Source organism: Zingiber officinale, chromosome 8B (genome assembly GCF_018446385.1).
Source record: "Zingiber officinale cultivar Zhangliang chromosome 8B, Zo_v1.1, whole genome shotgun sequence".
Lineage (NCBI taxonomy): Eukaryota > Viridiplantae > Streptophyta > Magnoliopsida > Zingiberales > Zingiberaceae > Zingiber > Zingiber officinale.
The window spans coordinates 33,923,995-33,996,083 of record NC_056001.1 but is presented as its reverse complement, the minus strand read 5'-3'; the positions used below and the strand labels follow the sequence as shown (position 1 = coordinate 33,996,083).

The window sequence follows — 72,089 nt, the reverse complement described above, 5'->3', positions numbered from 1 at the left end:
TATCTTCTAATACTTGTACTATATGTGCATGTATGCTTTTTTAAGTTTTTTATTTCTTTTTATAAATTGTCATTTTCTAGCTTTAATTTATCAAAATCTTCTAATGGACAATATTTTGCTAGAATTACTTTTAATTCTTTAATTTCTTTTTCTAATTTGCAACAATCTTTAGATAATAATTTAACGAATTTAAATATTTTATCGAGAGTAAGAGATCGTACCTGACTTACCTTTTTGATCTCGTTGTCTGTGGCTCCCCCTGAACTGCTGCTTTCTTCTGATGTCGCTCCCCCTTCATTAATGCTCTCAATTCTCATTTCGGAAGAGCTTTCTTCGTGTTCATCTTGATGACTTGCTATCAACGCAAGCCCGGAGAAAGCCTTAAGTTCTGATTCGAACGACGTTTCATCACACATCGGCTTTAAAATTTTGTACTTGTTTGTTTGGACATGCTTCTTTCCTTTGTCCCTATCCTTGTTCCTTAACTTATGACAGTTGTCCTTAATGTGCCCTTCTTTGTTATAGTGGTAGCATCTGATTGCCCTTTTATTTCTACCTTGCGGATGGTTAGTTTTTCTTGATTTAAATAACTTCTTAAAACACCTTACCATCATTATCATTTCTTCATTGCCGAGAGAGGATTCTGACTCATGTTTGTCTCACGTTGCCTTGAAGGCAATGTTGTGCTTCGGCTCCTTCGTGCCTGCACATTTTTATTCATGCACTTTAAAAGTTGAAAATAACTCTTCTAAGGTAATAGATTCTATGTCCTTAGAGATATAGAAGTCATCTACTAGTGATGCCCATTTTGTATTTCTAGGGAATGCATTAAGAGCATACCTTAGTGAATCTCGGTTGCTTACCTTTTTTCCGAAATTCAAAAGTTCGGAGATGAGTTCCTTAATCTTCAAGTGAAGGTGCGCAATCATTTCATCTTCTTCAAATCGTAGGTTGGTGAGCTGGTTGCGAAGTAAGTCCCGTATCGTAAGCTTGGCTTCGAACATCCCTTCGTGTAGCTCAAGGAACTTCTCCCAAAGCTCCTTTGTTGAGTTGTAGGTGTCGATCCAGTTGACTTCTTATGGCGGAAGGACATTCAGCAGATGGAACTCTACTTTATCGTTTGTCACATTGTCGGTCTGCTCCTTCTTCATCCACTGGTATTCTTCCTTACCCTCGGGTGCTACAAAACCAAACTTCATTATTAAAAGTAATTCAAAGTCAGTTTTAAAGAATAGCTGCATTCGCTTTTTCCAGCTAGCGAACTCTCCCTCGAAGTTCGGTGTGTATATGGTCTGTCCGACCATTAATTCAGTGCTTCAATCAACGGCTAGTCCTCCTAAAGTGTCCTAGCTCTGATATCACTTGTTAGGACCGTTGGCCGGCTAGAAGGGGGGTTGAATATCCCCTGCACAAAAAATAAAACAAACGAACCTTTCTCGAACAACTAACTTAAATAACGAACACTTGCATTAAATAAAGAAATCAAACAGACAAAGGCTTAGAGAGTTTTTACTTGGTTACAACCGGGGAGGTTGTTAATCCAAGGAAATGAAGTGCACTATTTTCTCCTTCAGGCAGAGAATCCTCTTTACAGCAATAAAATCTCAAAAAAAAAATAAGCTAAATGAAAACTGGAATGTGTACAAGTGTTGTTGCAAGAATGCTTGTTGTTTTTAGCTTCTGGACCAAGATTGTATTTATAGCCTTAGTCAGGGCGCCTGGAAGGGTTTCAGGTGCCTGGAGTGGGATAGAATTCTATCCTCGATGCGTCGGTCAAAGTCCACGTTGAATATGATAATATTTGAGTTTCAGGCTCCCGGAAGGGGTCCGAGCGCCCGGACCCACAAAGTCAACTTGGTTGACTTTTTCGGTTTGGGCCCTCTGCTCCAGTTCTGCTAGCCTCAGTCGGGGTCTTTCGCTCCAGCTCCGCTCGCTTGGGTGATTTCAGCCATCCAGACTAGGGCTCACCCGAACCCAACTTCCAAACTTCCACCTTCTCGAACAACATTCCGCTCCGGCTTCTCATCCCTCGGAAATGTTGCGCGCCTCCTTCTCGTCCGCCCGCGTACTCTTCGATAGTACCTCATCCCTCAGATGCACAGAGCCCGTCGGCTCTCTCCCGTGTCGTCCTTCTCACTAGCTACATCTTTTGCTCAACTTCCTGTGCTCCTAAGCTCCTGCACACTTAGACATAGGGTTAAACATAACAAGACCTAACTTAATTTGTTTGATCATATCAAAACAGCCTTGGGGTACCAACATAAGGTAGTAGTAGTAATTAGATTCTTTTTTCTCGATATCAGGATTAAGTCAAGGTCTCAACTTATGTTTCCCAAATGGACCTAAGCTGGATAGACGACTACTGTTTCCTCAACCGGGAATGCATTCTCACTAGATCTCGTTACTTATCAACTACAATCGCTTGACTTATCTTTGACCCACCAGGTCTTCCCACTAGTTGTCAAGTGCATAGGACTTCGGTCGATTGTCAGGTCCCACAGACTCAACCAAACTTTCCACCAGATATCGGGTCACTCTTTGACCTATCTAAACTTCATACCAGCTATCGGGTCCCACAAACCTAGTTAGATTTCAGCCTGGTGCCAGGTCTTCCAAACCCATCAACTCTTGTACACTTGGTAAAGCAATTAGACCATAAACACTCTAACTTTAATCCACTTGTCATTCATCAAAACCTGAGTTAGATCATTAGTACAACTTTCACCAACAATCTCTCCTTTTTTGATGCAATGACAATCTAGGTTAAAGTTAGAAAAAAATAATATTGAAAGATGATATGTCAAATGCAAAAAAAATGATCTAAGCTAGTTTTGAATTTAATTTATTTGATTAAGTTTGTTTGCTCTTTTTCTACATTAACCCTTACTCTCTCCCTTTGGCATTCATAAAAAAAACTAAGGTAAAAGACAGACATATAACTGAAAGTATACACTTTATATGTATCAGACTTAGGGAGAGGTTTGAACAAAAGTTCAGTTTAGCAAAAAACAATTTGCAAATATTTTTTAAGAGCATTTTCTAGGTAAAACTTTTGCAAAATTATGTTCTAAGTAAGGCTTTGTCAAAGAGTTTTCCAACTAGACTTTTTTAAAATTTTCCGAGTAATCTTTTTCAAAAATTTCTAAGTAGACATTTTAAAAAATAATTGTAAAAAAAATTCTAAGTAAATATTTACAAAGGAACGATATTCTTATTAAATATTTTCCAACAATTTTCTAAGTAAAGATTTTCATAATAAGTTAAAAAAAATGTAAGCAATATTTTCAAAGTAATTTTAAAGAAAAATTTTTTAAGAAAGATTTTTAAAGTAATTTTAAAGAAAAATTTACTAATAAAAGCGCTTTCAAAAATTTTTAGGTAAATGTTTCCAAAAAATTTAGTAAATGTTTTCTAAAATTTTCAGATAAAAAATATTTTCAAAATAATTTTAATAGTATGGATTAAAATAATTTTTCAAGTTTTAAAAATAATTTGATTTTTCAAAACTTTAAGATTATATATTTTTTAAAGCAAATAATTTTTCAAGATGTTTTCTAGGTAGCTTTTTAAAAAAAAAAAACAATTCTTAAGTAAACATTTTCGAATTTTTGACAAATGATTTGAAATTAGGTCCTCCCACTAAATCTGATATCTTTATTTAAAAATAATCATTCAACTACCAATATCCTTAGTACCTATATAACCGTTAGTTACTAACTATCTACTGTTAAACGTTGCGTCAGTTGCAATGTCGGGAAGATGAAGGGGTGCCCATTGACCTTCATCTTCCTCCATTGAAAGCAGCCATCAAGGCATCGGTTGGTAACCGATGTCTTGCTTGCTATATATGATGGCGTCCAAGGCAATCTTATAAGAGGAGCGCAGTGGAGGTGATCAGAGAGCTTTGCAAGGTGATCAGCGAGCAGAGGAGAACACCCAGTGGTTGGGATTTGGCTCGTGAACTTTGGAGCACTTTCCGATTTCCCCGTGATTGTGCTTCCGACAGCGGCTGCCCACTTCGACCGCCAGCATCTTCAGTTGCGACTTCGGAAGATCACTGTGAGTGATTATAATTACCGCATTGTTTTATTTTTGTTTAGTTTTGATTTTCATGCTGTAAAAAATCACCAACATTGGTATCAGAGCCAGGTTCTGAAAGCATGAAATTCGATGTGGAAAAGCTCTCGTATTTTTTCTTCTTCTGTTGCGAAGAAGACGATACTGTTCATCAATTAAATCGATTAACCAATCGATTCAATTGGATTGAATCGATTGAAATTGCATTCCAATCGATTCAAAGTCGCGAGATGAACAGTGCTTTTGACGAAGCACAGTGAGAAAAGAAACTGCTTCAATCGATTCTTCAATCGATTGAAGAGAAGAAAAAAAGTGGAATGAACAGTGTTTTTGACGAAGCACTGTAAAAAAAAATGCATACATGTTGTTTTTTTATTTTTTTTCTTCTTCACATACATGAACAGTGAAGGTTAACTAAATATATTTATTAATTAATTAAATACATATAGAAATATATTATTAATTAATAAATAAATATTTAATTAATTTATGGTTCAATTTACTGAAAATTGAACCAGACAAACTTGTCCAATCAAACCCAGGTCTGGTTTAAATTATTAGTTGATTTAAGCAGACCAATTTGATTCAATGATACCTTAAGCTGGTTCAAATTATTTGTTGGTTTAACCAGTTCAGTTTATTGTTGAATTAATTAGAGTGATCTTGATTACAGTAGTTGGGTTGATCAAATATAACCGGATTAGTTCTGTTGTGTCAGATTTGATCATAAAAATTAGATTTGTTCTAATGGATCAGACTTAATCCAATGAGCATTGGATGAATCAAACGGACCTGAGTTTGATCAATAAGTCTAAGATTGACTCAAATGAGCTTAAACAATAATAGAACATAGGTCAGAAATCTCTGCCCAATTAGATTAGTTCTAATGAGGACAATAAACTAAGTTTAAGATCTAGACTCCTGATTAACCGGTCCAATGGGTCAGTCGACTTAAACTCCTGAAAATCAAGAAGATTTATTTTTCTTGATTTATAATGATGGTATTATGCCTGTATGAATTGAATTAAACTAGTTTTGTACTGGTTAGTCAGTTTTGTACTGACTTATTTAAATTCAATTTTTCTGATGGCACGGACTATTACCACATTGACTCGTCACGAAGTGCAGCGAAACCAGCTCCGAGAGGAGATTCAGGAGATAGAGTATAAGTCTGCTTATGGAGTCGACGGACATGTAAGAAGGCTTGATAGACTGTTATGGAAACTTGAGCAAGAAGAGTTTCCAGTCCTGGACAGTTATAAGATCTGGGCATTGATGCAATCATTGCCAGAGTATCCTAGGATAATAGCGGACTATGTATAGGCACATCATGAAGGGCGCGTCACATATTCAGAACTGTGTGATGAGCTGCTTCACTATATGGGTGAAGAAGAGCCTGAAGAGTCTGAAGAGGACCAGGAAATGTTCGAGGAAGATCCAGAAATGGATCTGATGGAGAATCCTGAAGCTGCCCCATATGAGATTATCCCAAATGAGTCAAGGTTAATAGGGATAATATTGGTTGTTGCACTAGTGTTTGTCCTAGTGGGAGCAGTGTTGGCCTATCAGTTTATTAGTGTTCTATTTACTGTCGTTATGTATGAACAGTGTTAGCTCATCCAGTTTTTGAGTCATGTAATAATTTCTGTCATTATGTACGAATAGAGTTATGATAAATGAAAAGTTATGTTATATGTTAACAAACTTGGAAATGATTAGTTCATTTCATGACATGATTAGTTCATGTGAATATGATTTGTTCATATATCCATATGATTAGTGATCCGCCGGTAAGAATGGGGGGCCCACCTTCTGAAGGGTCCCAACCTAAGGACGGATGGAGGGCTGGCCAAGCGGGTAATGGTCCGAACGGAGCTAGAGATAACCCATCCATGGGCTTGGGTTTCCGACGCCAAGGCAGGAAGATCGAAGGGCCGAGCGGAAGTCCGCTCGGCTGGGACCGAAGGGCCGATCGGGTGGTCCGTTCGCCCAGGATAGGGGCGAGGGTACAAAGGTGGCCGAGCGGCCTATGCGCTCGGCTCGGGTTATGGGATATCAGCAGAAGCATGTCTGATGATTAGGCCGTACACAAGATCGCACGATGGAGGATCTTGCCGTCACATCATGGAAAGGTTGATACAGTAGCAGTATGGCCTCATGGACGTCTTTCTGACAGACCCATATCTGAGCATGGTCCTTCTGACAGACCCATACCTGGGCATGGTCAAAAGCAGGTGGTTGCTTTGATTGGCGCGCCCAGGCTTCTTCGAGAGGTCTATATAAGGTCTCCATTTCTTCACCGGAGGTATGAAAAAAAGTCTTCATCTTGAGGCCACCTATTCGTGATTCCTCGCCTGACTTGAGCGTCGGAGGGCCGTCGCCGGGACACCCCTCCCGGCTCGGTTTTGCTGCAGGTTCGCCGGAGCGCTCGAGGATTCAGCAGGGAGCGCCACGTGCCCAGTGTCCGTTGACTCCTGGTTCGGACAGGATCAAATTGGCGCCGTCTGTGGGAACGCTCCTGCATCCGACTGGAAACAATGGATGAGGCTGGACGACAACACACGGTGGCGCTTTCGACAGAAGAACTCGAAGCTCTGGTCGAGATAAGGGCCGCCAAACTTGTAGAACAAAAACAGAAAGCAGCGGCCGAACGGCCGGAGCAACAAGCAACATCTGCGTCGGGTGGCCGAGCGGAAGCACCTCCAGCCACCGTCGCATTCCATCGAGCCTTGTTTCGCACTCCTGAAGCCGCACCAGCTCGAAGAGGTAGAAGCTCTTCTTCAGACGAAATGCCCAGGCGGGATGACAGAAAAGGGAAAGCTCCCCGGACGGACTCATCTCCCGAGCGGATCAATCGCCAATTCTCGGAGGCTATTCTGCGAGACCCTCTACCCAAGCACTACGTGCCTCCGACGATCGGCGAGTACAATGGAACAACGGACTCGGATGATCATCTGGGTAAGTTTGATAACACAGCTACACTCCATCAATATACAGATGGAGTAAAGTGCCGCGTCTTCCTTACAACTCTCTTGGGATCGGCTCAACGGTGGTTTCGGAGGTTGCCGGACGGATCCATCACTAGCTTCAAGGACTTCCGAACGGCCTTCCTCCACCATTTCGCTAGCAGTCGGCGTTATCAGAAGACAAGTGTCAGCTTGTTTGCCATCAAGCAAGAGTCGAGAGCATCGCTTCGAGCCTACGATTCAACCAAGTGGCGATGGATATCCCAACGGCCACATCGGAGACGATGATGAATGCCTTCACGCAGGCCTTGTGGATGGGGACTTCTTCCGGTCGCTCATCCGAAAGCCGCCCAGATTATGATCATATGCTACATCGGCCAACGAATACATAAACGTGGAAGAAGCACAAGCGCGAAAAGAAAACTCCTATCGGCGGGCACCTATTCATGCGGAAAAGACGCTCGTGAGCCCACCTAGAGGATCGAGGGCGAAGCAATCCGATCCCCCACGCCATGGTCGCCGCTCGGCCCAAGCCAAAAAGAGGTGGACCCCTATGTTCTGCTCCTTCCACCAGACGGATACGCACAACACGAAGGATTGTCGAAGTCTTCCTTTCATGGCCAATCCCATTCCCAGGAATGCCGAACGACGGTCTCCTCCCATCGACAGAAGACAAAGGACCCGTGAAGCCGACTGGACCCGCATCGAAAGGCGACATCAACAGACACCCGATCGGCACCGATCTCCGAGACAGGAGAATCGCCGGGCGTCCAGAGAGCGGTCACGACCATCCACTCGGGAAGAGGAAAACAGGAGCAATACTTCCCGGGGCGAGATCAACGTTATTGCTGGCGGGCCGACCGGAGGAGACTCAACCGAGCGTAAAGGCGGGCGTCCGTGCATGCAGATCCACGCGATCAGTAGCCAAGCGGGCAAGTGGACGGAAATCACTTCGGGCCGGAGACTTAGAAGGAGTAGAAGTGCCTCTCTGCTCATTAAAGCGGTAATAGCAAATTATACTATTCACCATATTTGTTGACACAGGGAGCTCGATCAACATCATATTCAAGAAGGCGTTCGATCGGTGCAAATTGATCAAGCCGACCTGTTGCCCATGACGACTCCGCTTACAGCCGGTCGGACAGATCCGGCTGGCTACCTCGCTGGGAGAGGAGCCGCTCAGGAGGACCAGGACAATAAATTTCGTGGTGGTTGACTCTCCCTCGTCCTACAACGTCATTTTGGGACGACCGGCGCTCGGCGAATTCCGAGCGGTCGTCTCAACCTTCCACCAGAAGATGAAGTTCCCCGTCGAAGACAAAGTGGGAGAAGTACGGGGAGATCAGTTAGCAGCTCGGCGGTGCTATATCGAGATGGTCCGAGCAGAATCCAACTCTGCTCGGAAGGCACCTCGAATCGAGGTAAATGCCATCACTGAAAAGCCGTCCTCTTTAATTTATGAAGAAAAAGAGGAAGTACAAATTCACCCGACCCGATCGGAGGCTACAACTTTTATCGCCTCTGATCTGGAGGAGGAGCAGAAGGAGGAACTGATCCAATGCCTCCAACGAAATCATGATGTCTTCGTCTGGTCGACACATGAGTTACCCGGAATTTCGCCGAGCCTAGCGCAGCATGAATTGCATGTCCGACCGGACGCTCGGCCAGTGAAGCAGAGAAAAAGGGATTTCAGTGCCGAGCAGAATGCCATCATCCGGGCGGAAGTAGAAAAACTTCTGGAGGCCGGCCACATACGCGAAGTGCAGTTCCCTAGCTGGCTGGCCAATGTAGTATTGGTCTCCAAGCCGGACTTCTATCCTCTGCCCCGGATAGATCAGCTGGTGGACTCTACGGCCGGCTGCGAATTAATTTGCATGCTTGACGCCTATCAAGGATATCATCAAGTGCCGCTCGCCCGGGAAGATCAAGAAAAAGTAAGCTTCGTAACGGCCGACGGCACATATTGCTATAATGTGATGCCGTTCGGATTGAAGAATGTCGGGGCCACCTATCAACGCTTGATGAACAAAGTGTTCAAAGAGCAGATCGGGCGTAATCTGGAAGTCTATGTGGACGACATTCTTATCAAATCCGTCCGAGCGGCCGATCTTTTCAAGGACATGGAAGAAACCTTCCGAACGCTGCGCAAACATGGAGTCAAGCTAAATCCCCAGAAGTGCCTGTTCGGAGCGAAAGGAGGGCGTTTCTTGGGGTACATAGTGACCGAGCGGGGAATCGAAGCAAATCCCAGCAAAGTGAAAGCTCTGCAAGACATGCCGCCCTCAAGAAATACAAGAGAAGTGCAGAGGTTGACCGGTCGGATAACTGCTTTGTCCAGATTCATCTCCAAAACCGCCGACCGGAGCCTTCCATTCTTCAAGATCCTGTGCAAGGCTACTAAGTTCCAGTGGGATGAAGAATGTGACCGAGCGTTCGAAGAATTGAAGACATATCTTAATTCTCTGCCAGTGTTAGCCAAGTCGATCGGGGGTGAGTCACTTTATATTTATTTGTCATCGACTGAGCATGCTGTAGGCTCAGCACTTGTGAGGGCAAGCGGTGAAGAGCAGCCGGTGTATTTTCTAAGCCACATTTTAAAAGATGCTGAATCTCGTTACATCGGGCTCGAGAAGTTGGCCTTTGCTTTGGTTCTAGCCGCTCGGCGCCTTCGACCGTATTTCTTGGCGCACACCATCATTGTCCGGACAAACAGTCCACTCGGAAGAGTACTGTTGAATCCAGAAGCGTCCGGACGGCTCATCAAGTGGACGACAGAATTAAGTGAATTTGACATCCAATACCATCCCCGCTCGGCGATCAAAGCCCAATCCTTGGCTGATTTTGTGACCGAAGTGCAAAGGCCAGAGCCGGAAGCTATGTGGAGAATATATGTGGATGAGTCCTCCACTCGGCTCGGAAGTGGGATTGGAATATTGCTGCTCTCACCTCAAGAAGAGAAGATGCACCTATCCGTCCGGCTGGATTACAAAGCTACCAACAACGAAGCAGAATATGAGGCCCTCATAGCCGGATTGCAGGCAGCCCGGCATGTGGGTGCCGGTCGGGTGACTCTCTTTTCGGATTCACAGTTGGCCGCTCAACAACTTTCTGGCACCTTTGAAATCAATAGTGTTCGGCTTAAACTCTACGTTGAGGCCTTCGAAAAACTCAAAGCTACTTTCCGAGAGGTTCTTATACAGAAGATCCCCCGAACGGAGAACCAGGCAGCAGACGAGTTAGCCAAACTCGCGAGTTCAATAACACCAGCTGCCATTCAGCAACCAATTGAAAAAGTACTGCTGGTGGCGCATGTTGATCGGATGCAAGGCCTCACGTTTCCAAGCGACTGGAGGACACCTATTATAGAATTTCTCCGTTCGGGCACCACACCCTCCGATGAATATGCAGCTCGGCTCCTCAGAAGAAGAGCCGGTCGGTTTACGCTCATCGGAGATCAGCTTTACAAGAAAGCTTTCTCGCGCCCGTTACTGAAATTGTAAGATTGGAGGACTCAGCTTACATCCTCCAGGAAATACATCAAGGATCATGCGGGGGTCATCCGGGCGGGCGCTCATTGGCCAAAAAGATCCTCTTGGTCGGATACTTTTGGCCAACTTTACAAACAGATGCCGCTCGGACACTATCTACCTGCCTTTCATGCCATAAGTATCACAACTTCTCCCACCGACCGGCCGAAGAAATGAAGGCGTCAAGCGTTTCATGCCCGTTCGACCAATGGGGAATGGATATTGTCGGTCCATTTCCGATGGCGGCAGGGCAGAGGAAATTCTTACTAGTGGCGGTAGACTATTTCTCCAAGTGGGTGGAGGCCGAACCGCTAGCAAAGATCACTGAACAAATGGTTAAAAAATTCATTTGGCAACACATCATTTGTCGGTTCGGCATCCCTCGCCGACTAGTGTCCGACAATGGGCGGCAGTTCACAGGGAAGATGTTAGAGGATTGGTGCAAGAGCTATGGGATTGAGCAACACTTCACGTCCGTGGCTTATCCTCAGAGCAACGGTCAAGCCGAAGTGACCAATCGGGAAATCCTTCGCATTCTACGCACTCGGCTCGACCATCTCGGAGGAAGCTGGCCAGAAGAGGTACCAGGCGTCTTGTGGGCCATCCGAACGGCTCCAAAGGAAGGAACGGGCGTTACGCCTTTCCATTTGGTGTACGGCGGCGAGGCAGTCATTCCGGTAGAAGTCGGCGTGGAGTCTGCCCGGATCCAGAGCTACGATGAGGACAACGCCGAATGGAGAAACATGGAGCTGGATTTGGTAAAAGAGGAGAGGGCAAAGGCGTCCGTTCGGCTGATGGCGTACCGTCAACGAATGAAGCAAAACTATAACCGGCGCGTCATTCCCCGATCATTCCAGGTCGGCGACCTTGTCTGGAAGAAAGTCAAGCCGGTCGGCGACGTCGGCAAGCTTGAAGCTCCGTGGGCAGGTCCCTTCAAAATCATCGAGAAGCTCCGCTCGGGTGCGTATTATTTGGAAGATGAGGAAGGTCGGCAGCTAGATAGGCCGTGGAGCGCGAACCACCTCCAGCCTTACCGGGCAGGGTGAAAGGTGTGCCTATGTAAATCATCTTGTGTACTTTTTTCGACTGAATGAAACGAAAAATCAAAAGAACAAATAAGGCACCACCAACAAAATAACGAAGGCCCCGAGCCGCTCGGCCGGAGGTAAATGGGTCGAGCCAAGCGCTCGAAAATTGAAGGCCCCGTACCATTCGGACGGAGGTATATTATCCTAGCCAAAATGCTCGACGAAGCAGACCTTGAGTCGTTCGGCCAGGAGTACGTTCTCCAAGCTAGGGAGCAAAAAGATGAAAACACATGGAGCATTCTCCGCTGAACGGCGCATGCATTTAGATTCGTGAGCAAATGACCCGTGCCGGTCGGATGGGCATAAAATTTGTTCGAGCACGGGAAAAGTTATGAAGGCCAAGGTCGCTTGACCTGGTAAGGAGTTAGCCTTGAAGGCCGTCTAGCCCAGACGTTAAACCGTAGAGCCGCGCCGATCGGCTATAAACATCCGCGCCGACGAGCACCGTCGTTAAAAATCGAGAGCCGCGCCGATCGGCTATAAACATCCGCGCCGACGAGCACCGTCGTTAAAAATCGAGAGCCGCGCCGATCGGCTATAAACATCCGTGCCGACGAGCACCGTCGTTAAAAATCGAGAGTCGCGCCGATCGGCTATAAACATCCGCGCCGACGAGCACCGTCGTTAAAAATCGAGAGCCGCGCCGATCGGCTATAAACATCCGCGCCGACGAGCACCGTCGTTAAAAATCGAGAGCCGCGCCGATCGGCTATAAACATCCGCGCCGACGAGCACCGTCGTTAAAAATCGAGAGCCGCGCCGATCGGCTATAAACATCCGCGCCGACGAGCACCGTCGTTAAAAATCGAGAGCCGCGCCGATCGGCTATAAACATCCGCGCCGACGAGCACCGTCGTTAAAAATCGAGAGCCGCGCCGATCGGCTATAAACATCCGCGCCGACGAGCACCATCGTTAAAAATCAAGTCGGTCCGGCGACTATAAATACCCCGAGCGGACGAACGAATATCAGAGTAAGAAACCGCGGAAACTACAAATATTAAAACATTCAGGCCCGATTGGGGGTTGGTCCTTCGATACTCGGCGTTTGTTAACTTCACGCAGGCAAGATACGTGCAGAGCGAGTAGGCCTCCCCGCTCGGACTTTATGCAATGGGCCAAGCCGATCGGACGCGTGACGGAGAACGCTTAAGAGCATGACTGACTCTAAGCATACACGTTAAGCAAATAGAAGAATATTATGGATAATGAGTAAGAAGACAAAAGCAGATGGGCATCGTTTCATTAGAAGAAAAATTATGCCGAACGGCACGTACAAAAATTTTACATCCGCCGAGCGGATGAAATGCAGAAAATACTTGAAATAACTCGCATCACTCCGGATCCTCAAAATTAAAAAAGGTGTCCGGGATGTCGTCAATCATGGCTGCCAGTTCGGGAGGGGGAATGCTCAGGTCAGCAGGAAGGTGCCCCCCCTTCTTGAAGTACGCCGTGGTGACCTTGACCGCCTCGAGGAAGGTTGAGGAGACTTGGCCACCAAACTTTTCGCCAAAGCGCTCCGAGCGGAGGTATTCCTGGCGCGCGGCTGCTAGGCGACTCGGCTCTCCCTCTTTATATTTTCTGAGTGCCGCTCGGGAAGCGGTTAAGGTATCTTGAACAGCCTTCAAGTCCACCTCGGCCTTTGTGCGCTCTGCCGAACGGATCTCCCGCTCGGCGTTCAGCTGGGCGTTAAGATCCTTGGATTGCTGATCTAGGGCCCGGACTTCAACCTTCATCTTATCCAGATCCGCGATCGCCCGCTTCTTCCGACTGCTGGCGCGCTTCACGTCTGCGTCGCGTATCTTCACCAGGCCTTCAAGTCGAGCCACCTCTGTAGCTAGGTCGGCGACCTTCTTCTGTTCGGCCTCGAGGGCTTGTTTCTCCCGCTCGGCCGTGGGACCCCCCGACACTTGAAGTTTTTCCAGGAGCTCCTCCAACTCGGCTAGCCGATGGCTAGTGGCGATTTGCTCAGCCCAGCGCTGTAAAGGAAATAATGAAATCAGGAACCAAACAGTAGCATGACACAGGAAGAAAAATGAATTTACCTGAGTGGCCTGCTGCATGTTATTGTCGCCGAGTTGCTTGGGCGTCATGAGGGCCACTTGTATCTGCGCGTCCTCAAAAAGCTTGGCGAGCGGACCCGTCAAGGTTATTTCGTGAACGGGGCTCGAAGGCCGATCGGCGGACAGTAAATATTCCTCCGATGGGAATCGGAGGGTAGTCTTGATGGTTGGATGGCCGGACGGCGCTTCTTCAGTCGCGGCCGCCTGATGCGAGGACTCCCCTATAGTGGAAGTTTCGCCCAACCGACGTAAGCGGCGACGAGCCCGGGGAGGAGAGCCGGAGGGCTGTGCGGTGGGCGAAACCGCAGGGGTCCCGATCTGTGATGGCGTGCGATCCGGCGAAGTTACGTCGATTGGCGCTTGTGGTTCCGCCTCTTGGGTCGGCGGACGGCTGGAGTCTCTTCGACGTTTCCGCCGAACCTCCAATGGGGGATCCCCGACCTGGGGGACGCCCAGCTCGGCGGGGGCTGAGGAAACAGGATCCGCCTCAACCTCCGTTGAAGCGGATGGGGCAGCTTCTGTTTCAGGGGCGGACTGCGCCCCCCCCCTTCTCCTGCATCTGCCGGGCGGCTGGGGATGAGACCCCGCTCGGCGAGCTCTTTTTTGGTGGCCGATTCAATTTCCACGAACTTTAATTTCAAATTAGCGGTAGCCTTGGAGCGCCACATGACTTCAGCTGCAGTAAAAGAAATTAAAATCAATTAGACAAAAAAAGACTAAGAGAGTAAAGAATCCTTACTCATGCGGAAGGGGAGATTTGCCCGAACGGGAGACAATCCGAAAATATACAACACCCCCTTGAGCAGCAACTGGTCGATCTTGTATCGCTGACCGGACAACCAGTTCGCCGCATGAAGATAGGCTGGATTGCTTCTGAACTTGCCGAGCTCCGGCTGAGTCGGCACAGCGGTCTGCCATTTGGTTCGGAATGCGTGCCGCTCGGGAAGTCGGATATAGAAGAAAAACTCCTTCCAGTGTTTGTTGGAGGTCGGCATATTATCAAAAAATTTAAAGCCTATTCTACTTTGGAAAATAAAAGTGCCCGGCTCGGATTGTTTGGGGTAGAAGAAGAAGTGGAATATTTTGGGGTCAAGAGGGATACTGTGCAGCTTGAAGAGGACGACCACCCCGCTCAGCAGCCTAAAGGAATTCGGCACAAGTTGGCCGAGCGCGATGCGAAAATAGTTACAAACCTCTAAAATAAAGGGATGGGTAGGAAATCTAAGACCGCCCTGGAATTGATCTAAAAAGAAACAAATGGTGCCGATCGGCGGGTCATGTGGCCGGTCAGTCGGGTCGGCTATAACTATTTCATGGTTATCAGGAATCCCATACGTCCGAACAAGGCGCCGAGCACCCTCCTCATCAAATCGACTCTCCATGGTCAGGTACCAAGGGCCATGAACACCAACAATGGGTCCGGAGGAGCTTGCCATCTCGAAGAAGCGAAAAGATAGCAAGAAATCGACGGAATGCGAACAAAAGAGGCAAGACAAGTTGGGAAGACCTTGTAAACGAAGGGAGAAGACTCACTGAGAGGGAAGCGGACGAGAAGGATCACCGGTGAGATGGTAGCCGTCTAAAAACAGACACTGGATCGCCGGAGGCCGCAGCAACATAACGAAACAGAAAGACAAAGCGCGAGCAAGTGACCGGCCAAAAAAGGGGACGGAGGCTTTATACGGCCGAGGCCGGTCAGCCTCCGCCGTCCGATCTAGGTCACGAGAAACGAGGACGCCATCGGGCCGTCCATTTCAAACGGGGGCGTCCCATCGTAAGTGACGCCGCCGCCACACAATGGTCGACACGTGGCGCCCTGTCATCGAGCGTAATTAATGCGCCCATACCGCGCGCCGCCTTAATGAAAAGATTGCACGATTTCAGAAGATTTAGACAAGCAAACACCCATGTTGAGCGACAAGACAACCAAAACGAAGAGCCGAGCGGCTGAATTTGGTAGAAGGGCCGAACCGCCCCATGGATATTATAAGCTACGGAAAGGCGGCGACCGCCCGCTCGGACACATATGGTCCGGTCGATCGGACTCACTTCCTCCTTCGACTAGACTTGAAGGGAAGGCAAGTGATCCGGCGGTAAGAATACGGGGCCCACCTTCTGAAGGGTCCCAACCTAAGGACGGATGGAGGGCTGGCCAAGCGGGTAGTGGCCCGAGCGGAGCTAGAGATAACTCATCCATGGGCTTGGGTTTCCGACGCCAAGGCAGGAAGACCGAAGGGCCGAGGAGACCGAAGGGCCGATCGGGTGGTCCGTTCGGCTAGGATAGGGGCGAGGGTACAAAGGTGGCCGAGCGGCCTATGCGCTCGGCTCGGGTTATGGGATATCAGCAGAAGCATGTCTGATGATTAGGCCGTACACAAGACCGCACGATGGAGGATCTTGCCGTCACATCATGGAAAGGTTGATACAGTAGCAGTATGACCTCATGGACGTCTTTCTGACAGACCCATATCTGAGCATGGTCCTTCTGACAGACCCATACCTGGGCATGGTCAAAAGCAGGTGGTTGCTTTGATTGGCGCGCCCAGGCTTCTTTGAGAGGTCTATATAAGGTCTCCATTTCTTCACCGGAGGTATGAAAAAAAGTCTTCATCTTGAGGCCACCTATTCGTGATTCCTCGCCTGACTTGAGCGTCGGAGGGCCGTCGCCGGGACACCCCTCCCGGCTCGGTTTTGCTGCAGGTTCGCCGGAGCGCTCGAGGATTCAGCAGGGAGCGCCACGTGCCCAGTGTCCGTTGACTCCTGGTTCGGACAGGATCAATTAGTTCATATGAAAAATGATTAGTTCATTTTAATAATGATTCGCTCATTAGATGCATGGGATATGTGTAATATGATTGATTAGTGTTGATTAGATTAGAACATACAAATGATGAGTGGAAACAATGTTATCACCTGATTTTGTAAACTAACTCTAATCTACACCAAGTCAATAAATAATTGCACATATATGAATTACACTGAAATAATAAATAATATGTTTATTTATGTAGATCATGGCAACTAAAAACATCATAGCTGAACTCAATAAGGGTGAGAAATTATATGGGGATAACTACAAAATCTAGCACCGCAAGATACAATACGTTCTTGAGGAACAAGAAGTTCTAGAGGCTATAAATCAATTCTTGGAGGAACCGGTTGATGGTTCTATAGCACAGCACAGATGTGACCTTGATGCCTATAAGACATGGAAAAGGAAGGACTTCATTGCTAAGGGAATATTGATTAGTTCAATGGTGGATGACCTGGTATTTGAGTATGAGCCATTACCATCGGCTCATGCTGTCTGGGTAGCCCTTAGAGAGAAGTATAGTAGAGTCAGTCTGAGTAAGCTCCGTCAGCTAACTATCAAGTTTGATAGCTGTAAAAAGCGCTCGAATGTTGCCATGTCCCAACATCTCAGGGAGATGGGTAACATAATTCGAGAGCTTAAGACTGCTGGTTATGCATTGACCGATGAACAACAGGTTCGGGCAGTTATCCGTTCCCTTCATGATTCTTGGGAAACGATGAAACAGAACCTGACCCATAGTGAGAGTATCAAGACTTTCACTGATGTCTCACGCCATGTGGAACTTGAGGCGGAGAGGATTAAATCCGCAAGGATTTCGGGTCAAGCTTTTATAGCTGAAGGTTCTGGTTCCAAGAATAAGAACAAGTGGTTTAAGAAAGGAAAAGGAAAAGGAAAGGAGGCTAATGCTGTTGTTGCGAAAAACCAAATCAAGAAGAAAGGAAAGAAATATGGACAGAAACCTAGGAGCAAGTTGACTTGCTTCAACTGTGGCAAGAAGGGCCATTTTACTCGAGAGTGTGCTGAACCTAAAAAGGTAGATCCATTTTTGTCTTCTTTCCACAAGCAATATGTTGCAAGTACAGTGTTGTTAGCTGATTCATATCCTTTGTGGATTGTAGATTCAGGAGCAACGAACCACGTAGCTCGTGATCGAGCTACATATGTAGCTATTTGTATCCTTTGTGGAATAGCTACATATGTTTGAATTAGGTGATTGATTATGTAGATGTGTAATCATGTGTAAATGGAATTAAGTTTGGATTCTTGATCTAATGGTGGAGTGTGGATTAAGTTTATGTTATTGTGTTAATTAGGGTTTACCCTAATTTAGTGTAAGATATTTTTATTTAATTATTTATAGGAATTAGCTAAATAAAATGTATATGTATTGGTGACACAAGACTTTAACGCGAGACGAGTATCTCGATTACCGGATTGGACCATTTTATCAGAGGTGGGTACTTTGACTTTATGTCATTCGATATGCATAATAATGTTTTTAACATATAGTAATGATTATGTTTCTCATTTACTTCAGTTGATCACTACCCGATCTATTACATGCTTGTTTATTTATTTTTATGCACATCATGTTAGTATTTACCTGAGCATACATGCTTATAGAGGTAGTGACACAACCATGTTATATATTATGTTCAGGACTAAGGGTTTATTTGATACCCTCTCTGATCTGTGTACCTTTGATTTGATTCATTGTCCTGTGGTGCACATTTTATATTTATTCATGGATATTGCTATGCTGTTTGCCATGCTTAGTGTCATGCACCATTCGCATGATTGCATGCTGCACGATAGTCTGCTCCATTATTGTTGAGCACATCGTCGGTTTCATCTCTGTTGGTGCTCTGTTGGTCCGCTGATGGGTAGTGTGACGCAATATAGTAGCACGCCAGTTTGGCTCTGTCGGTGCTCCGTTGGTTTGCTCATGGGTAGTGTGACGCAGCGTGGTAGCATGTCAGGGATCCCTCCCCGTCATCGTGTACCGGGAGATGAGAGCATTGAGCTCCCCCATTTATGATTTGGGGTAGGAGGATAGGTGTACTCCGACAGCATCCCGTCCACTCGGTCACTCATCAGGAGCAGTGATGGCAGAGTGCACGGTTGTCACAGCCCTACCCACTCGGTCTCACCATTGTGTGTGAGATGGTTGACTGGCGTCAGGGATGACCATGACATTTGCATCATATGCATGATGCATTTATTGCTTGTGTTTGCTGCATTTACTTGCTGCATTTATATGGATGCATATGATTGACATGCATACAGGATTTATGACACTCTCGGTCTGACGACCCTATTGTGCTTATACACTGGTCCGTGTTAGTACAATTTTCTCCTGCTTATTTCAGTTACATTTACCCTTCTTGTATCAGGAGACTGTACGCATGATTAGTGTTGATTGTTATTTCCTTTATTATGCATATCAGTTGTTACCCGCTGAGTTGTTGAACTCACCCCCGTAGACACTATCTTTTCAGGTATCAGGTTGTTTACGGAGTCGCTTGGAGTATCCTACTTGCCGGTCCCCACGTCACATCAGAAGATCTATCTCCGTTTTTATTTATTTGCATTTTTGGTATATGAAATTTCTGCATTTCGTTTTGTGTTCCAGTTATGTTTCTAGAGTGTTATTTTGTTGTGTGGTGTAAGCCTAGCCGGCTAGCAGTCTTTGTTATAGTTGTATGTGTTGTCTATTGGATTTCCGCTGTGTTTGGTTTTGGTACAGCCGAGTGGGTTGTTAGATTTATATATAACTGCGTGGTTGTATTTTTGTGATATCAGCCGAGTTGGCTGCATATATAACTGCGTGGTTGTGTATATATTCTAGTCGTCTGTGGCTAATGTATATTGTGTCTGTAGAAATGTTTCAGATTGTCACTCGTACAGAGGAGGTGCTGTTGAAATTTCTTCAGACAGGGACTTCCCCGGGGCGTGACACCTCTTCCCCATCCACCCGAGCCTCCTCCATTCTTCTCCTCCTCCTCCTTCTTCTTCTCCTCCTTCTTCTCTTCGTCTTGGTCGTGCTCCCTTTCTTCTCTTTCCTTCTTCTCAGCACCTATTTCTCCTCCTCCTCCTTGCTCGATCATCCGAGCTACTGCCATCGAAGCTTCTTCTCCCCCTTCCTCCTCCTCCCTTTCTTCTCCCCCTTCCCCTTTTCTTCCTCCTCTCAATCGAAGTTGCTCCCAATCGAAGCTTCCTCCTCCCAACTAAAGTTTCTACCATTGAAGCTTTCTCCTTCCAACTAAAGCTATTGCCATCGAAGTTGCTTCTCCCCATTCCTCCTCCTCCTCCCTTTCTTCTCCCCCTTTCCCCTTCTCTTCCTCCTCCCTATCGAAGCTTCCTTCTCCCAACCGAAGTTGCTGCCATCGAAAAAAACTATAATATGTAAGTAAATCTTTTTATCCAAATAATTTTTTGGAATTATGATTTTTCCTAAGTGAACGACTTATGACTTCAGAATTATGTTTAATTTGTCATCAGTTGTTATGTGATGTAAATAAACATGACATGATCACCGTTTAACCATAGAAGACATAGATTAATGTGCATTTTGTGGAATATGTATGGAATGCTCATGGTTTGTTTAGTTGTCGTACTTTATTAAATTGCAATACTTGCATATCATCGAAGTAGGATTCGTCAAATAAAAAGTAGGGATGATAAATAATTTGTACGTATGGAATGGATGTTCAGCCTTACAAAAAAGAGCGATGAAATAAGTATTAGTGAATTTTGTGTTAGGATATATACTAAAAACCTAACTTTTTGTATGAACATTTATTTTGTAATAAGAATCACATTGGTCAAATGTCTGCATTTAGTTAAAAGCAGTTGTCCATTTAATCTATATTGTAGATAATATGATGTGTGGTGTCACACAGAAGATCATGTTATCAGTTCCTTATAAATTATAAATAGTAGCTCACAACCAAGATAGATTGGGACAAACCATTGGAATGGTTGTAGTATAATTTGGTGCTAGTTTATCTTGACTATAAATCTAATGTCCTAAACTAATTGTTTTAATTAAAAGTAATTATTTAATTAGTTCGGGTATAGTTAGAATGGAGTTTAACTTAAGTGGCTAGCTTTAATTATGTTTAATCAAATAGGTTATAGTATATCTGAACTTAAATAAATTGCATGATCTAAATATGCATAAAAGTTATATAAAAAAAAGGGGACTTGGTGATGTAAATTATAACCTTTGTATGGCTTGGATGAGTATAAAATAAATACATAAGGTTATTAGATACAAAAAAAATATGGATAAAGGTGTAAATAATTAAAATCTAACCTAATTAGTTTATTTTATGGAAAATAAATATGTTTTCATGGATGATTTATCAGGAATTAAGTTGATATGAATTTATAGAGTTTACTAAAAATTTTATGAATTTTTAGGGAATTAGTTTAAGTTTTAAGGGGTATAACTAGATATGAGAAAGTCTGTTTAGAAATACCTAATTAAGTTAGGAATTGATTGAGGTCAATTACCTAATATTAAGATTTAATTGAACTAGGTTTATATATATATATATATATATATATATATATATATATATATATATATAGCCTTACCCGATTCTCACGCACCCTCTCTCAAATTCGCCGACTCCATCCTGCGCGCACAGGGATCTGCGACGCAACTCACCACCGGGTTCTGGGTTCCGACCAATCAACGTCCCCACGCCAGCGAGCTACAAGGGACATGGCAACAGCCGTTAGTGGGTATAATTTGAGATATTCTGTTCTTTGAATTGCTGTGATTTGAGGTTTGAGACATTCTCGCTTTGTATGCTGTTCCGTTAACTTGTGTTCGCAATGGATTTTTATTACTCGTTGAATCGGGGTTCTCGCTTGTTGGTTCTGTCAATCCGCCGCTGGTCTGTTTCGTTTTGCACCATTGGAATCTTGTAGATTGTAAGAGCTTGGTTAATTGTGCTTCGTAACTAGGTTCTGCTTTATTGAATTGTCGCAGAATGTTTGTGGATTCAGCTTGATGTGGTTTGCTGCCTTGATTAGTTGTGATCTAGGGAGGGTTCTTTTGAAATGGTTTTGGATTGTGATTGAAATCATTGTCGTTCTATATCTTTTGGGATGCTTGAGCTCAGGACAGTAACTTTGGGTTGTGTTCGGTTTATCGTATGGCAGTTGGGTACCAGGGCTAAGATCTTGATGTCTTAGTCATTGAGTGAAGCTTTGATTTGGTTGTTTGATCAAGATCTTGATGTTCTGCTCATTGAGTTGCTATGGATTGGTATGGATTTAATCGTTGTGATTTTGGTGTTGGTTGAGATATTTTTGAACAGAATTGTTGCATTTAAGTGATTTATCGTTGTGCTTATTTCTTCATGTTCTAACTGCGGTAATTCTGGACAGAATTGAGGTGTTTTGAAATGGTTTCTCATTGTGCATTCATTCTCGGTGTTGGCTGTGAAATTCTGAATAGATGTGTGAGTGTATGAAATATGATTGGAGCTTTGTATGGAATGGGTTTGGGTTTCTCTAGCTATTGAGGTTTTGTTGTATTCACGTTTTCCATGTTAATTTTAATGTTGTGGATCCAACTCGGTATTATTGTGGCTTTATTTCTTTGATTAGTTACAGCTTTGTGAGGATTTTAAGTTAGATTGATGATGTTATGCTCTCGAAGTTCCTAATTTTGGTGGAATGTGATTTGGTTTTATTGTGGATGCACTTGCATGGTACAAGGGTTAGTTGTGGATTTGGACAGCAGTGATAAGATGTACTAAGATTTCAATGCGGATTAGTTCCTTGTGAAGTTTTTTGGATTGTTTCTGCTATTGTAAGGTGAGTTCTTTACCTCGGATTCTACTTGTGGTGCTCCTGTTCTTGGTTTTGGAACTACACTGCCAGTAAGGTTTAGGTGTTGACTTCGTTCTGACTTCCCTATGTGTATGCTTATTCTCCGTTGAGATCTAGCAAGGGTTTGTGGTAATGGTTGGGTCCATGTTTTTCATGCTAGATTTAGTTCTTGTGGTCTATCCACTATTTCATTACGCCTGTTCTTATTTATTAGTATTCATCTATTTAAACATGATTTTGACTAAAGAAGGGTTCTTATGAATGGTTGTATATACCGAAAGAGTAGAATGTGCTATTGATATTGATATGTTGTAGACAGATTATGTTTCCTTATGTAGCTAATTGGATGGGTATGAGCATATGTGGTGACAGTACGGGTTGGGTGCCCCGGGATGAGCTCCGGGGAGGGTCCTTCCAAACTGACTGATACTGTAATTTATGACCGATATAGTAATTTATTGTTAGCTTCGGTTAAATGACTGCATGTTCTCTAGAAGGTACCTCTAGGATCATGGGACTGATTGACTGGCTCTAATAGTAGTTACCGGATGTGTGACATATCCACCCTAATTAGCTATGTTGTCTCTTTTACGTACTATATTTCCTTTTTTGTTAGGTAGTCGAGTTTATATTTTATGTCTATTAGTTATTGCTCCTGTTACTTTATGGATTATCATATTATTCATATTGGATTGTACTTGTTGGGTTTGTAGACTCATGATGCCTACGTTACAGGTGAGGAAGTCGTCACCTAGGTTATGATGGAAGGCATGCAGATGAAGTAGACGAGGAAGCGAGATGGAGGCACGACACACTGTCCGAGCATTTAATTTGGAGTGCTGAGTCTTTTATTGTACGAGGTGTGTATTAGTGTGCCCTCTTTCTTTCGTTAACGTTTTGTTGGTAATGATACCAGATACATGGGGTATGATGGTTCTTTATGATGGATTTTATATTCTGGTTATAATACAGTAAAGGTGTAGAGGAATGCCCTTAGTTACTTATGGATTTATATATATATATATATAAAATATTGAGGGAAAAATGTAGGGATGTTGCAATAAAATTACACTAGTACACTATGTGTGTATTGAGCAGGACCATTTGAGGTTGTTCCTTTTATACTGATTACATAAAAAAAAAATACAACCTCTGTTATTATAGATGTGTGTACTCTTAATCCCGATATAATAACAAGCACATATACTTAGTATTTATTTCTTTAATTTATCAATGGGTGAGATTTATTCGTTAAATCAATAGGCCCGATAAGTTGAGAAATAATATTATTTATATGGTGTGTTGTTGATTATAGAAGAAAACGGTATCCTAGTTATCTAGGTTGATGATGTCCCCTTGAGGCGCTCATAAGGATTGTCATGTAAATCCTGCAGGTGGACTTAGTCCGACATGATAATGAAGTTGAGTGGTACTACTCTTGGAGCTAGATATTAATTAAGTGAGTTGTCAGTAACTCGTTTAATTAATGGACATTTGATATCTTAAACACAGGGAGATTAATGCACTCATGATAAGAAGGAGCACATAATGTAATATGGGATTGGTGCGGTAGTTCAATAATAACTCTTTAGTAGTATGAGTTATTATTGATGAACTTGAGTTGGGTGTTTTGGTCGAATACAGGAAGCTCAAGCTCATCGGGAGACTAAAATTAATTCCTCCTTTAGGTTCCTGTCGTAGACTCTATAAAGTCTTGTATCCACAAAGTCCACTTCTTACCCAAGTAATGGGTCGGACACATTTGTGCTTGGTGCAAGGGGGCCGACCAAGCATTAGCTTGGAGCACAAGTAGTGGTCGGCCAAGCCTTGCTTGGTGCCCAAGCAAGGGGCCGACCATAGCATGATAGAAAAGGAGATTTTATTTAAAATTAAATTTTAGTAAAATCTTTCTTTTTTTTGAAGTCATCCACATGATTTTAAAAGAAAGTTTTAAATTTTAAAATCTTTCCTTTTATAGCTATCTACAAAGGATTAAAAGAGATATTTTAATTTTGTTAAAATCTTTCCTTTTTTATAGTTATCTATAATGTTTAAAAGAGATATTTTAATTTTGATAAGACTTTCCTTTTTGTAACCATGATTTAAAAGAGAAGCTTTAATTTTAATCTTTCCTTTTTTTGTAGCCTTCTACATTGTTTAAAAGAGAGAGATTAATTTTAAAATTTTTTTTTGTAGACATCACAATAGGAAATTTAAAAGAGAGAGATTTTAATCATTATTAAAATTTTCTTTTTTGCCATGACCAAGAATTATAAAAGAGAGGTAGAGGGTGCCTTACAAGATGTAGAAAAATCTCTCAAAAGCTTCTCTCTTTTCCTTGGTGGTCGGCACCCCTCTCTCTATTCTTTCCTTGCTTGTTCTCCTAGGGCCGACCACTATTTTTAGCTATTCTTCTTCTCATCTTGCTTGGTGGTCGAAACCTTGCTTGGAGGGGAAGAACATAAGGGACGGCGGTTGCTTAGAGAAGAAGGAGAAGAGAAGGAAGTTTCCTATTTTGGCATTCTTTGGGTGGCCGAAACTTGTAGGCAAAGAAGAAGGTTTGGGTGGATTTCATCTTAGTAGATCGTCGCCCACATGATGTCCAAGAGGAGGAGAGGAATACATCAGAAGATCAAGATGTCTTTGTTTACAAAGAAAGGTATAACTAGTTCTTAATTCTGTAGCGAAACTAGTTTTTCTTTGTATGAATCCTGAAATATCAAAACAAAAGGCTAGCGATTTCATGTTTCATTTTTTGTGTTTCGATTTAGTGTTTTGATCTTGTGCTTTTATTGAGGTCTCTGTAGTTAAACTTAGGGTTACTATAAGAAGTGTAAATATCCAATTTCTTTGAAAGGCTTTGTCTAGGAAGTGGTGGATGATCCCATACCCAAGAAGGTCGAGTGCCTCACCATGTTTAACTTAGAAGTCAATCTTTGAAATAGATATTTAATCAACTTTTGTAACATGGGATGAATTTGGATTAATAATGTTAAGTATCATTTACAATCCAAGTTTTAACTACTGAAAAACACATGAGTTGAACTTAAAGTAAAAATGTTAAGTTCTGTTTTCAATTCAAGTTTAACTCATGAGGAACACATAGGTTGTTAGGAAAGTTCTGTGCTTGTACAAATTTTTATACAGGGGAAGCAGAACGGAATTCTGAGTAGCACCCAACAAGTGGTATCAGAGCGAGTTTTTTACCTCTGTGTATTTGGTTTTCAGTTAAATTATGCAGGGTTCATACATGAATTTAGGCAGGATAATAGTAGGATGTGCAAATAGATTAACTATATATGGTTGCAGACATCCTAGTTCCAACTATTATGACCCTATTGTGTTTGTGTGTGATTGGACCCTCAGGCATGTCGAGGACATTTTGTGTGTGTACATGATTATAATTATTAAATACGGCAGGAGTTGTATTAATTTTAGGATTTTACATTCTGTTTGATCTAGATTACATGTGCATTCCCTTGTTGAATATAGGATTGATAAATGTAAAATTTTATTTTGTTGCGGCTCGTCTCCTTACTATGTGTGGTGCTATCTTGAGGATCAGAGGCACAACAGAAAAGTTAGCAAGATAGACGCGACGACATGACCCGATGGCGGCGGCTAGGGTTGGTGGCACATCGAGGACAGCTATGGATGAGGCCATAATAGTTGTAAAATTATTTTTCATATTTATTGCCTTTTATGCTGTCTATATATGCTGCGTGTATATGTATGTTAAAATTCCTTGTTTTAAATAACTAAGTGGGAGAGGAATTATTTAAATTCCACGGTCTCCATTACTGTTTGTAAGTGATGCATTCAAACTTGCGCGTTGACTCTGAGTGTCTTCCTCCGCATCAGATGAGTTTGTTTGTGGATTACTAGATCAAACTTCCTTTATGGATGATTATAGGAAATTATTTAGTTTGTGTGATCTTCTCCATCTGAAAGGGCACAATCTTATTTAATGGATTATGTATCAAGTAATGGTATACACTTAGGCGCATTTAATAGTATCCTCTCCATCGGAGTCACTGCTATTATTTGTGCGACCGAAGAAAAATCAACTATTAATTTTATTTATCATAAATTTAGGTTGATAAGATAATAAAATTAATGGGTAAACCCCCCTCTTACAAATGTTTGAATTTGTATACGTCCACACTATCGTGACATATAAAATTCACGGTATTTTGAGGTGTTGGTGAATTTAAATGATATTGTTTGAGAAATCAATATTATTTTTAAATTCTTATGTTTTGACCAAATATTTTGTGATTCTTAGGATTCTAAATGGCCTTCAATCCTCTTGCTATTATATTGAAAGAGAACAAACTTACTGAACCCAATTATATAGATTGGAAGAGAAACTTGGACATTGTCTTAACTGTTGAAGGCTACAAATTCGTACTTTATGAGATCTGTCCAAGCTTGCCTAATAGTGATTCTAGTGAAGAGGAGATTGAGTGTCATAAGAAATGGGTCAGGGCAGATGAGATGACGTGGTGTTACATTTTGGCTTCTATATCAAATGTACTGCAACATCAACATCAGGCCATGCCTACTGCTTATGACATGATACGCAATCTCAAGGAACTCTTTAGATACCAGAATCGAGTTGCTAGGCAACATGCTATGAGAAACTTGATGACGATCACCATGACTGAGGGGACACCCATAAGGGATCATATCCTCAAAATGATGACTCATTTAAATGAGATAGAAATCCTTGGGGCTGAAATCGATAGGGAAACCCAGGTCGATATCATTCTCCAAACATTGTCTAAAAGTTTTGAGCAGTTCTGCTTGAACTACAACATGAACAAAAGGGTTTATTCGTTGGCAGAACTTCTGACAGAACTTCAAGCAGAAGTGTTATTTCGTCAAAGCTTTCAAATTCACATTACTGAAAATGTTTCTGCTTCTAAACCGAAAGGTAGAAAGAAGAAAAAGAAACAAGTTGGTTCAGCAAAGAAAGTTAATCGATCTCTAGGGACTGGACCAAAAGCAGGTGTGAAGAAGCCGAAGGGAAAGTACTTCACATGCAAGTAGTTTGGACATTGGAAGGTGGATTGTCCTCGAAAAAAGAAGGGCAATAGAGGTATATCTTATTCTCTAGTAGTTGAAACATGTTTAGTGGTGTTATCTATCGGTACCTGGTGTGTAGATATGGGAACCACTGATCATGTCTGTAATTCATTGCAGGGGTTTCAGGAAACTCGATGACTACATGAAGGGGAGATTACCATCTACATGGGCAATACTACAAAAGTGGCGGCTGTTGCAATGGGAGATGTTTATTTGTCTTTTGATAGGAATAAAAGATTGATTTTAAGAAATTGTCTTTATGTACAAAGTTTTAGAAAGAATTTAATTTCAGTTTCTAAACTCTTTATGGATGGATATTCTGTTTCTTTTGATGATAAAGTAGTTGTTAAGAAAAATAGGGAAGTTATCTGTTCTGGTACATTGATTGACAATTTGTATACTCTAAATCCAATAACTCCCACGATGCAATAAATGAAAATTAATAACACATCTTCTAATTCTAATAAGAGAAAGTAACCTTCGAAAATAAACCAAACATATCTTTGGCATCTAAGGCTTGGTTATATTAACTTGAGTAGGATTCAAAGGCTAATAGCCGATGAACCTTTGGGTTCATTAGTGGTGAAAATTTTCCAACCTGCGAATCTTGTTTGGAAGGAAAAATGACCAAGAGACATTTTAAGGCCAAGGGGTATAGAGCCAAAGATGTGTTGGAATTGATTCATTCTGATTTGTGTGAACCTATGACTATCCAGGCAAGAGATGATTTCGAATATTTTATCTTTTTTATAGATGACTATTCGAGATATGGGTACATTTACTTGATGTACCGCAAGTCTGAGTGTTTTGATAAGTTCAAAGAATACAAGGTTGATGTGGAGAAACGCCATGGTAAAGGTATCAAGACATTACAGTCTGATCGTGGTGGCGAGTACCTCTTAGGAGAGTTTAAGAGTTACTTATCAGAGGTTGGGATTCAATCCCAACTGTCTGCACCTGGTATACCCCAACATAATGGTGTGGCAGAACGAAGGAATATGACTCTTATGGAAATGATTAGATCAATGATGAGTTATTCATAATTATCAAATTCGTTCTAGAGATATGCTCTAAAACGACAGTGTACATTCTAAACTTGGTACCTTCTAAGTCAGTACCCTCTACTCCCACAGAATTGTCGAATGAGCGTAAGCCTAGTCTGAAGCATATTCGGATTTGGGGTAGTCCAACACATGTGCTGAAGGGAGACACTAATAAGTTGGAATCACGTACAGAAGTTCGCTTGTTTGTGGGTTATCCTAAAGGAATGAAAGGTGGTTTATTTTACCGTCCTAAAGATCAGAAGGACATTGTTAGCACTAATGGCCGATTTTTAGAATAGGACTATGTAATGAACCACAAGCCCATGAGTAAAATTGTTCTTGAAGAAATAAAAGAAGACACGTCTACCTTAGTGCCAACGGTACAAGATAATATACCACAAGAAACTACAACACGTGCCACAAATGATGCACAATTACAAGCAGTGTCACGTCGTAATGGGAGGGTTGTTCAGCAACCTGATAGATTCATGTTTTTGGGAGAGTCTTCGGACTTGATCCTTGGTAAACATAAACCTGATCCCTGCACATATGATGAAGCACTCCAAGATAAAGATGCAACATCTTGGCAAAGTGCAATGAATTCTGAAATAGAATCTATGTATTCTAATCAAGTCTGGGAACTTGTAGAACCACCAAATGGTGTAAAAGCCATTGGGTGTAAATGGGTCTACAAAAGAAAAAGAGGGGCAGACGGGAAGGTGGAAACCTTCAAAGCAAAACTTGTTGCAAAAGGGTATACTCAGAAAGAGGGAATCGATTACGAGGAAACTTTTTCGTCAGTAGCCATGCTTAAGTCTATCCAGATTCTTTTATCTATTGCCGCTCATATGGATTATGAGATTTGGCAAATGGATGTCAAGACAGCTTTCCTTAATGGAAGTCTTGAAAAAAAAATTCATATGAAGCAACTAGTGGGATTCATTGCGAAGGACAAAGAGCAACTTGTATGTAAGCTCAATCGATCTATTTATGGAATGAAGCAAGTTTCGAGATCTTGGAGCATCTGGTTTAATGAAGTGATCCAGTCTTATGGATTCATTTAGTATCCGGATGAGTTTTGTGTATACAAGAAGAGTGACGGAAACGTGATGATATTTCTTGTACTATACGTAGATGACATTTTGCTCATTGGCAATAATGTCAAAGTGTTGTCTGACGTAAGGGTGTGGTTGTCCAACCAGTTTGATATGAAGGACTTGAGAGAATGTGGACATATTCTTGGGATCAAAGTAATAAGGGATCGCAAGAAAAGAATATTGTGCTTATCCCAAGCTTCATACATCGATACTATCCTAGCTCATTTTAGCATGCAAAACTCCAAGAAAGGTTTTATACCTTTTTGGCATGGAGTACCTTTATCTAAAGAGATGTGTCCTAAAACATCAAAGGAGATAGAGGACATGAAGACAGTTCCTTATGCTTCGACTATAGGAAGCCTAATGTATGCAATGCTATGTATGAGACTAGATATCTATTTTGCCGTGAGCATGGTTAGCAGATATCAAAGTAATCCAGGACAGGGACATTGGACTGCCGTAAAGCATATATTAAAGTACCTGAAAAGGACTAGAGATTATATGCTGGTTTACCAGGCAGATGATTTGCTCTCTATGGGTTACACGGATTCGGATTTCCAATCAGACAGGAACAATAGTAAGTCAACCTCAGGGTATGTGTTTACTTTGGAAGGTGGAGTCATAACATGGAGGAGTGTTAAGCAGAAATACGTTTCAGACTCCACCATGGAAGCTGAGTATGTGGCAGCCTCTGAAACAGCCAAAGAAGTTGTATGGCTCAAAAACTTTTTAATGAACTTAGATGTGATTCCTGGTTTGCCCAAAATTATCATAATTTATTGTGATAATAGTGGTGCAGTAGTAAACTCGAAGGAACCACGAGCCCATAAGGCTAGTAAACACATTGAGTGCAAGTACCACCTGATACGAGACATCGTACAACGAGGAGAAGTTGTTGTCACCAAGATTGCATCAGAAGATAACCCAGCAGATCCTTTCACTAAGGCCCTTCCGGCGAGAGTTTTTGATAGGCATGTTGAAGGGATGAGAATCAGATGTATGACAGATATATGGTAGCATAGTCTTTTAGTATAAATGGGAGATTGTTAGGATGTATACTAAAAGCCTAGCTTTTTGTATGAACATTTATTTTGTAATAAGAATCACATTGGTCAAATGTCTGCATTTAGTTAAAAGTAGTTGCCCATTTAATTTATATTGTAGATAACATGGTGTGTGGTGTCACACAGAAGATCATGTTATCAGTTCCTTATAAATTATAAATAGCAGCTCACAATCAAGATGGATTGGGACAAACCATTGGAATAGTTGTAGTGTAATTTGGTACTAGTTTATCTTGACTATAAAATTACACTAGTACACTATGTGTGTATTGAGCAGGACCATTTGAGGTTGTTCCTTTTATACTGACAGCATAAAAGAACATAACCTTTGTTATTATGGATGTGTGTACTCTTAATTCTAATATAATGACAAGCACATATACTTAGTATTTATTTCTTTAATTTATCAATGGATGAGATTTATTCATTAAATCAATAGACCCGATAAGTTGTGAAATAATATTATTTATATGATGTGTTGTTGATTATATAAGAAAATTGTGTCCTAGTTATCTAAGTTGATGATGCCCCCTTGAGGAGCTCATAAGGATTGTCATGTAAACCCTGCAGGTGGACTTAGTCCGACATGACAATAAAGTTGAGTGGTACTACTCTTGGAGCTAGATATTAATTAAGTGAGTTGTAAGTAACTCATTTAATTAATAGACATTCGATATCTTAAACACAGTGAGATTAATGCACTCATGATAAGAATGAGCCCATAATGTAATATGAGATTGGCGCGGTAGTTCAATAATAACTCTTTAGTGGTATGAGTTATTATTGATGAACTTGAGTTGGGTGTTCGGGTCGAATACAGGAAGCTCAAGCTCATCGGGGGACCAAAACCAATTCCTGCTCTCGGCCCTGTTGCAGCCTCTATAAAACCTTGTATCCAGAAAGTCCACTTCTTGCCCAAGTAATGAGTCGGACACATCCGCTTGGTGCAAGGGGGCCGGCCAAGCATTAGCTTGGAGCACAAGTAGTTGTCGGCCAAGCCTTGCTTGGTGCCCAAGCAAGGGGTCGGCCATAGCATGATAGAAAAGGAGATTTTATTTAAAATTAAATTTTGATAAAATCTTTCATTTTTTGAAGCCATCCATATGGTTTTAAAAGAGAGTTTTAAATTTTAAAATCTTTCCTTTTATAGCTATCTACAAAGGATTAAAAGAGATATTTTAATTTTGTTAAAATATTTCCTTTTTGTAGTTATCTAATGTTTAAAAGAGATATTTTAATTTTGATAAGACTTTCCTTTTTTGTAATCATGATTTAAAAGAGAAGCTTTAATTTTAATCTTTCCTTTTTTGTAACCTTCTATATTGTTTAAAAGAGGGAGATTAATTTTAAAACTTTCCTTTTGTAGCCATCACAATAGGAAATTTAAAAGAGAGAGATTTTAATTATTTTTAAAATTTCCTTTTTGCCATGACCAAGGATTATAAAAGAGAGGTAGATGGTGCCTTACAAGATGTAGAAAAATCTCTCAAAAGCTCCTTTCTTTTCCTTGGTGGCGAGTACCCCTCTCTCTATTCTTTCCTTGCTTGTTCTCCTAGGGCCGACCACTATTTTTAGCTATTCTTCTTCTCATCTTGCTTGGTGGCTGAAACCTTGCTTGGAGGGGAAGAACATAAGGGCCGACGGTTGCTTGGAGAAGAAGGAGAAGAGAAGGAAGTTTCTTATTTTGGCATTCTTTGGGTGGCCGAAACTTGTAGGCAAAGAAGAAGGTTTGGGTGGATTTCATCTTGGTAGATCGTCGCCCACATGATGTCCAAGAGGAGGAGAGGAATACATCAGAAGATCAAGATGTCTTTGTTTACAAAGAAAGGTATAACTAGTTCTTAATTCTGTAGCGAAACTAGTTTTTCTTTGTATGGATCCTGAAATATCAACACAAGAGCCTAGCGATTTCATGTTTCATTTTTTGTGTTTCGATTTAGTGTTTTGATCTTGTGCTTTTATTGAGGTCTCTGTAGTTAAACTTAGGGCTACTATAAGAAGTGTAAATATCCAATTTCTTTGAAAGGCTTTGTCTAGGAAGTGGTGGATGATCTCATACCCAAGAAGGTCGAATGCCTCACCATGTTTAACTTGGAAGTCAAGCCTTGAAATAGATATTTAATCAACTTTTGTAACATGGGATGAACTTGGATTAATAATGTTAAGTATCATTTACAATCCAAGTTTTAACTACTGAAGAACACATGAGTTGAACTTAAAGTAAAAATGTTAAGTTCTGTTTCTAATTCAAGTTTAACTCATGAGGAACGCATAGGTTGTTAGGAAAGTTCTCTGCTTGTACAAATTTTTATACAGGGGAAGCAGAACGAAATTCTGAGTAACACCCAACACTTTGAATGGATAGGAGAACATTCAGAATATTATGTGATATGATACAAGACGTTGGGGTTCAAAAGCCAAAAAAAAATGTTACAATCGATGAAATTGTGGTCTTATTTGTCTACGTGTTAGCACATCATTAAAAAAAATCAAACAATGAGTCTTATTTTTAAACAAAGTCGTGAGACAGTAGTCATCATTTCAATCTATGTCTTCGAGCAATTTTACAACTGCACAACATATTGCTCAAGAAATCTAAACTCATACGCGATGACTGCGAAGAAGATAGATGGAAACCGTTAACATCACCATACTTCTTTAGTTTAATTACATTTTTTAACATCATAAAAATTATTATAGGGTTGTTTATGTACTTTAAATGGTACTTTCATCCAAGTGACTCCTCCTAAAGAAGAAAAATAACGTTATCGCATAAGAAAGAGAGGGATTGCAACAAATGTATTGGGAATGTGTTGCCCACAAATGCAATTCATATATGTGTTACTTAGGTGGGAAGGTTTTGCCCATGATGATCGGGTACTTTGTGATGCTATAAGTAGACCATCTGGTCTTAAAGTTCCTCAAGGTAAATAATAAATACTTTTTTACTTTGAAGTTGGAATTATGATGAAGTTTTAAATTTTTGGAATAATTGTATTTATTAATTTAACTATTATCTTTAGTTTATTAATTTAATTATTATCCTTAGTTTTTGCTGTTATTTTTTTGTCGATGTTGGATATTACAACTCAGATGGATTTCTGGCACTTTATCACAGACATAGGTATCACCTTAATGAATGGGAAGATCATCATCCCGAGACGGCCGAAGAATATTTTAACATGAAGTACTCTACAGTTACGAGTGTTATTGAGAGGTGTTTTAGATTATTGAAGGGTCGTTAGAAAATCTTAGCTTCCTCTTCATTTTTTTCTAATGCACACCCAAGTTCGTATTATAATTGCTTGCTATTTGTTTTATAACTTGATCCGTAAATTCATGAGTCATGATCCTTAGGAGGGTATCCCATATGAAGATGAACAAAATGAAAATGATGACAGTGAATGTGAGACTGGAATAGACTACGTACGGACAATTGCCCTAGCTAATCAGTATACTGCATTTAGGAATAATTAGTGCTCCAAATGTTTAACAATTGGGAAAATGAAATATTTGATATGGAATAACTTTCATTATTTTGATTATCTGGGTAGATATTTTGATTATGTAAAACTATTGACAGAATTGTTTAATATGATGATGATTTATTTTGAAGATAATTATTGTATAATATATCTTTTATACGTTAAAAAATTACTAACCATATTATGTTTTTTTTTTAAAATGTTCTGTCTATGAATCTGTGTGATTATTTTTATATTTTACTTATAAGGGTAAAATGAGAATTTTGACTAATTTTCATTTCATAATTTAAGCCAAACAAAGCAAGAATAATATCAATTTTATTATCTATACCAAGTATTCATTTCCATTACTATTAGCTCCTTAATCAAAACTCATTGTCATTCCTATTATCCAATATATATCAAGTGCCTCATCAATTTGAATATGTCATCCCAAATGACCTGACCATTAGTATTGCAAATTACTTACCATATTATGTTTTTTTTTTAAATGTTCTGTCTATGAATCTGTGTGATTATTTTTATATTTTACTTATAAGGGTAAAATGAAAATTTTGACTAATTTTCATTTCATAATTTAAGCCAAACAAAACAAGAATAATATCAATTTTATTATTTATACCAAGCATTCATTTCCATTACTATTAGCTCCTTAATCAAAACTCATTGTCATTCCTATTATCTAATATATACCAAGTGCCTCATCAATTTGAATATGTCATCCCAAATGACCTGACCATTAGTATTGCTCTACTACCATAGATAAAGATTTGACAATATGGATTATTGTGGAATTTATTCCATATGCTTAGCTCCCACACCATATCCTACATTTCTTTGTCATTATCTGTTGGGTTACCCATTATGAGTACTTTCTGATTTATTTTGGTAGTCGGTGGAAAATTTTTGTAGGACCAAATTGATCATCTCAGACTCGACGTTATCCAGTCTGATTAATTATTTTTTTTCATAATTTTTTGTCATAATTAAGGTTAAATTCTAATAAAGATTGAGAAATTATTCTTTCATATGATGATGATTAATTTTCATTTTTCTAATATATTTTCTGTTAATGGTATAGAATAATCGTGAAAGGTCATTAGACGGATAACAGATTTTAATTTTTCACATAATATATTATGATGTCTTGCGGTTATGTTATACTTATGCATGATTTCTTACCTACGTTTATAAATAGCCATGACAGAAAATCTGACACACTCTAATGCTTTCTCAATTCTCTTAACTGCTGCCCGAGTGACATAAATATTAGGGAGAATCTATATATTCCATAATAAAAAAATTGATAATTCTAATGAGTTTCATTGATCATCTATTAGATAATCATAAATTTTTTTATTAATCATTAAAATAAATCGAAAAATACAATACAACTGTCAATCCAGAAACATAGGGAAAATAAGAGAATTCAAAATTTTGACAAATATTCGGAGGTGATTTTTTTTAATTAAAAATTTATTTATTTTCAAAATTAATAAGGTAAAACTTGAACACCTTGCATTAATAAAAAAGGTATTTTATTAATAAATTGGGAAGTGCGAACAATTCATCAGTCCGCACCTAACGTTATAGAATTGTTATCCTTGTAAGTAGTACGTCGAAATTAGGAAAATAAATGCCTCATTATTTAAGGAAACGCTTGATTGTTGCATGTAGTAAAGGGGTTTAATAATTTTTTTAAAATCAGGAAATCAATTCTGCAAATCAATCATTTGATAACCAATTTTGCTATACCGTGTGGGCTAATTTATTTTTAATTTTTAATTTTTTAATTTTATTTTGTTTTATGAAACGGCTTCGAGGAACAAATGGTTGACGTTAAACTGGGATAAAAATCAGCGGTTGAAAATCTCCAAAGAGTAGGATGGACGGTTCAAGATTCGTCCCAACTCTGCCCTGATTCAGGGCGCCAGGAAGCATCCAGACTTTGCCTGCGCGATCGTTTTGAGGCTGTTCAGTAACAAGCACACATCCTTTGGTCCATAATTTATGGGTCAATCATGATGATTGGATTCTCTTGGTCCGTAAATTAAAACGGGAGGAGTCCGTCTGTTCCGTAACCAGCTTTGTGATTAGTGGCAACCGTGGGTCCCACACCTTGTCTTTAATGATAATGGAAGTGATTAATGTGTAATCAAAACATTTGGACGCCTGTTTTTATTATTATTCATTTTTCTACTGCTGCTCCTTTTGTTCCCTTCCACCGTTTCTCCAGAGCGGAGAAGACGACCCTCGATCGCCCTCATCTCTGATAAAAAACCTCGGTCCTTTTCGGATCCTTTCCGAATCACTCTCGCGGCCGCACACTGCCCCTTTGGAACCCTAATTTCGTCTCAGGTGATTGGATTTCCCTCGTTTTATCATCCACTGGCAATCTCCCCTTTTTAATCCCTCTTTGTTGATTGTCGATTTGGGAAATTTCTTGAGCACTCGCCTAATTGCACAGCGGTTGATTCTCGTTCGTTCGATCTCTCACTTTTCTTTTCAGAATGCGGTTTTGTGCCCCTTGTCACTCTTGTTTTTTTTTCTCCCCCTTGTTTGCCTCTCATGCTGGATTTCTAAAGGTAAAGGTTGTTTTCGAGATCTCTGTCCCTTTCTCCTTTTTTTTTCTCCGTCAGGTAGTTTGTAGATTCATTTTTCTTACCTCTTAATCTCGGATATCCTAGCTAATCGTAGTGTTTTAGACATTTGTTGTTTTTTTCAGTGCGTTGTGGTTCCGTTTTTACGTTTCGTTTATTGATGTTACATAAGATGATGTGTGTTTCGCTTGTCCTTGCTATCTGAAATTTAGGTTCCTAGACAGTCTCCAACACTTGATCTTGTCCCGTTGATTATTGTGTTATTTGACGCAAGTGACATTTTTTTAGGCGTTTTCATGAAGAGGAGGATGCTGTAGACGATGCTAACAGACTAGTTGGACGCGTCACAACCATTTTAAGGGATTATTTTTTTCCCCTTTGAACTCCATAATTTTGATGAGCAGTCATTATATCAGTTGGACAATTTGTTTGATAAAAAAATCTTGTTAGTATGCGGTCAAATTGCTTGTTCTATCTTGCTGATGTTCGAGTTACAAATTCCTCGTCGGTATGCTGACTCAACTTCCTGCTAGTTCATGTTCTAGTACCTAGGCATTTCATTCATTCTATTGCTATGCATATTCCACTAGATTTTTATGTGCACAAATCTAGTTTTCTAGATTTTGGAAGGCCCATTAATGGTCTTTAAAGTTTGTCCAATTATTAATTTTTTCCAACTGTTACAAGGCACATTCATGGATAAGCTTTTTTTAACATGCACATTATGCATATAGGACAGAATTATTTATAACTATTACTGGATATTGAACTAAACTTATTCAACATGTAATTAATATGCTAATTTTTATTCTAACACCTTTCTTAAATGGGATGGAATCATTGTATGACTAGTATTGTGTGCTGAGAAAAAGAATAAGGAGAATAATACAAGTCATTGAAAAGATATGGATTGATCAAATAACAATATTTATTGAATAGGCAATGAAAGATATATAAATAAAAAAAATTTATGAGTCTATATTTGAAGTGCGTGTACAATAACAACAACCAAACCTTATCCCATTAGATGAGGTTGGCTAATTTGATGTGCATGTACGAACACTATAAATTATAAACAACTGATCTTGTTTTTCATGAGAAATACTTATATTAGTAATAAATCAATACAGTTTTACTCCTTTCTTGATCTTATCTAGGACTTGAGTATTTATAGATTTTTCTAAACCCACCTAGGTTCATGGGCCTTCTTAGTCATATGATGGACTAATTAAATTCAAATTGATTAATCTAATTATTTTTAATTATTTAATTAAATATTATTTTAAACTATTAATTAAATAAAATATATTAATTAAATTAAAATAATTAATTATTAATAAAAATAACAATAAGTAATTCTTAGATAATTTTTTAAGTTATTAATTAAATGCAATTAATTATTTTAATTACGCTACCTAGGTTGAGAGTATAGGAGATTGTCAGATTCCTACTTTCGTAGAAGTGATAAAACATTGATTGTCTTCTCCTTGATAATGCCCAAGAATAGGTGTCAATGTTGGCGTATCTGCTTCTGGCTTATCCACCTCTGCACAATAGTGAATCCCTCACCTTAAGTTCTCTCCCTCTCAAAATCATAAGACTCCATTTCATGTCTAAATTTACACATTCGGACATCCCCACTCCTGTACTTTGGTAAAGATTCTCAAGTTGGAACCGGAGAAATCAAAGCATTACTTGATCTAACTAATTTCAATTCAAGTCGATATCTCTAATATGCCAACTAATTACGACCAATTAATTAAAATTTTGCTCTAATTTAACCTTCATTAATCAATATTTCACAAACTCGGATGGGTATCCAATTTCTCGCCCAAAGTTGAATGGGCATTACATGATCCCAATCCATCTCAGTCAGTAGGCTGATTCTGCCCACCATGATTTGAAGCATTTTAGACTATTTAAGATTAATTGATTTCTCTTGAAATTAGGGGATGTGTAGGCGTTAGTGAAAACACTTTAAACATCTTGAGATTGATCAAGTTCTCCACTTGTTTAGATGATGGTTAGGCACTAGATGGAGGTACTTTGGATGCCTTAAGATTGATTGATTTCTTCAGCTAATTGGGTGATAGTTGAGTGGCAACAAAATGGACGTCAAGCGAGTTAAAATCAATTGATTTATTGCCCAAAGTAGAAAGTAATGATGGAACCATGATGAAGTAGTTGTAGTAGTCACAATCTCTTTCATCGTCATTATTATGCTTGGAGAGGGAGGAAGCATAAATGAAGCAATATAACTTGCACTCCACCTTAAAGGATGTTAGAAACTCAATGGGCAGAGAATCACCATCAAGAGTCTTGGCTTGCATTGACCACAATGATGCTAAAGAAAGAAGCAGTTATTGGTAAATCTCAGAGATAAGGTTCGGGAAAGAGATTAAGTCTTTTGGTGCTTTAAAATGACATATAGAGGTCCTCAAGCATGAGGTTTGGGGAGTAGCGATGAGATAGGTAGAAGATCTCAAAGATAAATGGAAAGGAGATTGCATCTCCTTACAAGAATAAGTAGGCTTTGCTCTTGAAGGGAAGCACGTGAGAAATATTTCTTGTGAGGGAACCATGATGAGATGTGGCAGATGAGCATCCACTGGTAGGTGGGTGCAGTATGGAGAATTGGTCAAGATCTATTGCAGATTTACTAAACTATTGAGAGACCTGATTGAAGAATCACGATAAAAATTTGAGAAGTAGTTGGTGATGTGTTGGAGGTGTAAGTGCATGTGGATGTTGATATCTGGAGTAAAGACTAAGGAGGATGAAAGGAGCAGGCATTGATCGCAAAGCATTATGGAGGAAACACCGGTGATAATGATGACGAGTGTGGAGATTTTCCCAATGAACAAACCAACAGGATGGTGATGTTCACACTAGTGGGTATAAGATATAGTGAGAAGCGGACATGGCTAGTAATGTATGGCTAGAGGAGTAAGGACCTGACTATGGTTGTGGGAAAGAGGAGATGATTATTAGGCCTATGTATTGGGGAAGATAGAAAGTTAGGGAGATGTATCTCGTGAGAAAATAGAAAATAAAGGAAAGAAAATTTTTGGAGTTGTTTTCTTAAGGAAATACAACATTATAATTGTTAAAAGACCATTTAAACTCGTTTTATTTGCTCCCTCTTAACACAGGCAGCTAAACCAAGTAGCTCACTCACTGCATGATATTGCTTGTGGCCAACCCTTGCTATTGGGAGTGTTGTTTGCTGTGGAAAAGAGGTGAGGATTACATGCCTACATTGTTCATTTCCCGACAATTGCAAGCACTTGAGTTTAGAGCTCATGAGCACATCAAAAGTACAATCATCACTCAAGTCACATGTTTCAGGTTGTAACGTAGTTAAGGAGGGTACACTATTGATGAAGTCTTTAACTTTTGACATAGAAGATTGGGCCAACAATGCTAGTAGCAAGATTTAAAATTGAGTCATGCTAGAGTTTCAATTTATGACTAGAATGATATAGTTTGGTACTGTATTTTGTCGTGCCAATACAGCTTCGATACTTTTTTAAAATATAAAATATATTAATTAAAAAATATTTTTTTAATTAATATTTGATTACTATAAATATTTATTATTGAGTTTATATTTGAGATGATGAATGTTGAGTTCAAGTTTTGACATTATCTCATAAAATGTTTAATGCTTATTGAGTCAAAGTTGATTTTTAGTTAGCTAAAGTTCACCAATTAAAGATGACGGGATCAAATAGGTTTAAACTGTATTTAATTTGGATTTATTTTGATCTGTTTAAAACTAAACCAAATTTATATATAGAATAATTTAATTCATTAGTAGTATATTTTATAAGGTTAGAAATTATGTCATATTTATTGTTCTATCGTTTATAATAATATGTCTCCCTCATCCTTAAAGAGGTTTTTTTTAACCTTATGAACAAATGAAGGAGGGAAATAAATTAAATACTTTTTGGTCTCTATTTACCTTCTTGATGGATGAAAGAGGGGAAAAAATTTAAGATGTAAATGACAAAAAAAATTTACAATTGAGAGAGAAAAATATTAATGGAGGGAAAGAAATTAATTGTGGAAAAAATTAAAATAGAGAAAAAGATGGGAAAAAAGGGAAAAAGAAAAAGGGAAGAGTGTGGTGGCAATGACCTCTCGTGGTGAGGCCATGGCTAGGCCGGCCTCTGTGACTAGGTGAGGCTGCAGATCCTCTAATTAGTAGACTCCACCATATTCATAAGCTCCACCAATCTTCTTTGTTGCAAATCCTAGAAAATATAATAAGTATGATACAAAGTTACATAGTATTTAAAGGTTTCGTGAGCATACTAATGAGTAACAAATTTATAGGAAATTTTCAGAATATGAAAGATTTTGTCTAATACTAAAGATGAGGTATCTAGAGGAACTTGCCATTTAACTGGTATATGAGAGCCATCCACAATAGAAAAATGTGGTAAATGAGATAGATGAAGGGGAAGAAATTTACAATTACTTGTTATATGTGAAGATGCACCAGAATCATATAATTTTACCAGGAAAGTAAAACTTAACTGTTGTTGTAGTAGATTCTAGAATGGCTCATTTCCAACAAAATTAATAGATATTGTTGTGGCTGCTAGAGTATTTTGAAGGCGACGATATTGTGGTGGCTTCAAGTGGGTGGTCATCCATACTTATTCCAACAACATTCTGATGGATGATTAATGTGACCATAATGTACATAAAGAGCGTTCACATCCATGTCATTGTCCTCTACCTCTATGTCCTCATCTAGCTCAATGAACTAAATGAGTTATGGGTTGGGTGAAGAGGTGGTGGTACTTGATGTTGCTTGAAGGTTTGTGCTAAGGCATTTAATAAAGATGGTACACTTACATTGATAAGAAATTGCAAGCGGATTGTATTTATAGGGATTATCTATCTGGACAAGAATTTTGCCACTTTAAATTCTTTATGTTAACGCTTTAAAATTTTACGATCCATAGAAATGGATGATGTATGGCTAATTCATTCCATTTGCTACTTGGAGAGCAAACTATTTATGCACGAAATGACTCTTATTTCAAGTTTAAAATATCTTTATATACCCGGTATATCTAGTTGGCATTTTGTTTGTGAGAGACCATTTGTCGCAGAGCTCGTAATTTTTTTGCATGCAGAGAGATATATTACAGATAATGATATTGTTCATTCTATACTATTGAGGTGCCATGTAAAAACAGTTAAAGTGATGTGTACGTTGCCAAATCGAAAAGGTTGCATCTTTCTCATATGGAGGTGGTAATGATAGATCACTATCCTCCCTATAAGAGCCAACGAGAGCTTTAAATGCTCAAGCCTATAAAAGATAATTGGTGTTGTTAAATCTAATATTAATTCCAATAGAATTATTTGATTTAGGATCGATGGTAGAGGTGGACATCATTTTGAATGATAAAATAACAAAAAAAAAGGTAGAAACCTGCAAAAGTCATCATTTTCTTTCAAATGCTTTTTAACATTTTTGTATTTAAATTACATGATTTACTTGGAGAATGATTAGGTGGTGAGTTCACTCCATCTCAATTGTGAAGTGGAGGCAAGGATTGCAATGACATGTTCTTGTTATCAGTTTTGATCAATGACAATGTGTGGGTGGTTGTAGTTCAGGGGTCTCGTGGATGAGCCAACCATGTGTAACTGGCACCATAGAAAGCTAGGGTTTATGGCAACAGAATTGCATGAAGACGAAGCGAGCATAGGTGATGGCAATGCCTTAGTCGGAGTAAGAGAGAATGCAACACGACTACCATGTTGAAGCGAGAGAGGAGATCAAATGATGGTAGTGTCCTGACAAAGCATAGAGGAAGCAACACAACTGTGAGGGGTAGCATGAAGCGATAACCGATCGGAGGTCAAAAAGGATTCATCAAAAGAGAACAACTCATGGGTGTCAAGTGATAATCAATCGGTCAGTAAGGGTTTATTAGAAGAGAACAACTTGTAGGCCTTAGGTGGTAATGTATAGTGTGGAATGCAATCACGACCTCTGATTGTAGTTCCTCTTGTGGAGGTGGTAGAGAGAGAGAGAGAGAGAAGAGGCCTATTATTTCCCGTCTAGGTAAACACATGACTGTAAAATTTAACTTATTTGATTATCAAACCTTATCCTTGCTAACAATGTTATAATTATTTGTAAATCATATATATGGGGACACAATCATAACATCGTATAACTAAATATAAAGATGTGATACTAAATTGGCTCAACATGCATTTAAAACTATGGTTGTCAATCTCAAGTGGTCTTGATACTGTTTGGTTGAATTGAATTGGGATTGGTTCTTGTCAATCTGGCTTGACTCCATATGTCAGATATGGGTCCAAGGATTGGTTAGATCATTAGGACCATCTAGATCAGGAGGAATTGGGAGTTGTAGTAGAACTTGGGATTAGGAGAAATGAGTCTTTCTGGGTCTCAATGTCACTGTCAGTTACAAGATTATTCTATTTGTGACTTGTGGGGATCATTGGATTTCTTGGGGCTAGTTCTAACTGCAAGAGTAACTGCCAACTAGCGATGCCATTGGTTTGCATAAGAAGAAAGGAGATTTGCTTCTTATTTGTACAAGAGGAAGGAGTCCAATTAGGGCTTCATTTTGTGTGATCTTGAGGATAGTAGCATGGTCACATGAGAAGGTGCTTTATGAGCAATATGGAAAATAACAAAATAAAACAGAATGAATGAGCTTTTTCAGAAAATTTTGCTCATAAAGCACCTTCTCATGTGACCATGCTACTATCCTCAAGTTCACACAAAATTGAAGCCCAAATTGGACTCCTTCCTCTTGTACAAATAAGAAGCAAATCTCCTTTCTTCTTATGCAAACCAATGGCATAATGAATGAGCTTTTTCAGAAAATTTTCTATTATGAATTTATTTACTCTTTAACACAATATTCTGATTAAAAAAATATTAATTTGCTAAGTAAATAACAACAAGCAAGCTTTCATCCCACTTAGTTATATGGATCCTTCTATGCCATAGGCTCGATTCCATACTATATTCTTATCTATATTTAAATGAATTTTATCATGTTTTATCATTACTAATCATGTTTTTTTGGGTCCTCTTTCTCAATTAATATGCATATTTGTGTCTCACATCACCTTTAAATGTCTCTCGAAGTTTACCTTTAATAGATGTAACCCTGATTTTTTTTAATGTTATTTTTTATCATGTCTATCGTTGTATGCATGCACATTCACCTTAACATTCTTATTTCTGTTCGTCTACTTGCTTCGCTTCATAACCTAACATTTAACTCCATATAGCATAACAAGTATAACTACTATTTTGTAAAACTCCCTTTTAAGTTTAAAGGTATCTTATGATCACAAAGAATACTTGACACCCTTCTTCTTTAGTTCAATTGTCATGCTTATATCATATGTAAAATATCTCTATCAACCCCCTTTATCCTTTTGGAAAAATGATTCTAGATACTTAAAACTTTCAATTTCATATAACATTTAATCAATAATAGTATTTGGTAATATCAAATACAATAAGTGATAGGGTTAATACCATTTTTAGTGAACAATTAGGGTTACAGATTTAATGCCATATGATATAATGCCATATTAGTACAACAACAACAACAACCAAGCCTTTTCCCACTAGGTGGGGTCGGCTGTATGAATCCTTTTACGCCATTGAGCCCTATCTCCTATTATATCATCATCTATATTTAAATAAATTTTATCTTGTTTTATTGTTGCTAACCAAGTCTTTTTTGGTCATCCTCTTCCTCGTTTAATATGCATATTTATCATAGTTTCACATCGCCTAACTGGAGCATTTATTGGTCGTCTAAGTACATGTCCGTACCATCTTAAACGTGTCTCTCGGAGTTTGTCCTCAATAGATGCAACTCTGACTTTCTCTCTAATACTCTCATTCTTTATTTTGTCCATCTTCGTATGTCCACACATCCATCTTAACATCCTCATCTCTGCAACTCTCATCTTATGCTCATGTGCTCGAGTCATAACCTAACATTCAGCTCCATATAACATAGCAGGTCTAACTGCGGTTTTATAGAACTTACCTTTAAGTTTAAGAGGTACTTTACGGTCACATAAAACACCTGACACTCCCCTCCATTTCACCCATCCTGCTTGTATTCTATGTAAGACATCTCTCTCAATCCCGTCCATCGTTTTACAAAAACGATCCTAAATATTTAAATCTCTCAGTTCCGAACAACTCGTCCTCTTCTATCTTAACAATTATTTCATTACTTCTAATATCACTAAACTTAAATTCTATATTCTATCTTTAATCTACTAAGCTTAGAACCTTTTCCTTCTAGTGTTTCTCTAAGATTTAAGCTTAGCATTTACTCTTCACACGCCTCATCTACCAAAATAATATCATCTACAAACAACATGCACCACAGTACGTGTCTTGAATGTGCCCAGTGAGTTCATCCATAATTAGTGTAAAAGATAGGGACTTGGGTCGATCTAACCCTATCTTTATTGGAATGCTTCAGTTAATCCGCTTGAAGTCTTTACTCGTCATTACATCCTCATACATATCCTTAATTAGTTCAATATATGTTACGCTAACACCTCTCTTTTCTAAAATTCTCCATATAATTTCTCTTGGGACTCTATCATGCTTTTTCTAAGTCAATGAATACCATGTGTAGATCTTGTTTTTCTCTCGATATTTTTCAATTAATTGTCTAAGGAGACGTATAGCTTCTATTGTCGACCTTCCAGGCATGAACCCAAATTGATTTTCCGTCATCACGGTCTCCTTTAATATTTTTTCTATTACTTTTTCCCAAAGTTTCGTAGTATGACTCATTAGTTTAATACCCTTATAGTTTGCACAATTTTGTATGTCTCCTTGTTCTTATATAAGGGAACTAGGTACTTATCATCATATCGACATTCTTTTCGCTTTCAATATCATGTTAAATAATTTTGTAAGTCATTCAATACCTTGTTTCCCAAGCACTTCCATACTCTATCTAATATCATCCGTCCAATGACTTTTCTATCGCAGATCTCATTTAAAGTTTGTTTTACTCAAGTTGAATTCTACGATAAAATTAAAATTTCTACGCTCATTTGAGCTAATTAAATTACCTAAGTTAAGTTGGTCACCAAACCTTCATTAAAAAGTCAATGAAAATACCTCTTCCACCGCTCTTTTATATCTCCATCATTTACTAAGACCCTATTACATTCATCTTTAATACATTTTATTCGCTAAGATCTCTTGTTTTCTTTCTCTTACTTTAGCTATTCTATAAACGTCTCTTTCCCCTTCTTTTGATCCAATTTTTGATATAAGCGCTCAAAAGTTTCATTTTTCGCTTCACTCACTACTTTCTTAGCTTTTTTCTTATCAGTTTTTTAAGTTTTCCTCGTTCTTACAAATATATAATTCCTTATAAGCTATTCGTTTTTCCTTCACTTTCTCTTGTACTTTCTCATTCCACCACCAAGATTCTTTATTTAGTGGTGCATGTCCCTTTGACTCATCGAGTACACTCTTAGCTACTATTTTCAACTTTGATACCATCTTATCCCATGTTGTATTAGAGTCATCGTATATTTCACCTAATGCTTGTACTTCTACCTTCTCCTTAAATATATTTTGTTTTCTATTTTTTAATTTCCACCACTTAATTCTAGGAATTGTATATATTTTCTTTCTATTGATACTATGTTTGAGGCGTATATCCAATACTATTATCCTATGTTGGGTAGTTAAGCTTTCTCCAGGGGTGACTTTGCAATCTTTACAAATCTTTCTATCCTTCTTCCTAACCATAAGAAAGTCAATTTGCGATTTATTATTTCCACTTTTGAATGTGACTAAGTGTTCTTCTCTTTTCTTAAAAAACGTATTAGCTAATATAAGGTCATATGCTATCGCAAAATCTAATATAGTTTTTCCTTCCTCATTCCTCGTTCCAAACCCATAACTCCCATGTACTCTCTCATATTCCTCATTTTTCACTCCGACATGCCCATTTAGATCACCTCCTATTAAAATCATTTCATTTAGTGGAATATTTTATAATATTTCATCTAAGTCCTCCCAAAATCTTGATTTAGTAGCTTCATCTAATCCTACTTGTGGTGCATATACGCTAATTATGTTCATAGTTTCTTTCGCCACTATTATCTTAAGGGTTATAATTCTATCCCTTTTTCTAACTACTCCTACAACTTCATCCTTTAACAAACTATCTACAATGATACCCACTCCATTTCTTGCTTTACTCTTTCCAGTGTACCATAACTTAAAACCCGATTTCTCTATCATCTTTGCCTTCTCGCCTATCCATTTTGTCTCTTGTACACACAAAATACTAAGTTTTCTCCTAATCATCATATCTACTACCTCCATTGATTTACCAATGAGAGTTCCTATATTCCATGTTCCAAATCTTAGATTATTAGTTTTCCTATCATATTTGTTCTTATCTAACCTATGGTGTCAGAACTTTTGCTTATTTAACACTACACCCAAGTTCTCATGGAGATGTAGCGGTCTTTGCTGAGACGTTACAGTCGGACCCTGTAACGCGAACTCTTGCATATTTATCACTACACCCGAGTTCTGAAGATGTAGCGGTCCTTGCCGAGACGTTACAGTCGGACCCTGCAACGCGTTCCTTCCGGGGAACAACCTAGCATTAGTACAATAATTTAATAGATTCATTCATTGAATATTTGTCATAGTTTGACGCTGGCTGGCAACCTAACGCAACCCTCCTTTATCCGGGCTTGGGACCGGCCATGACCGGTCATCATGGGCGGAGTTATAATGCCATATTAGTATTAGCTAATAAATTATAAAAGGTAATAAAATTGATAATATGTAATAGCTAATAAATTATTTGATTGATTATGTTAATAACTAGTGTTATTTATCTCAATAATAATTTATATTTAGTGATATATAAGGTGTATCATTCTTAGATATTAAAATCTTTTATTATCTCATATATTTATTTTTTAAATCTTTTTTGGATATGTATTTTTACGTTAAGATAGGGTTACATCAAGGATCAACTCTAAGTTTCTATCTTTTACATTAATTATGGATGAACTCACTGGACACATCCAAGACATAATATCGTGGTACATGTTTGCAGATTATTTTGTTAGATGTGACAAGTGACGGAGTAAATGTTAAAATCGAACCGTGGTCGGAAACACTGGAAGTGAAAGATTTTAGGCTTAGTAGGATAAAGACAGAATATATAAAATTTAAATTTAGCAATATTAGAAGTAATGAGATAATTGTTAAGATAGAAGATGACGAATTGTCTAGAACTGAGAGCTTGAATTATTTAGGTTCATTTTTGCAAAAAGATGAAGGGATTAAGAAATATGTCTTACTTAGAATACATGTAAGATGATTGACATGGAAGAGAGTGTCAGATGCAAGGTTTAAAATCTCGAACCATGTCGAGGTTTCGGTTCCAGACCGGAACGATACGGTTTCGGTATCGTATCGTACCGTGCCGATACTGTTTCGGTATTTTTTTATTTATATATAGTAATTATTAGATAAATATGTTTATTGTGTATAATTTAAAAATAAGCCATATGTTGATTTTATATAAATTCTCAATTATTGAACAACTAATATTGTTAGAAAAAATAATTAAATATAATTTTATTTAAAAAAATTGATCTATCAATAACTTGAATTAAATTGATACATTATAATATGTTACCTTATTAATACCAAAAGGAGTGACATGAATCAGATGGAAGCATTGGTTCTTGTAACATTCTACTTAGGTCAACTCCATAATTCTCCAATGCCCAGATTAAATAATCATCCCATGACATGCAATATTGATATTGATTTCTCCACATTTCCATCAGCGTGTCTCGATTCATCACTGGATATTGGATTTGAACTGGCACCACTGAAATCGGAACGGGTACAGGAACAGGCACAGGATAAGGATAAGCATACGTCCCTGAGCTCTGGTACGATGGATCACCATATGATGCATCAGAGTTATAATAAGAAGGTTGCGAGTATGATGAACTTCGACTAGAATCAATCTCAGCTAAACTCTCCCGCATATCTTGATAATTATAAGTTTTCTTTTGTTTGCCACCCTTATATCGACGCTGATATTGAATAACGTTACTTCTAGCTCCATGATCATAATCTTGAGTTGCATGTGTGTAATCTATCTCACATGTCCATGGCTCCGCCGGTGCTAGAGTAGGGAGAACATAATTTTTACCACTAGATGCATCACCACTGTCGTCACTTCCATGAGTACTTGCACTGCTATCAACATCACTATCCTCATTTCGAAGTTCTTGTCGGACCATAGTGTCAGAAGGTGATGAAGTTTCATCACTGTCATCATGTTCTTGCTCATCAATTGCATCGAGTGGATTTTCTCTAATGCTCAATTGACCCTTTCATGTAAAAGCAGGAGGTTTACCTTTTTCTTTCTTTTTAGTAAAAATTGCAGGAACTTTGTCTTTGTTTTTGCCTTTATCTATGGACTTTGATTGGATTTGGGGTTGAGATGTTTGAGAATGTCTAGACCGAGATCCAGAAAATCGAAATTCTTGATCAAATGCTTCATCATTATCTTCTTCCTCACAGATATCTCCTCTAGCTTGTTTTTTTTCAATTTCTTAAGTAAGAAATTGAGATGGTCGTGGTGGGTCTCTTACTTCATCAAGTAATGGATTCTCAGCCTCAACAACGCTCCACCAATCCATCATTGGATCATTTTCAGCTTGGAGAAATTCAATATCAAATGGGTCTACATTACCAGACTCTTGTTCTTCATTCTCTTATGTTATTGCTCTTAGTTGAAGACGCATATTATAATGAACGTAGACCATCTTCTCCAAGCGACGATAAGAAAGACGATTTCGTACTTTTGTATGAATGAGAGAGAAAGTTGACCAATTTCTTTCACAACCACTTGAAGACGTTGTTTGTGAGAGAATTCGTAATGCAATCTTTTTCAAATTTAGAGCAGATCCTCCATATTGTAACCACCATTCAGCTGTAAGATAAATAAGAACAAAATTAAAATATTATTTATATTTGTTCACAAAATTAGTAATAATTTTTACTATACTTACCTGCATCCATTTTATATCTGCATGACAGTGCAATAGGATCGCTAAAAGAACCATATGCCTCTCGAAATAATCGACTTTCATTAATAGTCTCAGCAATTGATTCTCCATTTGTATGCAGTCTTGATATTACATGTCTGAGAGCCACTAATAAATCATCATTTGTGCCAAGATTATAACGGTATTGATATGCCGGATTGAGATAATAACCTACGATAATTAAACATATATAATTATTAATAATAATATTAATTTATTAAAGATTCTTTATCATTAAAAAATACGTATCGGTCAAATGAATATATTTTCCCATTTGATTGTCCCATCGTGTAGTGATTATATCAATGTAATGTTGATACTTGGTTGGTGATTGTAGATGCCTCTTAATTTCCTCTTTTGCTTCATGAATTAGGCGGTAAACGTTACCCATTTGTGGCTTCTTGTCCATATCAATTTTGCGTAGAACAACGTACAATGGTTCTATTGCTATAAGAATCTCTGCGATATAGTTCCAAAATCTGACAGATATAATAATTTTTTGCACCTCCTTACCTTCAGTCGTGTTAGAATATCAAGAAGCCTCCCAATCCTCAGAAGAGGACATAGCCTTTAATCCGACTTTTTTCTGATTCAACGACTTTAACAGGAGAAAGTGAGTAGCAAACCTAGTCGCTCCTGGTCGCAGAATCTCCCCATCAATAAATTTCCTCATTAATCCATGAACCCAATGATGGTTATAGAGGAATTTTGTTAAAGATTGACCTTTTTTTACTACTTTCTTCACTATATCAAGCTTACCGATATCTGCCATCATCAAATCGATACAGTGTGCTGCGCATGATGTCCAAAATAATGTTTGATACTGTTACTCCAATAACTCTCCAGCCCTCTTAAAGTTGGCACCATTATCTGTAATCACCTGCACTATATGTTCTGCACCTATCTCTTGAATTATACTATCCATCAAACGATATATGTAGAGTGCATCATGATAGTTTGTAGTTGCATCAATGGATTTATGAAATATCACCTTTCTATTGCAGTATAGTAGAAAGTTGATAATGCTCATCCGTGTAGGTCCTGTCCAGCCATCACACATCAATGTAACCCTATATAAGCTCCATTGCTTCTTGCATGATAGGATCCAAGTCTTGATCTCCTCCACTTGTTCATCTAAATATAGACCGGCAATTTCATATGCAGTCGGAGGTTGAATACAAGGACCAAATTTTTGGATGTTGGACACCATGCTACGGTAGTATGTGTTGTTTGCTGCATTAGGGGGAATATGATTAAAATAAAAAAAATTAGCAATACTTTTACCGATTGATTTCTTCTCTTTTGAATATGCATCATCAATCCTAGTCTGTTTGCTAGCTTGGTCTGGGAATTCCAGTGGATCAATATCAGCAATATCGACTGCACGTCTTCGTCCCATAGAAGGAAAAAAACGACCAATACCGCCTTGTGTTGAAGAAAGACGAACGCTTGCACTCCTTCCTAATATTGATGCAGTAGTTGAGCCACTTCCACTGGCACCAGAGCCACTTCTATATCGCATATTTTGCTCATAGTCATATTGAGTTCGAGAGGTGCTGAGAGCTGCTAAAAAGTCTTCATCATTTGGAACTTCACCATGATCTTCAAATTCATCATAGATTGGTTCTTTAGAGCTTCGGCTATCAACGAGTTCACATTGTTGTTGTTGTTTATATTTTAATGCTTTTTTGCCATCAAGTTCGTCTTTCATTGTACGACGAACTTCTTCAGAAACTTTTGGACAATTAGAAACATCCGGATATCCACCAGCAAGATGTTGTTTTAGACGTGTGACTCCACCGCCGCGTCCAATCATATCACAATGCAAACATTGTCAATGGAATCGATTTTCTAATCGACGTGCTTGTCTCCAAGCTGGATCATGAGATTGTTGTTTGGGAGTCATTGCCTATGCATTATAAAAAAATTAAGAATAATACACATTTCCAGGTAATGATCATCATTTTATAACGTTAAGAATATATTTATCATTAATTATAAAGAGCAACTTTCTAAAATTTGAAACAATCTCCTAAAAATATTAATTCACCTTTCTCAATTTAGAATGATTAGAATTGTAAAAGATTATAAGTGTTTTATTAGGAATCATAAACATGACAGCATACCTTTATCCAAATTTTTAAAATAAAAGACTAGTAATATTTCTAAACATATTACAAAATTACAAAAATTAATATTGATAGATCCAAATTTTAAATTAATTCTAAGATAAAAAAATATTATCTATAATAAACATATAAATTAGCATAAAGATGTAACTTTATATATAATAATTATTCAAATTAATTAATTAATTAATTATTATTTGTAAAAATATAAAATAATAAAAATATCAAAATATAAATTTAATTTATTAGTTTTTTTTAGATTTTTTTTTAGATTTTTTATTTTTTTAGAATATTAGAATATAAATCTGAATTATTATTATTTTTTAAAAAATTTTAAATTAAATTTTAAATAATAAAAAATATTATAATATATATCAGATTTCTTATAATTTTTTAAAAATTTTAAACAGATTTTTTATAATTTTTAAAAAAAATTTAAATTCAATTTAAAACATTGAAAATTAATTTTTCAGAATATTAATTAAAATTTTAATTTTTAAATATTCAAATTTTTATTGAGAAAATTTAATTAGGATTTAGAAAAACCTATTTGAAATACCATAAGCGAATACCATACCAACCTTAGGAATTGCAATAAATTTAAATTACATATATTTCCTTACCCATACCCCGTACCCCACCTTAGGGCACACGCGGGCAGGGGCGCCGACAGCAACGAACGATCACGCCGCTCGGTAGCGGCGAATCGCAGGGGTCCGGCGGCGTCGAAGGCGTCCGGCGACTCCTTCGGCGCCGTCTGCGATGAATACGAGATGGAAATCGTATCTTTGTCGCTGCTCGCCCGCCTCGTCGCTGCTAATCGCTCGCTCGCTGGTACGTTTTTATAGGATTTTTGCTAGCGACAGAAGGAATCGAATCGATTCCTTCTGTCACGCGATCGATTACAGAAGGAATCGATTCCTTCTGTAATCGATTGCGCGACAGAAGGAATCGATTCGATTCCTTCCGTTGCGCGATTTTTTCGATCGCGAGTGTCGCGCTTGCTGGCGCACATCAACGAGTGTATCACGCGCCGAAAGCACAACGCCACGCATGCGCGTATCACGCGTCGAAACTTCTGCGTGTCGAGTGCCGGTTTCGGCTGGGTGATGGAACGGTAAAAACCGTCCGTGCCGCCCGACACGAAACGGTATTCTAAACCTTGGTCAGATGTTCTCTATCATCGTATAGTACCCTTAAAACATAAAGGGAAGTTCTACAAAATGGCGATTAGACCTGTTATGTTATATGAAATTGAATGTTGGACTATGACTCAAGTACATGAGCAGAAGATGAGAGTTGCAGAGATGAGGATATTAAGGTGGATGTGTGGACATATGAGGATAAATAGATAAAAAATGAAAGAGAAAGTCAAGTTGTATTTATCCAGGGAAAACTTTGAGAGACATGTTTTAGATGGTGGTACAGACATGTACTTAGACACCAATAAATGCTCCAGTTAGGTGATGTGAAACTATGAGAAATATGCATATCAAATAAGGAAGAGGAAGATAAAAAAAAGACTTGGTTAGCAATAATAAAACAAGATAAAATTTATTTAAATATAGATGATGATATAGTCGGGGATAGAGCTTAATGACATACAAGAATTCATATAGCCGACCCCATCTAGTTGGATAAGGCTTGATTGTTGTAATTGTTGTAGTATTTCTTACCCACTTTGATCCATGGATCCTACCAATCCAATATGGACCACCTTGGAACAACCAATATCAATAATATTCCAATATTGACAACCATGAGACATTTATCATTATGCTATTGTTGATTCTAACACCAACATTGATTCCACTTTTACTTATCATAAACAATGTTCATGTATTATTTATCTTTTTGTAGATTGGTATTTTGCACTATTATGTGGTGTGAACCTGGATGGAGTTTTTAGGATAGTTATTCATAAAAGTGTATGATTTTTATAATGCATGCAATTCATGTAGTGGGTACCTGAGTTGAATGGCATCGCGCAACAATTTTGTCTAAATGTTTTGAGCCTGAATCGGATGTAAAATAGCCAGATAAAATGTATGGCGTCAAGATCTGAGGAAGAATATCAAGGTATGATCACGTTTCGCTGTACTTCATCTGGATAATTCTCCAATCTTATTTACGTTAATATTGTTGATTATGTTGCAGGTTTTCTTCTCAATCATCAATCCAAATGCTGAAGTTGTTGGCTGTTGATTTGGATTCATGATTTGTAAATGTTTTTTGTTATAAGAGTAGCTGCTGGTCTTGTTGTTTTGCTCTGACTTACTGGTACCATATAAAATAGCTAAGACGGGTGCTCTCTGTTGTGTGGCCGCTGGGCCACATGGACCAAAATCTAATACTTCTGGAAGAGATTGCTCCATGGATCCAAGTGAACCTCATTGGCGAACCAATTCAAGCTACTCACCTTATTTATCAAGGAGATGGGACTGCAGTTCTCAGTCAGATGAACTATCAAATAGAGTTCATGAAGCTCCTCTGACTGGGTCTTCAGTGTCTCTGCATAGTAAAAGTGGCAGACAAACTAGGAATAATGACCTAATTCATCACCATTCTGTGTCTGATGGGGCACTATCTTATTCAGGGAGCCCATCTGACTATCTTCAAGCACGACGCTGGATACCGTGTGTGCATAGATATGATCTTGGGGAATTTTCTACACCTTCAGGAGGTATCTGATTAGTTTCTCTTACTGACCCGATTATGAATGCAAGTTAGTTTGTTTCTTAAGTCTCTCCACCTGCCTCTAAAATTTCATTCTCTCTTCGGTAGAATTTTATCATTTTCATTTTAGATGTCTCTATTTTGTTTTGTAACTCATGTTGCATTGGAAAGGGTACCTAGATTAGGTGGCAAGGAATTTAAGGACGCTAATGTTCTTTAAACTGAGATTAGTTATCAAATTATCATGTAGAAGCTGGGAAAGATTATTACCGACTTCTGGAAACTTCATCGTAGCTTAAGATCCTAATGGGTCCTGGAATTATTGTGGATTCAGAGCGAGTGGAGTTCAGTTATCAACAGGTGTTGACAGAAATTGGTGAATATATGTACAATTGATTTTTATTAGATCTGAATGTATGTACAAGTGCTAGGATCTGGAATTACTTTTTCTTGCAAATGAACTGCAACTGTTAGATCATATCTTGCAAGTACTTTTCTTGGTAAACTAGTTTTAAGTTATCTTGATTATATAGGGTATCTACTATTTGAAAGTACTCATCCAGGAAGTAACATATAGTATGCATATGAACAGGATTACAAATTGCATTCACATCACCAGTAGCAGGATAGTTTTTTCTGTACTTGTTTTGAATCTTTTCTAGAATTTGATGTTTAGATAATTTAAAATTTTAAATCTAGTAAAATCTTCCTTCGAGAATGCTGTACCAATTGGGAAAAATCCTATTTAGAAATACAATACTGGTGTTGGAGAAGTTTACATTTTATGTCTATATTGGTTAATGCAATTTTAACATTGAACTAATATGTTTATCTTTGCATCGTAAGACTAAGTTTTAACATGTTTTTTCAGAAGTAAAGACAGAAGAAAGGGTATACGAATTCCAGTAGTGGTGCACTGTGCTCACCCTCTTTAGGTTTTGTTGGCAGGGTTTTAAAACCCCTGATTTTATTTTTGGATCATACTGATAATGAGAGTATGGAAGTGCCCCCAAGTATTTGAGTCATGATTAGTTAAAGTTTGGACACACGATATGGAGTAACCTAATAGCAAGAAGTTTGTTAAGTTGATCCTGCTTGATCCAAACATCATACTGGTGAGGATACCAAAAGTGATCTTTGCAATCAACAGTATGATCCAAACATCATACTGATATGAGAATTAGCAGTGTATTGAATCAGATGGATTCTAAACCTTTTCTGATTCAAACCACTGGATCAAACCATTTAGTGAGTGAATCAAATTGAATCATGAATTGTGCGATTTTGGTAACACTAGATTAATCCTATAGTCTTCAAGTATCCTCTTTTGGTCGAGCAGATGCCAAATTTTAGTCTTCTCTAATATGCTCATCTCTTGGAGTAAATATCAATCTTTACTGGTCCATCGCTTGATAACAATTCGTGTGAAAAGTAGACGATGCACCATAATTCTTTCTGCAACCTCTCCCAAATTAGCATCCATCCTCACAAATTTCAGAATCATTAACGATCTCAGTTTGATGGGGAGTAAAGGAAGAAGTAAATAACATGAAGTATGTTACTAACTTATCCTTATATTTCTCTCTTGCAGTTCGTCATGAACCATAGTCCAACCACAAACCCTTGAGGAGTAATCCAGCTTGTATCATCAAACTACTTCTTTGTGGCACTAATATCGTATCTTCATCTCATTGTCATCAAGTGTCTTTGTCAAATTCACTTTATTTTTGAGAACCTTTTCTAATTTATGTAACAAGATGATACCTCTATTCCAACTTGAGGAAGAGTGTTAAAGAGTTATTGGACTATTTGGGTTGCTAATTATGTATTATGGGTTTAGTTTCACATTGGGGATTTTAGTTGCGTTGCTCATGTAATCGTTGTCTTGGACAAAAAAATAATGCAATGTCCATGACTCCCAATTATGAAGGGACAAAACTGTAATTGTCAGGAAATACTTCTTGTAGGTCATCACCCTTGATAAGAACTAACAGAACCTTTTTTTTCTTTTAATAAAATAATACATTAAATCATTACTGAACAAAGTTACAGGTTGATATGTGGATCGTACACACAAGGATGGCCATGGTAGAATCAAGAAAGGAAGGGATTATAGGTGATCTTGCACTAGCAAAAATTTAGCAATAATTCTACTTTCTATATATTTAAAATTTGAACCATCATGGACACCTATATAGACAATTATTGATTTTGAGAGTGCAGACCATGTAAATTCCCCAGACCAATCCAAGCTTGACCTTGTTCATATAAGAAAAAAAAAATCAAGCTTTAGCTCAGCCCAATATTAAATGAGCTCAAATTTGTGTTCAAGATTGTCTATTAAAAGGAGTATTGATGAACTGAGTTCATGCTTTTATAAGATCCAATAGATACAGATTTGTCTTTATAAATTAGCTACAAGTAGATAAAAAAATTGTTTCATAAAATATAATACATAATATATTTTCTTCATGGTATTCTTCGTATATTTAAACAAACAAGCTAAAGAAATAGCGATTATAAAAAAGACTTGTAGGCTTGTAAAATTAGATTGGCTCATGAAGGTGAAAGTAGTTGAGCTCACAAGTTTTCAAGTTTATTCCTATATCTTGTCAACCTTTACACATTTCAAGTTTTTTTTTAAAATTTACTTTTTCATATTGAATGGACATAGATGCTCTTATTGTTTTGAGTATCAATCTTGTTCATGAATATTTAGTTCACGTACAACTGTACTTTAATATCTCTACAAACTACTATTTAGTAAATACTTTCTCAATGAGCCATAAATGAGCATATTTATGAGCAGTTCTTGAGCTTTGTTTATAAACAATGATCATATACCATTCAAAATCTTTATTCACAACATGTATGTGATCAAGCTTTTTCTTTTATTTGCACAAATTGTTAGAGCTTGTCTATTTACTGATTTATTCATGCCGAATAAACATAAATGAACTATTACCAAGGGAACTACCAATCTTGTTTTTGAACAGTTGGTATGCTTTAGTCCTGAACCCAAAGTTGATTGCCAAGTATTTTTCACCTTTCACCTTTCACCTTTCACCTTTCACCTTTCACATGCAGTTCTTTAAGACTTGGTAGTTCATTGATGAATATAAAATCAAGAAAATATCAGTGTATTAAGATTAAGGGGTTGTTTCAATTTCTAAATATTTATAGTTTCTGTGATTGTTCAAGAAGGTTTTAATACTAGACCTACTGATGATTAATTGTTAACAATTCATTTTATGATGTCAGGTGCAAGGCCTGAAGCTTCCTTTTTCTCTAGGGGAAGTGAGGTAATATTCTTAATGTTTTCAATGTGTTAATTTCTTTGAAATTGCTACTATCACTGTGCTCGTTGCTGGTTTTAACTATATTTTTTTTTAAATAAGCAACCCCTTTCTTCATTTGGGTTGCAGGGATGCGTTGCTGTAGCAAATGGTATTGGTTCTCCATTTTCTCCATTAGAATCTAGTAGATGGGCATCCACTAGCAAGCAGCCCCGTCACCTTTCAAACAGACGATCATTCATGTCAAAGCCTATTTATCCACTTATGTTCCAGAATCCTGTCTCAGATTCTGATATCCCTAGAATGGCTGAAGCAAGTACCAGTGGTGTGAGAATGCATCATGAGAATAGTGGGGCTTCACCTATGTGGGCCGAGAGAACATTGAGTCCTGAACTTAAGTTCTGTAGAGCTCTAACTGAACTTCGGAAGATGGAGGCTTCTCCAGATCTCAGCATGAGTTCAAGGAGGGAAGGACTCAGATGGAGTTACTCAAGCAGCTATGATTTCAAGTTTGATGGAGATTCTGTTGATATCACAGAAGCCATTGATATTGAGAACCAGAGATGCCCTAGTAACACAACAAGATACCAGAGATGCGAGCTTTGCAAGAGGTTATTGCGTCAAAAGTCTCCATGGAGTTCTAACCGAATAGTCAGAAGCACTGATATGCCAGTCACTGGCATTCTCCCTTGTCACCATGTTTTCCATGCTGATTGTTTGGAAGAGACCACTCCGAAGAGTCAAATTAATGAACCTCCATGCCCCGTGTGTCCAAAATCTCTCAGACAAGAAAAACAGACATCATTTTCAGAGCATGCCCATGTGGCTTTCAAGTCTGCTAGCAGCAAGGGTCAAGGTGCAACAGTGACCAGTGGATCAGGCACTAGTAGAAGCTTGAACCCTCATCAGATGGAGGATGACATGAGGAGAAACAGTTCACTGGCAGAGCCACACCACAGTAGTTCGTCGACTAAGAAACACATCAAAAAGCGTTTATCTTTCAAGGGCAAGATAGGAAAGGATCTCTTGGGGGCCAAAATGTTCTGGGCCAGCAATTGACAAAATCATTGAGTGCCCGGTCAGTGTCCCATTTCTACAATGGGTTTGTAATAGTTGGCCTTGTATATCATCAGTGTTGGCCCTTTTAGTGTCTGAAAACTTAAGAGAATAATTACACATTCCAAAACAGATCATGTCACCTTTCACTGTGCCGACTTGGCTATGGAACATTTCGTGAACTTCTACATCCAACACATCAGCTCTGTTTGCTCTCTGGTGTATCGGGATTGGTTTTTGTTTGTGCATTAAAGGACTTGTGCTAGTTGATATTCTGACTTTAACGCTAATGGTCGGTTAGTTGGATTATGAGAAGCCCAGCATAGCATATATCAATTTAATGTCATAGAACAGTCATAATACCCCTGTGAGTTCTTGTGAAAGCTGCTGCATCTGTTGTCATGTGATGGCTTTTACAAGCTTTACCAGCTCAAACCTCTCAAATTCATTTCCTTCACGGTTGTAGGTAGGTGGGGCACCTCCTTTTAAATGGCCACCATTATCTTCTTCCCCTCATCTTCAGCTGTCATGTTCATGAAGGACCTTTCGCTTTTTCTTCTCAAAAACGACTTTGGATCCAAGATGAAGAGAGGATTCAGAAACTTCTGTCATGGTGTCAACTCCACATCCACCCTGAAGCAGAAAGCTGAAGCCGATATGTCCTGTGCTGCTGCTTCGTCAGTCGTCGGTTCATACATGGAGGAGAGCCATGCAGCAGGCAGCCCTATGACACTGGAGCAGATGATCCTAGAACTGGACATGGAGGAAAAGGCCACAAGAAGGGATGGGGTGGATGAATTCGGTGAGCTCCCCCGGAGGATGTCATGCGTTAACAACTCCGACATTCTCCGTTCAGCACAGAGTGCTTTGAGCCAATATCCACGCTTCTCGCTTGACGGGAGAGATGCAATGTGCCGGTCATCATTCCGAAACTTGAGAGCGAGGCCCAGCGACTTTGAGGGAGGCCGACGAATAGGGCCCTGCTATGGCAAGTTCCTGGGTGCATCTTGCAGGCCTAGTTATCAGCTGGACCTAGAGAGGAATTTGTGTCTGCCTCCGACTGTGGCTGGGGAGAGTGTTGTTTGGTGCAAGCCTGGAGTTGTCGCCAAACTGATGGGGCTGGACGCTCTGCCAGTGCCGGTCGGAGGTTGTAACGGCAGAACTAGTAGACAGACGGTGAGCACTGCTTCAGCTAGTAGGAAACATTGTCTCAGGAGGAATGCGAAGCAGGAGCTGGAGAGGGAAAGGCTTCACTTGGGACTTGGCCATGGTTGCATGGGGAGAGTAGAGTCGTCAGGATCTTGCCCGGCAGCCGGAAACCAGTACCGGTTGATGAATCCAATATCTGTTGATCATGGCCGGAGCATGGAGGATCACAAGTTCGGGCATGCTCGATAGTTGGGCAAAAAGCTAACAAGCTAATGCTTAATGTATAATGTTAAATTTGATGATCGTTGGTTCCTTTTCGAGTATGAAATGTTAGTTTTGATGATTAATATAAGAATAATAATAATATAATTTTTAAGTATGAAATGTTATTATTATTATTATTATTATTATTATAGTTATTATATAATTAATTCGCCTCTAACCTTTTGAAGTTGACGAATATAACATGATTGCCCCATGAATGTGGTGTGGTGGTAAAATGCTCAAAGAAATAATTTAGAGAATCAAAATTTGAAAGTCGACTTTTATAAACGGTTCGAATTTACTCAAAAGATAAATCAGAGAAAAATCATTTATATAATACAAAAAGATATAATTAATAGAATTTAATTGAATTGGCATTAATGTGTGTTTATTGGAGGCAGGACCGAGTATAAATTTGATGAGGGTGGATTGGAATTAATTCATTTTAATGCATTCAGTTAATGATTTTCATTTAGCTAATTTTAATAAATGAATAATTTTTTCGATGCGGATTTTATCTCTTATAATAGTAAAAGTCACGAATAATTTGTCCTAGACAAAGCTTACCAAAGCCGCATCTACCTCTCCTAAAGCCTATCTTTTCGTCACTTCTACAACTCGCCAATAAATCCTTCTTGGGATGTGACAACGAAGGGAATTCATTGCCACAATAAAAATTTTCAGTATTTTTTACTTTGTACATATTTTTCTTATGATGTTAAATTAAACTAATATATCAAATAAAACGGGGAAAATAATTTAATATTACTAATGTGAAAACTCAGTATCAGCGAGTCCTCCTCTATTTTATCTATTAACATTTTATGGGCAAAAATTAAAATGACTCCCCAAATTAATAGAAATATTAAATTAGTGTCATTTTTTCTTTAAAAAAAAAAGTTAAATGAATATCCTTTATAATTTTATCTTGACAATACTCCTAAATTCAGCTTTGTTTGTAAAAACTAATATGTAGTTGCTATACATTATAAAAGCTGCATGCTAATCTCTACATACTCGATCATTATAAATAATCATGTTCATTTTAAATATAATGATTATCATGAAGTCCTGATCGTTTGATTTGCTCGTTGAAATATTATTTTAATCAAGTTATCACTTAGAAAAATAAAATTAAAATGATATAAAGTCATCATTGTAAAAGTTAGCAACTAGCTTATGCACGTTGTAGAAGCTACATGCTAGCTTCTACATGGTCGATCATAATCAATAATGTTCATTTGAAATATAATAAATGTCAAAATTCAAATTATTTATTTTGCTCATTGAAATGTTATTTTAACTAGATTATTATTCAAACAAGCAAGATCAAAATAATATAAAATCACTTTTATAGAAGCTAGCAACTAGCTTATACAACGTGTAAAAACTAGCATCTAGCTTCTACACGTTGTAGAATCTAGCATTTACAATTATAGAAACTAGCAACTAGTTTCGACACGGCCGAATGACCAGAAAATGTAATGTAGAAGCTAGATGTTAGCTTCTAAAATTGTAGAAGCTAGATGTTAGCTTCTGCAATTGTAGAAACTAGTTTCTACATAGTCAAATGATCAGATAATATAAGAGTATTTTAGACAAGTCACTTTAAATGGGGGCGCTCATTTGATTTTAATAAAAAATGAAGCATCTAAGTAACAAAAACGTAAATGATGGACGCCTTTTTAATTTTCGCCCACATTTTATATTTGATGTTGTTCTCAAGGAATGACTGAAATTGCATATGTCGTAAAAAAGTGCAATATGATGACTATGGGAGCAACCAATTAAAATAGGAAGATGTCAGTCTTATACGCAACAGCCACTCGTTGATGCCTCAGCCATAGTAACCATATGCGATGTACATGTGGAATGAGCGGAGAAGTTTAAATGATTGAGAGGAATGCGGTGTAGTTGTCCAATAATCACCTCAAGTACACATTTAAGGCAGATGTTACATCCATCATTGAGCATTATCAATCTTTCCATGGTTCGACAAGATGGGGGGACTTGTGATATACCCCAATATATTCGTCTAAGACATCAACCATATGGGAAGTACACACTATTTGAGAATATCTGCTTGGGAGCATGGTGTTGGTGTAGTTAGTATCAATGGTCAAATTTAGGTTTTGATAAATAACAATGTATTAAAGTTAGATATTATGTGTTGGTGCAAGGAGCACTAGATAATTGAACCTAAGTTTTGATATTAGAAAAGAGTTGAAAATTAAGTCCTATTATTGTATTGGTAAGTTTGACTAAGTGTGCAAGAAAGTCCTAAGTAGTCTTAGGCAAGGTGAAAATTCTAATTGAGGTTAGGCAAAGAAGTCCTAGTGGACACTAGGTAGGTGGAAAGTCCTAGTTGCAGCTAGGCAAGGAAGTCCTGGTTCGGGGGATTGGGCAAAGTCTTAGCAGGTCGAGGACGCCGAGCAGAAATCCTAGGGTCGAGGACACTAGGTAAAAGTTCTGGGGGTCACGGACACCAGGTGAAAGATTGCATGGGTTAGAGTTCGGACATCTAACAGGAAGTCTTAAGGTCTCGGATGCTAAGAAAAATTCTAAACGATTTGGAGGACCGGTTTGGCAAAAAGTAAACTTTCCTGAGAGGGGTATGTGAGGATGCATTTCCCATAGAGGGAACAATAGATATCGATTTGATCTAGAGTTTCAAAAAAACTTAAAGTCATGATCGGACAGTCTAGAGACTATTAAATATTACTCTGTTTTACATATTATTGCTTGTTGGACTAACTCTATATTACAGAAAAACAAAGGCTAGAAAAAGGGCTACCGGTGCCTGGAGCTTGTCCAGGTGCCTGGAGGTTCGAGTGCCTGGAGGTGCTCCAGGTGTTGGTTGCTATTCGGAATATCGTCCTAGTTCCCCTGTACAAAAATTTGTACAAGCATAGAACTATCCTAGCTACCCATGTGCTCTACTAATGTTAAATTTGGATTGCAAACGATGCTTAACATTATTAATCCAAATTTCCCTTTAGAAGTTAAACTTGGATTGAGAACGAAACTTAACATTCTTACTCCAAGTTATACTCACTTGGCTACCAGGATTCATAAACTCTAGTACTTAAGCCTGGAGGTCTAGAGTTCGAATCCTCGGGAAGGGAAAAATCCATTGGTCAGGGGTGGAAAGTCCTAGTGAGTAACGGCACAACCAAAGGGTCGTCGGTCGACGACATGAGAGGTCGTCAAATGGGCCGACGACATAAGGGTCGCTAGTGGGCTGCCACAAGGGCCGCCCAAGAGGCCAAAGGGTCGGGTCGTTACATGTCTTTGCTAAGATCAATAGCAAAAGAATTCCTAATTGTTCGTGTAGGTTATTCACCCATATAGCCGGCCTACCTTGACCTATAATTGATGTTAGAGTCCAACTGCTTTAGAAGGACTAACTGCAGCTAAAGTAAAAGAAAGATGATCAGATCTAGTATCTACCCACCAGTGTTGGAGGGGGAGTTTGTGTTTTGGAAGCGACATATGGAGGTGTCTGTCAAAATTGATTTTAATATTTTATTAACAATTAAATATGCTTTTGAAGTGTCCAAAAGCAAAGATGGAAAAGAACTCGAGGAGCATTATTAGACTAAAAAGTAGCACAACAAATTTATGGCAAATAGTAAGGCGAAGATCCATCTTCTAAGTATTTGCCTGCTCAAGAACTCGAAAGAATCGACAACTATAATTGCGACAAAGAACTTTGGGAAAAGTTCTTGGAACTCCATGAAGAACCAAAAGAGGTAGAATCCGACTCTTCGATGGATATCGATTCATTTAAGAAGACTCCAAGATTGAAGAGATTGTAGGAACAACACTAATAGCTAAACACCTACCTGAAGACGATGAAGTCACTTTGAAAGCGAGAAACAATAAAGGAGGAGCATTTACCTATGAGTCTTAAATGAAAAGTGAGGTACATAACCTTCTTTCCGATCAACTATATGAATGTATCAAAATGTTGTTTAGATCTCTATGTAAAACTCGGTCAAAATATTTAGATTCAAAGAAAAACTATGCATACTTAGTTGAAAATTTTGACAAACTTAAGAATAAAAATGAAAAACTAAAAGAGTAAATAGAATTGTTGAAAAAAGACTACATGTTAAAACTCAAATTTCTCATGATTTTTAAATTTCAAAAATTATAGAAGACTTAATTGGTATGTTAGAAATCATAGAGGCAAAATAATAAAAGTGCCTAGAAATTATATTCCTAGAAAATATTTAATTAATTCAGTAGGTAGAATTTTTTTTTTAGTTCCTAAATCATGCTTGGCCTGTTGAATTAATATGCATCCTTTAATTAATTTATCTTAATTTATATATTTTTATAAAAAATAATTAGTTTGTAAACCTATGATTCATATTTTTGGTTTAAATTTTTTTCATGTGAAAATGAAGATATTATTTGCTAATAGAAAAAAATTTTAAAGTTTTTTATTGTTATATTATTTTTTAATTTATAATTTTTTTCATTCAAAAATTAATTTTTAAAAAGCTTAATTTTTTGTGATAATAAATTATATTTTTATGTTAGCTTAAAATTTTTTGAGATTTTTCGACTATTATATAATTTTTTATCAAAAAAATTAAATTTTAAAATTTTAAATCTTACAAAAATTAGTTTTGAAAAACCTAATTTTTTTTGGCTAAAGATCACAATATTTTTTATGTTTAGAAAAATTAGCAAAATTTTTAGATGAATAATTTTATTTTTAATCATTTAAATTTAAAAATTATTATTTATGCTGAAAAATATTTATTTTGGGTAAAATAAAAATATGTTTATTGTGAAAATTTTTATTCTGGTCTAACTTTTTTTGTTTGACTATGACAAAAATTTTCATCATTTTTTGAAACTTGAAAATAATTTTTAAATTATTTTTGTACAAATAGAGAATTAATTGGTAAAAAATTATTATTATCTTTGAAAAATAATTTTAGTAAAAAGGCATACTCTTGTTTACTCTATTTAAAACTCCTAGAAAAATTTTCCAATATTTTTCTAATTTTTTTTTCATGTTTTCCTTAATCATTTTTTTTTTTATGTGATCAAAGGGAGAGACATTGAAGATTAAGTTAAGTGGAAGGTATAACATTTTTCTTGTATTTATTATAAACTTATTATTTGTACTAAATTATAAATTATTTGTTATATAATAAATTATTTTATTATTTGTTTTACCCTAACTTAACTTGGGTTAATGTACATAAAAAAGGAGGAGATTATAAGCACCTCGGGTTGGTTTTGATGTGATCAACTGTATTATGTTAGACTCTGCAGTTTTGATCCCTTGTGTATAAGTGTATAAGGACTTAGGAACATAAGAAATTGAGTGAAAGATGTAGCAAGTGAGAAGGATGGCTCGGGAAGTGAGTCGATGGGCTCGGTGCATCCGAGGGTTGAAGAGCTGCGGGAAAGTCCATCGGCAGGCGAGAAGGACGGACAACACTTTTGAGGGATGAGAAGCCAAGGAGGAAGACTGCTCGAGGAGAAGGCCAGAGTTGGATTCAGGTGAGCTCAACTCTAGACGATTGGATAATCACCTTGGCGACCAGACTAATGACAATAATGGAAATAATCTTTAATTGATTTTAATCAATTAGGATTTATTATATTTGGCACACAATCAAGATCGACATGAATCAAATAGTAAAAATAATATTTCTAAGTCAATTATATTACTATGTTTATAATTATTGTGATTGTATGCCTTATTTAATCTTTCCATTATTGTTTTGGAAAATTTATATAAATAAATCTATTGGCTTTAATAATAAGATTATCAAAAGGCTTTATATTATTTCTTTCCTCTACCTATTGATTTCTACATGGTATCAAAGCCATGATCCTTCCTTTTCCTTATCTTCCCTCAAAATTTAGCTTCTCCCTTCTTTAATTCCTCTTTCAGCACCTCAATTTCAGTACCAGATTTCTACAACATTAGTCAGCAACAACGTGAACATCTTGGAGCACAACAACAAATTGGAGCAATCTAAAGATCAGCATGCTCCAGCAACATCTTACAGTCTCATCGCCAACGTCCATTCTTGCTAATTTGTACGGCAACCTTGGGAACTTCGACAACTACAGTAACAATCTTTTTTTTTTGTTTTTTTTTGTTTTCCCCTCCTCTATTTGGCCTTTTCTAAAATAAATGTGAAAAAAAAACCGAGAGAAAAAAAAACGAGAAAAAACAGAGAGAGAGAGAGAAGAGAAGAAAAAAATGAGGAAAAAAGCAGAGAGAGACAAAAAAAAAGAGAGAAAAAGAAGCAAAAGAAAAAAATATATGTCTTCTCTCAAGTCTACTAAAATATCTTCACCATCACAAAATACCTCTTTTTTAAATTCTTACGATTCCTTCTTTCTCCGTTAAACTTGACCATAATACTTATTTACTATGAAAATTACAATTTCTTCCTTTACTTTGTGTTCATGATTTACTTGGTCATGTTGATGGTAGTTTATCCCCATCTCAAAAAGATGATTCATCCTATACTATTTGGTTTAAAAAGGATCAATTAGTCTTGACTTGGTTAATTTCATCAATTACTGAGTATATACTTTCTATGCTCGTTGGGCTCAACACTTCACGCCAGGTTTGGGAAGCTCTTGATCATTCTTTTGCATCTCACTCTCAAGCATGAGTTCTCCAGCTTCGTCTACAATTACAGTCTGTACAACAAGGAGATACCTCCATCAATGACTATACGCAATCAGTCAAGACCATTGCCAATAACCTAGCTGCAATTGGACATCCAGTCTCTGATCCAGAACTATTAATGCATGTTCTTTCATATTTAGGTCCTCAATATGATAGTTTTGTTCCTAGCATGATGACTCACATGGATCAAGTGTCACTTGAAATGCTTCATGGTATGTTATCCTCTCATGAAAGACTTCTACAAATTCAATCTCAAAGGATGTCAAATTCTCTATCTTTATCGGCACACATGCTTAGCAAGGCTCCACAACCTAATCAACATCATAATCAACCTCCTTCCCAATATGGTCAACAAAATCAGTTTGGAGGTTTCTAAGGCCGAGGTCGAGGTCGAGGTCGAGATAGAGGTTGAGGTCGAGGATGCTGCCAGATTTGCTTCAATTATGGTCATTATGCTCAAAATTGTTATAAAAGATATGATTCAAATTTTTCATGGAGAACCTGTATCATCAAGTCGACTCTCTCCCTCATCTTGGCAATCTAGTACTCAATCATCTAATTCTGGAGCATTTTCACTCTCCATCCCTCCTAATGCAATGACATCAGTTCTTGAAACCCCAGGATGACATCCGGATTCTGGAGCAACTTATCATGTTACACCGGAGTATAATATTCTTACAGAAGCTTCACCTTATCATGGATTTGACATGCTACAAATAGGTAATGACTTAGGTTTGCAAATTGCTCACATTGGAAACACATCCTTTCATTCATATGGTCATACTTTTCGCATGCACAACACTCTTCATGTTCCTTTTATTACTAAAAATTTGCTTTCTGTCCGTAAGTTTGCTCTTGATAATAATTTATTTTTAAAATTTTATCCTAATCATTGTCTTGTGAAGGATCCCACGATAGGAATTATATTATTCCAAGGGGACACTACAAACGGTCTTTATCATCTTCGACCCACCTCTCTCAAACCCTTTGTTGGAGAACGCACGGATAAATTCTCGTGGCGTGCACGTCTTGGGCATCCGTCTCTACGTTTTGTTCATAATATTATTAATAAAGGTATAAACTGAGACCTTACCCCAGAAGACCAATCCCTCGGCCCGCTGCACCTCTTCTCGCGTGATTGCATAAACATGCCCCACATTTGAGCTCGGTGGTGGCATCGCTGGAACAGTCTGAGGTGGAACTGGAGGTGCGATAGTTAACTGCTGATACTGGTACTGAGGATGTGGTTGAAATGCTGAGTAAGGCTGAGATGGAGAGGAAAGGTTTTGCTATATAGGGTACACTTGATGGGAAGATGCTGCAGTAAAATACTGTGTGGTTGCTGGCATCACTGGATACTCCTGACTCTGGATATGATATACCTTTCCTTGGGGGCCCGGCGATTGCGGTTGATATGAAGCATTCTGAGCCCTCTGAGGTCCTTTCTACTGTCGTGGCTGGGCGGGTCGCCCTCCCTGAGTGGTATCTTTAGTCATCTCCAACTGAGCCTTCAGGTGCAATTCCGGCTCTCGTTCCCTGGAAGCTTACAATAGAAGCATATAGCATGATCCAACAGGCAATCATTTTTGGTATGACTTTTGGAGCCACACTAAAAACACATGGCCCCACCAAAGTCATTCTTCCGGTCTCGCTGAGAAGAATGAGAACCCCCATCCGAGGTTCGCCTTGTCTTTTGAGGTGGAGAGGACCCTCCAAAAGTAACCTGCGAGCTCTTGCCCCTTTTCCCTTTCTTCTGTGTCATCTGTTTGTTATTATCTTTTTCCAGAGTCACCTGTTGCTGAGTCATCTCAATGAACAACACCCGATCTAAAACCTCTCGATACGAGCTACCAGAAAATCATGACATCTTGAGCCGAATATATGTCGCGAGTCCCTAAGTAAACTGATGCATCCGATCATAATCCTGAGCCACCAGATGAGGACAAAATTCAGCCAATCTACTGAATTCCGCATTATACTCCATCACAGAACGGTCGTCCTGCTTGAGGTTTAGAAACTCTTGACGGTGAGCTAGACAAAATGTAATCGAAAAATACTGCCTCTCAAACGCCTCTCGGTACATCGGCCACGTGATGTGTTGTTCCCCAAAGATCGTCTTTTGCATGTCCCTCCAAGTGACGGCCTGATCCCGAAGATGATATGTAGCCAACTCCACCTTCTCTTCATCTGTACACTTCATGTACCCAAATGTACCCTCCAAGTTCTTTAACCAGCTACGAGCCACCCAAGGATCAACGCCACCATGGAATAGAGTAATACAATCTTTTACAGACTTCGCCAACAAAGATATTCGGGCTCTATCCATCACCCAACCAGTAGTGTCTGGAGCAGGTATAGAAGGTGGTACTCCCTGCGATTGTAACTCATGCTCCCTTGTAGAGGTTGGAGGATTCCGATCTTTGCTACCTGATCAATCTCATTCGGGTTTCCTGTAGACTCCATCCCCTGAGCAGCAGGTTCATGACTCATTAACACCGTGAGTTGTTTTCGTGGTCGACCTTGTCCACGGGTGCACATAATAGTCGACCCTCTTCGTGTCATTCCTGTTAGTCATAAGTATATAGTACCGTTAGGGGAATAATTTAGCAGTAGACTACTTACATCCTATAGCTCGGAGATATTCTGCTGTTGTCTGGTCCCAAAACTCTAAAGTCACATCGAGGAATCAAATTACAAAATAAAAACAAAACAACCAAAACACCGAAAATAGGCATCATAAAACTTCACTTTGATACCAAAAATTAATATCAGATTAACTCGAAAATACAGAACACGAAAAACAATAGACATTATAAACCTACTCTGATACCAAAAATTGGTATCAGATCAACTCAAAAATCTAGATCACGAAACTTGCTCTGATACCACTAAATTGGTATCAGATTAACTCGAAAATCCAAAACATGAAAAATAACAGGCATCGTAAACCTGCTCTGATACCAAAAATTATCACAGCCCGAAAGTAAGGGTGTCCAATCGAAAATCGGACAGCACCTCCCTTGTACCGGTGACAATATGAAGTAATATACATACACAAACGACATAATAACATATTCATAAGCCCACACGACTGGAACATACATAACCACGTAGTTTATATAATACAGCCTACTCGGCTAGAACAAAACAACAACATCCACGCAGTTTATATCACTAACAGTCCACATGGTTGCAATGGAAACACAGCGAAATAACAGAAAGAAAACCCACAAATGTAAAGTCCACAAAACATCGCAGATACAAAGCCCACAAAAGCAGTGTCAAAACATAGTTCTCACGACACCAAATCCAACTAATACAAAGTGCAAGTAAAGAGAAATAAAAACCAAAATCATTCCTTGGATATGACGCAGGACTGGCAGGCAGCATCTCTCCAAGCATCCATGACTTATCTACCTACTACCTGGCGAAAGAAAAATCAATTTGTGGGGTGGTGAGTATTAGAACTCAGTGGGTAAAAGAAAGATAGTGCATGAACATAACTTACAAATAGAGGGTGCCAACAGTATACAGTCTCATAAGGTTAATAGCAGATACTAAAATAAAATCATAATCAATGCTCATATCTGAAGGTCAGAAGTAGTACTAATCTTCTATAGTACTGCTCATAACTACAGAGGTAATATGTAAGGTATATAAATATTTCCAATAAATAAACCAAAGTCTGAACACCTATAATGAGAGCATATCTCAACATAAGTAAGTATATCAGCATAAGTGAACAACAGCAGTAAGTAAGCAATAACAGCATATGTAAACAGCAGTAGCTAAAGTAAGTATAATACCAACAGCGTATGTACGGATGATCACTCCCGCCCACCTCTCTGCACTATGACCCCTGTATGGTCGAGAGGCCGGGTCAATGACAGACTGTACACCACTCCAGCTACCACTCTCATGTGTGATCGAGGGGACAATTGCATAGTAGCTAACTAGCTATGTCTGCGATGAGGGTCCTTGATGCTCGCAACTCCAGCTATCACTACCTATGAGTGATCGAGTGGAAGCACGACAGGACAAGCGACATTTTCTCCAGCTACCACTCTCTTGAGTGTCCGAGAGTGCGGCACTGGTCAACGACTCTCTCGACCACAAGGGAGAATTTATCGTTGACATGCATGCAATGATATGATGCGTCAAATGCAACAGTCATCATACAAATATAAGCAGAAATTAGGTATGCTACATGAAGCCAGCATGCTCAATATGTTATATAAATAAACAACAGTCATCATACCAATAGAAGCAAAAATTAGGTATACTACATGAAGTCAGCATGCTCAATACGGTACATAAATAAACAACAGTCAAAGCATACAAACATGATATCTAGTATTTGCTACCTATCATGGACAACAACAAGAGACTGTATAGATATGGAAATGAATATCTCAAAGATCGCATGGAAGTATCAAGCGTAGGAAAAATAAGAGTGGAGTTAAGGTAAAAGTAGTTTCCATCCAAAGATGGCTCATGCACTAAGTTCAAAGAACTACAAAATCAAGGTAAGAAGTACCCACATTTAATATAGGTCAAGCGTCCAAAATTAGCCACCCGTCAAGTGACTCGTCATAAATCAAAGTCCTGTAACAACACATATAATTAAGCTATACCCCATGTATCCAATAATAAACTTGAACTCCTATTTAACTTCAAAAACCCTAATTCTTTCATTAACTCGGTTGACCATAAACCTCGGATCTAAGCTCGAACAGTACAGAACTAATATCTGAACAAAATACCATTGAACATGAGTGAAATGGAATTTACAACAATTGATCAATAACTTATCCATCTGATTATAGCAGAACAAGAAATAAGCTATACTATATCTGATCAAGAACCAAACAACTACTCTTAACCAAAACTGCAGCCATCCAAAAG

At 38.4% G+C, this 72,089-nt stretch overlaps 4 protein-coding genes across 5 annotated transcripts; 2 read left to right on the top strand and 2 right to left on the bottom strand.

Annotated features, from left to right (window-relative positions):
* Positions 1–36,329: 36,329 nt before the first annotated feature.
* On the top strand, positions 36,330–59,290 carry LOC122015106. Its single transcript, XM_042571795.1, has 6 exons — positions 36,330–36,520; positions 37,051–37,270; positions 54,029–54,146; positions 54,225–54,750; positions 58,005–58,045; positions 58,169–59,290. The coding sequence occupies exons 4-6, from the start codon at positions 54,441–54,443 to the stop codon at positions 59,096–59,098; spliced, it is 1,281 nt and encodes a 426-aa protein (XP_042427729.1). The 5' UTR covers positions 36,330–36,520; positions 37,051–37,270; positions 54,029–54,146; positions 54,225–54,440; the 3' UTR covers positions 59,099–59,290.
* LOC122013664 lies at positions 50,765–51,754 on the bottom strand. The gene has a single exon (XM_042569904.1). The coding sequence runs from the start codon at positions 51,752–51,754 to the stop codon at positions 50,765–50,767; it is 990 nt and encodes a 329-aa protein (XP_042425838.1).
* Positions 59,291–59,425: 135 nt separating the features above from the next.
* On the top strand, positions 59,426–60,623 carry LOC122015107. Of its 2 annotated transcripts, XM_042571797.1 has the most exons (2): positions 59,426–59,561; positions 59,636–60,623. In XM_042571797.1, exon 2 carries the CDS (start codon positions 59,678–59,680, stop codon positions 60,491–60,493), a length of 816 nt encoding a protein of 271 aa, XP_042427731.1. In that variant the 5' UTR covers positions 59,426–59,561; positions 59,636–59,677; the 3' UTR covers positions 60,494–60,623. The 2 variants fall into 2 exon arrangements, with proteins under 2 accessions (XP_042427731.1, XP_042427730.1); XM_042571796.1 differs by having other exon boundaries at positions 59,436–60,623.
* Positions 60,624–69,078: 8,455 nt separating this feature from the next.
* Positions 69,079–69,510, bottom strand: LOC122013662. Its single transcript, XM_042569903.1, has one exon. The coding sequence runs from the start codon at positions 69,508–69,510 to the stop codon at positions 69,079–69,081; it is 432 nt and encodes a 143-aa protein (XP_042425837.1).
* Between the last annotated feature and the right edge of the window lie 2,579 nt (positions 69,511–72,089).

Bases quoted from the DNA above. Each gene is read 5' to 3' on its own strand.
- LOC122013664 (XM_042569904.1), bottom strand. From the start codon at position 51,754: ATGATTGGACGCGGCGGTGGAGTCACACGTCTAAAACAACATCTTGCT.
- LOC122015106 (XM_042571795.1), top strand. From the start codon at position 54,441: ATGGATCCAAGTGAACCTCATTGGCGAACCAATTCAAGCTACTCACCT. The intron at 54,751-58,004 runs GTATCTGATTAG...TTATGATGTCAG, and splicing joins ATTTTCTACACCTTCAGGAG to GTGCAAGGCCTGAAGCTTCC. The intron at 58,046-58,168 runs GTAATATTCTTA...TTTGGGTTGCAG, and splicing joins TTTTCTCTAGGGGAAGTGAG to GGATGCGTTGCTGTAGCAAA.
- LOC122015107 (XM_042571796.1), top strand. From the start codon at position 59,585: ATGGCCACCATTATCTTCTTCCCCTCATCTTCAGCTGTCATGTTCATG.
- LOC122013662 (XM_042569903.1), bottom strand. From the start codon at position 69,510: ATGGATAGAGCCCGAATATCTTTGTTGGCGAAGTCTGTAAAAGATTGT.